Source organism: Hyaena hyaena, unplaced genomic scaffold (genome assembly GCF_003009895.1).
Source record: "Hyaena hyaena isolate Hyena2069 unplaced genomic scaffold, ASM300989v1 scaffold_397, whole genome shotgun sequence".
NCBI lineage: Eukaryota > Metazoa > Chordata > Mammalia > Carnivora > Hyaenidae > Hyaena > Hyaena hyaena.
Window position 1 is genome coordinate 1,376,288 of NW_024081028.1, and position 68,130 is coordinate 1,444,417.

Genomic DNA, 68,130 nt, shown 5'->3' on the forward strand with positions numbered 1-68,130 from the left:
GGGCTGCATGGCCAGCGGCAGCCACAGTGGGAGGGAACAGGGCTAGACACAGAGAGAGCTTTGGGGGCGTGAGTGCTGGCCGAGGGGCAGGGATGCACACCGCAGAGTCAGCCTTCAGGGATCTTTCCGGGATGAGAAACGACCCCGCCCCACCTCCAGTCTCCACTGCTCCTCGGCACAGGCTCTAAGGAGAGCCAGGGTGGCATTACTGGCCCATCTCGTAAATGGGAATATGGGGACCCAGAGGAGAAGTCACCTGAGGTCACACAGCAGCCAGTGGCAGAATTGAGACCCGAAACCAGGACCCCTTCCTGCCAGAGGTTGCCCTCCCTCGTAGGGCCCACCTGGAGCACAGTGGGCTCGAGATACTCGAAAACATCGTCCTAGGCCCCTCCCCTCTGGGGTCTCTCTGGACCCGACCTCATGCCCACTACTCCCCATGTTCCCCACCCCACAGAAAGCACCTTGTGCTGTGAATATGCCTGGGGGCATTGTGGGTGCTCAACAATTAAGTTTCCATCCCTTTCTCCACCAAATCAGGCCCCGGAGAGGGCAGTGACCCAGGAGGTGGGCACATGAGCCAGGCATCCTCACAGACCTGGGAGCGAATCCTGGCTCAGCACTCAGCAAGTTGCACCTGGCCAGATTATTGATCTCTCTGAACCTCCACTTTCCCCTCTGTTAAATGGGCCACTGATTCTTGCCTTGCAGCATTCTTAAAAGACTAAATGAGACATATGAACATAGGAACGGGTACACAGTAGGTGCCCAATAAACTCTTGCTGTTACCCTCCCCCAAAGGGACAGAAAAGAAGAACTGATGTTAGAGAAACTCAGGTGATAAAGCTCCTTCCGCCCCAGGTCCTCGATGGGCCCTCCTAGCGGAGCAGCCTCTGGAAGGAAGGGAGGCCTGAGGCCAGGATCCTGGCCTCTGGTCTCAATTCTGCTACTGGCTGCTGTGTGACCTCAAGCCTCAAGTTCCTCTTTGAGTCTCCCTAAGCCCACCCCTGAGATGAGCCAATAATGCCCACATGGATCTCCCCACAAGGCACTCACCCTCTACACCCCCTTCTGCCCTCCAAGAGGCAGGAATCGCAGCCAATCCAGGTGCCGCAGGGACCGCAGGGACCGTCGCCTCCCAGTTCAGACCTTTCCAAGAATCTGAATGGAGGGGCACCCGGGTGGCTCAGTCGGTTAAACGTCAGACTTCAGCTCCGGTCATGATCTCACGGTTTGTGGGTTCGAGCCCTGCGTTGGTCTCTGTGCTGACAACTCAGAGCCTAGAGCCTGCTTCAGATTCTGTGTCTCCCTCTCTCTCTGCCCCTCCCCTGCTCACGCTGTCTCTCTCTCTCTCTCTCTCTCAAAAATAAATAAAACATTAAAAAAAAAAAGAATCTGAATGAAAGCAGGGCCAAGTCTTCCCACGTCCCTTCCTAGGATCTGCCCAGAGGTGCAACCAACACTGCTCAGAAGTCGGGGGGAAGTCCCAGGTGCTACAGCCTGATGACACGTGTGACTTGGGACCACTCCTTACTTCTCTGCAGGTAAAATGACCCCAGAGACAAGTATTAGCATTCTCATTTTATAGATGAGAAAATTGAGAAAGCCGCTTATGCAGGATCCCATGGAAAGGAACCCAGGTCTGTCTGATCCCAAGGCCAGCTCTTCCGCTCTCTGCACACCCTGCCTTCACTCAGGGCCCACTGCCCACACCCCAGCACCCTGGAAATGCCCACAGAACAGAGTGGGTCTAGAATTCGCTTTCTGAGAGTGAGACCCCCTTGGCCAATGTCTGGGCACCAGTGTACACATATATGGCCTCACACACCCGCTTGGGCTTCTGTACACACCCCTGGCCTCCCAGACACTACACCCCCAAACTCATGAAGCACACTCAACACCCAGTCCCTCGCCCTCTCCGCATCCCAGACTCCAGGGTCCAAACCCATATCTCCCCTTCACCTGCCTCCACTGAAGACAGGCCACAATCACCCAGTGCAAGGGACCCAGCCCGCCCTGTCCTCACCCCCACAGCCAATCAGTCCCTGAGGCCTGACCAGTCTCTCCCCTTCCTCCTTTCCATCTATTTCTTCCTCTCATCCCCATGCCAACCGCCCCCCTCAGCCGCCACTGCCTTCGCCCTCAAATGGGCCCAGCCTCCTCAGCGATTTCCTTGCCTGTAAGATTCCCTTTTATCCTTGCCCCAGGAGCAACCACAGCAAATCCCAGACTGCATCATTCTGTGGCTCACACCCCTTCTCCGGTCAGGGCCCTTGGAAATCGGACTCCAAAGTAGTACTCAGTCCCTCCCACTCCTTCCCCCACCGTGTGATCCACCAATTACTCACTGTCCCCTAGGAGAACCTTCCCACCTCCATACCTTTGCACCTGCTGTTCCCTCTCAATGGAATGGCCCCCTTTCTACCACCTGCACCTGTCAAAGTTCTCATTCTTCTTGAAAGCCAGAGTCACCTGTTTGGTGTCGCCTCTCTGATAGGCCCTCCCTCCCGTACTTTGGCTTGCACAGTGCCTCCCTCTCATGTACCTCGACAGACACCCTGGGACACAGCTGCACCCCATATGCCAGACCCCTGTGCCCCTCAGGTTCTTCCACTCCAATTCTAAGTGCCTCGGGCCACAGATAGGGCCCGCTCACCTGAGGTTCCACTGTCCCCTAAGGGGAGCCCCATGCCTGCTGCTGGGGGGTCTGGGGTGGGCTGCGGGGCCAGCAGGGCTGGGAAGCTGGCACTTGGCCAACCTTTGGTCTGGCTCAGACCAGGAGCAGGGGAGGTAGTGGGGGGTGGTTAGGCTGACAGCCCTGTTTGGTATCTTTCCCCTCCCTCTTGCTAGCAGACAAATGCACTTCCATTTTTTCTTTCCCCTTCCACTGAGCCAAAGGGCGGAAACGCTCATTTTCACTCCGGTGGACAAAATGAAACCAGAGGGAGAGACCCTGGTGAGTGTGCCTTAGTGTGCGAGCGTGTGTGAGAGTGTGTGTTGTCCTGAGTATGTCTGGCTGGGCCACGTGGGGCCTGCCATGTGTCTGTATGAGTTTGGGGGCGGGGGGTGCGTGCACACACACACTCCGTCATTTCAGCATCTGTGGTGGTGTGTGTTCAGTAGAACGCGTTCACATGTGTGGTTGTGTGTGACTGTCGGTGGGAGGGAGTGTAGCTGTGTGTGACTGTGAGTGTGTCTGTGGTGTGCCCTCATCGTCCAAGGATCTGTTGGTGGTCACCGGCCCAGCGGGAGCCCAGCAGAGGCATCTATGCCCCGACCAAGACTGCCAACTCCCCTGAAGAGTGGGTGCCCACCAGACCCGCCCTCTCCTGGGCTCTAGAATGAGCTCCCTGAGGGCATCCACCTGCTCAGGGCAGTGAGGGTCAGTGCCCAGAGAGAAACCCCAGCCACCCCTGCTCCCCGCCTTTCCAAATGCCCAGGACAGCTCCTGGGAGGTGACCTTTGCCAAGGGCACTCCGAGGAGGGGATAGACCCTTGCCACCAGACAAGGACACAGGTCTTAGCAAGAGGCACCGAAGACAGACGTGGGGAAGCACTTCTGGGTTGCCAGGGTGCCCTGAGGGAGGCTGTCTGGAACCCAGCATGTTCTTGCACACACCGGGGGTCTCACCCAAGCCCACACTGACGCACATCCTCCACAGTACTTAACTGGCACACACATAAACTGGCAGGCACTCGCTGTCCCCCTCGTACCACACAAATGCACACACTGACAGGCTCACACACAGGTACACACATACACACAACCAGCAGACTCAGAGGGTTTGCCCTTCCCCACTGGCCACTCCTGGGGGACGGGGGGGCTTCCCCACCCAGAGACCCCTGGGGCTACTGTGTCTCTAGCCTCTGGACGCACACACTGGGGAGACTGTCCTGGGACCCTCAGATCCCAGTCCCTCTGGGCCAAGCAACAGCCCTCTCATCCCTGCAAGTCTCGGCTCCAGGCTGGGGCAGGCGGATGCTGAGCCTCAGTCTCCAGTTTGGGGGCGCTGCCAGCACACCTTAGTAAGAGGCTCTTGGGGGGCAGAAGCAGAAAAACAGAGGAACTGGAAGGTGGCCAGCCAGCCAGGAATGGCAGAGAGAGGGGGAGAGGAGGAAGCGAGAAGCTGAGGGGTTCGGCTGCCCGCGGCTGGAGGGGGGCTCTAAGGCCCCTCAACCCCCCTGTCTCCTCCACTGCCCTGTGAGGGAAGCTTTGTCTCTCCCACTTCCCAGGTGGGAAGGGAGCCTCCCAGAGGTGAAGTGATGTGCCCAGAGCCCCACCATCTGGGATTCCACCCGGCAGTCTGATGCTGGCGCCCCCACTTCTGGGAAAGGAAGGGAGGAGAGAGCTTTATCCAGGAATCTGCCTGGGGAAACGGGGCGCAGGGAACGGGACGGGCTCCCTCATCCTAGCGCCGACGCCCTGGCCCGAGGTCCCGTCCCGTCCCCACCCCACGGCCCCGAGTCGCTGGCCCCGCTGTCCTAGACAGTCTTAGGGGCAGCCTAGGCCGGGTCCTGCCCTCGGGAGCCCCCAACCCCGGCGTCCGCGCCAGCCTCTCCGCCTTTACCTGCAAGGGCGGCCGCCGGGCGCCGCTCCCTGCCCTCGAGGGCCGCCCGGGCGCGCGGGCTCCGGGCAGGGGGCGTCGTCGAGGTCCGCGCCGGCGGGGCTCCGCGTCGCTCTGCCGGCCGCCCCTCGCGGCTGCCGGAGTGGGCGGGCGGCGGCGCGGGGTGAGGGGGGGCTGGGGCGGCGGGAGGGGCGCGGCGGGGCGGGGCCTCCACCCTCCTCTTTCCACAGCCACGGCCAAGGCCCGCCGCGCCACCCGGCCTTGCGCGCGCCCAGCCCGGGCCTCGACGTGCGCCCCCCCTCCCTGCGTCCCAAGCTGAGACCCCACGCACCCCCGCGTCCCCATTCATCCTCGGGCACCCTGTATCTGGGCTCAGGGCCCCTGCCCAAGAGGGCTACCGTCGAGGGGGAACAAACCTGCTACCGAGAAGGAGAGCATGGGGTGGTCAGTGGGGGGACGGGGCGGCACAGGAGTTGTGGCTCATAAATGAGCAGTTCACGAAGGCTTCCTGCAAACGGTGACCTAAGCCGAGGGTGGAGGGCTTGAGGCCCTCAAAGGAAAGGGAGGAGGAGCAAGCAGTCTGCGCCGCACATTTGGGCTTAGGGAGGGGAGCCTCTGTGCTCAGAGGCAGGCAGGGACCCGTGCTGTGCGATCTAGTAGGACACGCTGAAGCCGGTCAGACTTCACCTTCAGGGAAATGGGCAGCCGCAGAAGACTGGGGCAGCGCAGGGACGTGGTCAGAACTGTGCTTTAGAAAGAGCCCACCGATTGTGCAGGAGCCGGAGGCAGGGACACTGGCGAGGAGGCTGTTGGAATTATCCCGGCTGGTCCAACGGGGCAGACAGATAGTAGGGGTTGGAAGGAAGGGTCAGGGTGAGAGGAGTTAAGGACGTGGAATGGGTAGGCTTTGGATGTAGGGGTGAGGGGCCTAGAAGGAAGGAGGTATCCAAGATGGAGCCCAGGGAGCCCATCAAGGGAGGTGATGGGAGGTGGGGGTCGGTAAGAAGGGTGTTCAGATGCACTGAGTTGGACACACCTGTGGGACTCGCATGCATCCAGAAAGGAAGTGAGAGTTCTGGGCTAGAGTTTAGGGGCCCGTGATGACAGATGATGACTGATGGCGACGCGGACAATGCCTAGGGAAGGAGTGCAGGGAGGGGAGGAAGGCCACGACAGGATCAGGACACAGGGAATGCTGACATTCAAAGGGCATGCAGAAGAAGAGGGGTCAGCAAAACAGATCCAGAGGTAAGGCTGGAGGGTGATGGAAAAATCCAGGAGAGCCCTCGGAAGGCAAAGGCAGAGTGTTTCTAGAAAGCCAGGGAGCCCCCACGGTCAGGTGTCACAGAAGTGCTCATTTTGGGACTAGCAACTAGGGACTGGTGGCTGGGGGGGGGAGGGGAGGGAAGGGAGGAGGCAGCCTGCAGAGGCTAAAGGAACAGCCCCAGGAGAAGTGGACGCAGTGAGTGCAATGGGGGAGTTCAGATGAACTGAGGCCAGCGGAAGGGGATTTGGGGTGAGGGTGTGTGTGTGTGTGTGTGTGTGTGTGTTCTAAGTGGGAAACAGCCAAGCCCTCAACAGGTCTAGAAAAGGAGTGGGGAGGGCCCACGGCAGCCTGAATCTGGGGCTGGGCCCACGTCCATCGCCCCCTCCCCCTCCTACCGCCTGCCCTCCAAGGGCCTCCCACTTTGCTGTCCCCCTGCCAAGGTACACACCGGCCGCGCCGCTTCTCTGTGGGGCCTCTTGCCCTTGCCCACCTCCAGATCCTGGGCCCACTCCTGTCCTACGTCTCAGACTGAAGAGATTGCAAGAAGTCTTTGGGTCTGGCCTCCTGGCCTGAGCCAGCTTCGAGGGACTATAGGGGCTGGGCTGGGCACTCCCTTAAGAAGGGGAAGGGGTCAGTTGGCAAGGGACCTGAGGACACTGGCTAGGGTAGAGGACTAGGGCCTTTCCTCAGAGCTGGTGTGAGAACCAGGCCCTAGATAAGGATCAGATGGGGGGTGAGTATTCAGGAGGAGGGGGGTGGGGTGGGGAGCAGAGCAGCAGGGGCCAAAAGTTATCAGCATGGACTCTGGAGTTAGGGGCGCCTGGGTGGCTCAGTCTGTTGAGCACCCAACTTCCGCTCAGGTCATGATCTCATGGTCCATGAGTTCGAGCCCCACGTGGGGGCTCTGTGCTGACAGCTCTGAGCCTGGAGCCTGCTTCGAATTCTGTGTCTCCCTCTCTCTCTGCCCCCGCCCTGCTTGTACTCTGTTTCTCTCTGTCTCAAAAATAAAAAAGAAACATTAAAAAAAAAAAATAGACTGCCTGGGTTCAAGTCCAAGTGCCCCATTCCCCAGCTGTATGCCCTTTAGCAAGTCACCTAACCTCTGGCTCCTTAGTGTCCTCATCTGAAAAGCTCCCAGGCTAGCTGTGAGAATTAAAGCCATCAATCTGCCTGAGTGTGAGCTGTTCTTAGAGAGGGGAGGGGCAGTCGGTGAAGGGGGGGGCTCGTGAGGCAAGCAGCAGGCGGGGGTTGCAGGGGGGTGCACTGGGGAAGGGGCTCCTACGGGCTACAAGCAGAGACACTGACACCTCAGCCAGTGCCGCCGCACAGGATCCCACCCAAGTCTCCTGACTAACTCCTCAAACCTTCCTGAGGCCCTGGGGCCTGGTTCTCTGTGGCACACGTGGTCCCCCTCTCTTCCTCTGCTGCTGAATGCCCTGCAGGGAGAGAGAGTTGAGCTCCTTCATTCTACCCACCCTGGGAGGCCCAGTCCTGGCACCATCCTGTTGTCCCATAGCCCTGGCATTCAGTGCATTCCCCAGGTGGGCCTCGGCTGCCCATCCCCCAACAGAGGCCCACATAGCCTTGCCATGACCCTGCCACAGCTGCCGCCTTGTCCACCAGCTCTTTGCATAGCAAACTTCAAGGCAGGAAATGAGTGTCCCAGAGCCAGATGTCTGCAGACTCTGCCTTCAAAGCTCACCTCTGGGCTGGCCCATCCCAATGGCCAGGGGCAACTGGTTTGTTTCTAGTGGTGTCTGGATATCAGTGGGTCAGCTCTGCCTGTGGTCACCTGCTGTGCGGCCTTGAACAACTTGCTGCTCCTCTCTGGGCTTCAGCTCCCTCAGCCATCAGAATCAAAGGCTGGCAGAGAGGACTCAAGGACTATTCTAGGGGCACCCGGATAGCTCAGTCAGCAGAGGGGGGTGACTCTTGATCTCAGGGTCCTGAGTTCAAGCCCCATATTGGGCATAGACATTACTAAAAAAAAATTGTTATTATTATTTTTTAGAAATGTTGGGGCACTGGGTGGCTCAGTCAGTTAAGCGTCCGACTTCGGCTCAGGTCATAGTCTCACGGTTTGTGAGTCTGAGCCTCACGTCGGGCTCCGTGCTGAAAGCTGGGAAGGCTCCAGCCTTCTTCAGATTCTGTATCTCCCTCTCTCTCTGTCCCTCCCCTCCTCACACTCCGTCTCTCTCTCCCTCAAAAGAAATAAACATTGAAAAGAATTTTAAAAAATTTTTTAAATTTTGGGGCACTTAGGTGGCTCAGTCAGTTAAGCATCCAACTCTTGATTTGGCTCACGTCATGATCTCATAGTTTCGTAGGTTTCAAACCCCAGGTTGGGCTCTGTGTTGACAGCTTGGGATTCTCTCTCTCCCTCTTTCTCTGCCCCTCCCCCACTCATGCTGTCTCTGTCTCAAAAATAAACTTTAAAAAACCTTTTTTTTAATTTAAAAAAATGTTTAAAAAAGAACTGTTCTAGACTTGAGCAGGCATATCAAATGGAGTAGGTGGTTAAAATGAACCAGACCAGGCATGTAACGTGCTTAGCACAGCCTCTGGCAGAACCAGTGCTGGTACCCACCCGAAGGTACAGAGCATGGGGTGAGGAGTCAAGCAGACCTGGATTTGGATCCCAGTTCTTCTTCTGTGTGACTGTGGGCAAGTGGCCTCATTTCTCCAAACCTCAAATTCCTCCTCTTTAAAAGAAGGATACTGAGGGGCACCTGGGTGGCACAGTAGATTAAGCATCCAACTCTTGATTTCAGCTCAGGTCATTTCGGCTCATAGTTCATGGGTTCGAGCCCCACGTCGGGTTCTGTGCTGACAGCTCAAGAGCCTGGAGCCTGCTTCAGATTCTGTGTCTCCCTCCCTCTACCCCTCCCCCACTCGTGCTCTATCTCTCTCTCTCTCAAAATAAATAAACATTAGGGCACCTGGGTGTCTCAGTCAATTAAGCGTCCGACTTCGGCTCAGGTCATGATCTCAGGTTTGTGGGTTCAAGCCCTGCATCAGGCCCTGTGTTGACAGCTAGCTCAGAGCCTCGAGCCTGTTTCAGATTTTGTATCTCCCTCTCTCTCTGACCCTTCCCTGTTCATGCTGTCTCTCTCTCTCTCTCTCTCTCAGAAATAAAAAAAAATAAATTAATTAAAAATAAATAAATAAATAAACACTACAAAGAATTTTTTTTAACAAGAGGGATACTGATAGTCCCTAATGGTAATGGCTAACTCTTACAGGACTCTGCCTCCATGGGAAACACTAGAATGAGTGTCTTATGTGGATTAACTCATTTAATCCTTACAAGAACCCTTTGAGATTGGTATCATTATAGTCCCCACTTTGTAGATGAGAAAACTGAGACGCAGACGGGTTAACTGACTCACCCAGAGTGACATAGCTGGGGACAGGGACGTGGGTGGGTTGGGAATTGCCTCCAGGCAGACTGGCCCCCAAGTCTACCCTCTATGTCACAGGGCCTCTTGGAAGAGAGAATGAATATAAAGTCAACACAGGCCGGGTGCTTAGAAGTGACTCAATTGATGTGTGTAATCTTTGTTACTGTTACCATGATTCTCCCATTCATTCTAAATTTCTATCTTGATCTGCCAACAAGAAAACTCTCTGGGCTCCAACTACTTCAACCTGAAGCCTGGGGAGGGCCTGGATGGAACGTTCCTCTTGCCACCATTCCATCTGTCTGGCAAGCCGAGGAGGGGGGAGGGATGTTTGCACAGATGTGTGGCCCAGGGCGTGCAGATAGTCTGGGGAGGGGTGTGGTGCTGGTAAATTCCTGCTCCACTAGTGCCTGGGTGATTCTGCGCCCCCACCTCATCCCCACCCCCGGCTTCCGCATCTGCTGGAGGACTGGTTCCACAGTTCCTGGGAAGTCCTTCTCTCTGTCTCACCCTCCCTTCTGCAGTCGCTAGAGGCCTCTCCAACCCGACTAGAGACATAAAGACCCTTCTGCAACCCTCACCACCCCCTCGCTTCCACCCCATCCTCAAAAATCCCAGTAATGCCGTGGAAATTAAAGTTACCTTAAATGTTCTAATCTTATAACAATTTTGCTTCAATCAACATCTAAATGTGACCACATGTGCCCAGACCACCCAGAACCCCGGTTGGTGGCTTGGTGGGGGGAGCGGGGAGCTCCTGAAGGATAGAGGGCCGAGGGCCACTCTCCAGCACCATCTGGCTCTGGAAAGGCTCTCCCGGGGAGGAGGGCTGCAGGTCACTGGGCCTTCCCTCCGCCTTCTCCCCGACTGCCCTGCCCTCACTTGAGTAATCCCTCCCTTCTTCACCTCCCCGTAGGCAGGCCTGGAAGCCTGCCAGACCAAGGTTGGAGTCGGCTTATATTCTCTCCTGGATATCTGGGCTTGTGGACAGCTGGGGACTCGGACAAGTGGGGGCCAGGGCATGGCTGCCTGAGCAGTCCCGCAGAGCTCCTCGCTCAGACAGGCTTGGTTTGCTGCTCTGCTGGGTCATCTTGAAATTCACAATAATTTTTTTTTAGTTTTATTTTATTTTATTTATTTACTTTTTAAATAGTTTATTGTCAAGTTGGTTTCCATATAACACTCTGTGCTCATCCCCACAAGTGCCCTCCTCCATACCCATCACCTCCCTTCCCCTCTCCCCCAGCCCCATCTGCCCTCAGTTTGTTCTCAGCATTCAAGAGTCTCTCATGGTTTGCCTCTCTCCCTTTCCCCAGCTAATTCCCCCCTTCTTCTCCCCCATGGTCCTCCGTTAAGTTCCTCCTAATTCTCCTATACGTGCAAACATATGGTATTTGTCCTTCTCTGCCTGACTTATTTTGCTCAGCATAACACCCTCAGGTTCCATCCATGTTGCTACACATGGCCAGATTTCATTCTTCCTCATTGCCGTGTAGCATTCCATTGTATAGATAAACCACATCTTCTTGATTCATTCGTCCATTGATGGACACTTAGGCTCTTTCCATGTTTTGGCTATTGTTGAGAGTGCTGCTGTGAACATTGGGGTACATGTGCCCCTATGTATCAGCACTCCTGTATCCCTCGGGTAAATTCCTAGCAGGAAATTCACAATAATTTTTAAACAAGGGGCTCTACATTCTCATTTTGCCTTGAGCCCCATAAATTACGTAGCTGGTCCTGGTGAAGGGCCACACCCCCCTCTCTCTATGGGCCCTCCTTACTTCATCCTCACACTCAGCCGACATGCAGGCAATAAACATTTATTGAGCATCCAGTTTGTGCTGAAAAGTAGCACTAGATGCTTGGGGATACAGTGATGAGCTCCACGGACACGGCCCTGAGTTCACAAAATTACTCTCTGCACACACTCAGACCCTCATACATCCACAAGCAGTAGTTTCTCAAGGCAGTTCTGTACTAACAGTCACGTTAATCACAACTGTCAATTAGGAAACAGTGAGAATATGCCAGGAAATTTACATACTTCATCTTGTTTCATCCTCAAGATAGTCTGCAAGGCAGGCATTATTATTAGCCCCATTTTAAGTATTTTTTTATGTTTTTAAAAAAAATGTATTTATATTTGAGAGAGAGAGAGCTCACGAGTGGGAGAAGGCCAGAGAGAGACACACACACAGAATCTGAAACAGGCTCCAGGCTCTGAGCTGTCAGCACAGAGCCCGATGTGGGGCTCGAACCCACGAGCTATGAGATCATGACCTGAGCCCAAGTCGGATGCTTAATGGACTGAGCCACCCAGGGACCCCTATTAGCCCCATTTTAAACCAGATGGAAAAACTGGTGCTCAGAGTTCAACTCCTTCACTTAGTGTCATGTATCCAGTAAGGAGTGGAACCCAAACTTGCCTTTGTCTCTGGTCTCCAACCTCTTCTGTCCCATTTTTCCTCCCCGCCACTACACACACTGCATTCGGCTGCTCCCCTGTGGGCAGAAGCTTCCAGCATCTCCCCAGCCCCCAGCCTGGGGCTATATTTTTGTCAAATGAAAATTCACATACAGACACACTCCCTAAGGGATACACAGAAGTAGACACAGACTGAAACCCAAACACTTACACATGTAACACCTAATTTAGAGTGTGGTGTCCAATACTGGACTGTTTGGGTTCAAGTCCTGAATCTACAACGTACTAGCTGTGTACCTCAGTTTTCCCATCTCCAGAATGGGCATAGGGATACGGCTGTTGGGAAGGCTAAATGAAAAATGCACGTGAAGCACTTAGGCCAGCACTGACCAGCATGTAGTCCCTCTTCAACAAATATTAGCTGTTGCTGTGAATAACATTTGTCCACGCTCACTCGCACATGCTCCCAAGCCCTCACGGCCTCCTTGTCGTCCTCCCTGCCCTCCTTAGCCCAGCTCATGGCTGACAGTCAGGGCACCCAGGGCCAGGAAGGAAGAGCAGATGCTTCTCTGGACGCCCCCTGGGGCTCAGGACTGGCTCACGTGTGTGGTGCAGAGTGAAGGTGCCGCTCCTCAGCAGCTTTGGGTCCATCAGAGAGGGCTTCCCGGAGGAGGCCTTCTCCCAAGCCAGTGAAGGCTTACCAGGTGAGGTAAGATGGTGCCGCCTTATGCCTTGGCTCCCTCCACTGTCGCTCGCAACAACCACCCCCTAACTTCTTCTGCAGGGCCCTCCCTCCACCCCCTTCCCCACAGTAGAAACTTTCCTCTCCTCCTGCCAGGAGCGTAAATTGCCCCCAGGAATGCGCTGTGTCCCACAGCAACCCTGGCAGTGGCCCGCGGCTGTCCTAGGGTCAGGCCTGGCTCTACATCAAAGGCTGGGGAGCGGTAACAGCAAGGCTCCTCGCCTGCCACCCCCACCCCCCCACCCCACCCCCCCGCCACCGGCCCTCTGGCTTCCAGGGAACAGCACATGGTAGCACTTAAGCTCTCAGAGAACCAGAGGATGTCTTTCCTGCACCAGCACCCCCAACCATCCACAATGAACTACTTGTTAGGAGACTATTTTAATTTTACTTAATGCAATTTCTGTCCTGGGCCTCTGTTGCCACCTCCTTCTCTGGATACCCAGTACAAATACAGGGGAGGCCAACCCACCAGGGGAAGGTATAACCTAAATATGGAAACACCTAGGGGTCTAGGGCAGGAATAGAACTCTCTTACATCAGAGGAACAGTGCGGGTGCTCTGGTCTCCGCTCAGGAAGATGGGGAGGGGGAGGCGGAGGGGGGCGTTGATGAGGGGAGGACTTGGAGCTGGCTTGTGCAACTGAGGCCAGTGTGAGAGTTTGGAGTATGCACAGGGGCCACACACTTCTTCGCCAAAGCGCTCCAATGCCCTGAGTTCAGTGGGCAGGCCCTCGCCCTCACTTGGCCTGGCAGCATGTAAGCTTTGCTGTCAGATCCTATGGGAGTGACTGGGGAGAAGGGAGCGCTGCCAGGTTCCAACCAGCCTCTGAGATTTGTTCCATCAGGTGCATCTTCTAGCAAATCATGAAAACCAAGGATCCTACGGTCACCCTAGGACAGCAGCGTGGTGATCTGGAGACCCCTGGTGGCCAAAGGCTGAAGCACAAGGCCTTTCCTTTGAGCTCTGCCGAGCCAGAGCCAAGCCCAAAGGCCACCAGCATGGACTCTGGCCCCAGAACTTCCAGAACCTTGCTTCAGCCCAGGCTGCTGACCTCATTATTCAGCCCCCCTGCCATAAAGCCAGGCAGACCTGTCCCATCTTGCTTGGGACGGCATGCCAGTCCATCCCCGAGGATGCAGAATGGCCCAGCCTGGGGGCGCTCCCGACCTTAGTCAGAGTAAGGTTGAGGGATATATAATCCACAATAAGCTAACTCCAGGGGTGAGGGCCCCTGAAGCTAGGTTGCTGGGACTTGTGTGTTTGGCTCATTGGGGAGAGATGATGAGGTGATGTTCCAAACAGCTCCGTAGTCCCCAGCCCCTCCCTTCCCTCAGCCTCTGGGTGCACATCACACAATTGTGGGGCTGTCATTGGGAAAAATCACTAAGGGGGCTGTGTTTCCACAGCCTGCCGACTCCGTAATGCTTGCTGCCGATGTTTAACTCTGGCAAAGGAAGGATCTAAAACCTCATAGCATACAGAGGGCTGCTGGGAAGTCGGTGTGGGGCTACAAGAGGAAGGGGGAGAGCCCCTGGAGGAGGGAGGGATGGCGCTGCTCACTTTCCTCGGCAGAGCCCAGGCGCCACACAGTGCTTCCGCACGGGCCCCTATATGCACCCCCTTCATTTCCTTCATCACACAAACTCTGCAGTGACTGCACCCAGGGCCTATACTGGGTGCTAAGGATACCGCTGACCAAAATGGGATGCCTGCCCTGGGGCCCTAAATTGCACCTGGAGGGGAAGGTAAAGAGGCTCAGAGAAAGACGGGATCCCAGAGGGAGCCTCCCGATACTTGGGAACACAAAAGTGACCCCCTCCACCCCCGCTTGGTGGTCTAACCCAGTTGGAGGAGGCAGGTCATGTGCAAACTCCCTCTGCTACTGATGGCCCAGAACCTTGGTTCTAACCTACACAACGAAGACACACTTCACGCACAATGCATCATCTTAGGCCTGTACACTAACCTTGAGAAAAGCCCGGAGGCCCCATTTCCCCCCAACAAGCTGAGTATCTGGACCTTAAGGCCCTAGGCCGTCTCCAAGAACAGTGCTACCAATAAGGCCTGATGACCTCTGATCCCTCCCTTGAAAAGCTATCCTAGGGGCACCTGGGTGGCTTAGTCGGTTAAGCGTCAGACTTTCGCTTAGGTCATGATCTCACGGTTCGTGGGTTCGAGCCCCGCGTCAGGCTCTGTGCTGATTGCCAGCTCAGAGCCTGGAGCCTGTTTCAGAGTCTGTGACTCCCTCTCTCTCTGACCTTCCCCTGCTCACGCTCTCTCTCTCTCTCCTAGAAATAAATAAAACATTAAAAATTTAAAAAAAAAAAAAGAAAAGCTATCCTAACTTCTAGAAGGCTGGGAGAAGAGGCTGCAGGCCTGCTCCCCTCCCCCTCAGTGTGAACCAGGCATCACGGTTAAGAACATGGGCTTCGTACCCTAGCTTCTCCACTCAGTGGCTGTATGACTTTGGACAATTTGTAGTCTTCCCTCTAAAAATGGAATTATTGTGGGAGCACCTGGGTGGCTCAGTTGGTTAAACGTCCAATTCTTGGTTTCAGCGCAGGTCATGATCTCACAGCTTCGTGAGTTCAAGCCCCTCATCGGGCTCTGTGCTGGCTGGTGGGAGCCTGTTTGAGATTCTCTCCTCCCTCTCTCTGCCTCTCCCCCACTTGTAATGTCTCTGTCTCTCTCAAAATAAGCTTAAAAAATTTTTAATAAATAAAAATGGAATTATTGTGGATTAAGTAACGCAAAGTGCTAGTACAACATCTGACACATGGTAAACACTCAAAAAATTGTACCCGATTCCAGAGGTTTAACTTTCCTTTGACTTCATATCCCCCTCTAGACACTACTCTACTTTTTTTTTGTTTTTTTTATTTTTTATTTTTAATGTTTTATTTATTTCAGAGAGAGAGAGAGAGACAGCGTGAGCAGTGGAAGGTCAGAGAGAGAGGGAGATACAGAATCTGAGACAGGCTCCAGGCTCTAAGCTACCTGTCAGCACAGAGCCCGACACGAGGCTTGAACCCATGAACCGTTGAGATCATGACCTGAGCCGAAGTCAGACGCTTAACCGACTGAGCCACCCTGGTGCCCCTATAGTTTATTTAGTTTTGAGACAGAGAGAGACAGAGCATGAGCGGGGGAGGGACAGAGAAAGTGGGAGACACAGAATCTGAATCAGGCTCCAGGCTCTGAGCTGCCAGCACAGAACCTGACGTGGAGCTCGAACCCATGAACCACAAGATCATGACCTGAGCCAAAGCTGAATGCTCAACCGACTGAGCCATCCAGGCGCCCCGACACTACCGTACTTCTTAGTTCTTCTTTACAGCAAAACTCCATGAAAGAAAAATTTGGTACCCTTAGTCTTCTTTCTTGCATCCTCTCAAACCTTCTCCAATCTGGCTTTCACCTTTTTTTTTTTAATGTTTATTTTGAAAAGGAGGAAGAGCACGCCCATGTGTGCATGTGAGCAGAGGAGGGGCAGAGAGAATCTCAAGCAGGCTCCATGCTGTCAGCACAGAGCGGATGTAGGTTTCGACCCCACAAACTGTAAGACCATGACCTGAGCCGAACCCAAGAGTTGGATGTTCAACTAATGAGCCACCCAGACACCTCTATTTTTAAGTAAACTTTATGCCACACATGGGACTCAAACTCACAACCCTGAGACCAAGAGTCACATGCTCTACTGAATGAGCCAGCCAGGAGCCCCCTCCCCATTCTTAACAAGGTCTCTCTAGCCAAGCTTTCCAACTCAGTGGCCAAAAAGCTCAAGGCTGGGGCGCCTGGGTGGCTCAGTGGGTTAAGCATCTGACTTCGGCTCAGGTCATGATCTCATGGTTTGTGGGTTCGAGCCCCTCATTGGGCTCTGTGCTGACAGCTAACTCAGAGCCTGGAGCCTGTTTCAGATTCTGTGTCTCCCTCTTTCTCTGACCCTCCCCTGCTCACGCTGTCTCTCTCTCTCTCTCAGAAATAAATAAAAAACATTAAAAAATAAAAAATTTAAAATAAAAAACCCCAAAAAGCTCAAGGTAGTCCATTTTAGGCATATCTGGGGTAATGGTCTGCCTCTAGATTTTGCTAGATAATAGACCCAAAAGTGACTGTGAAAGGATATTTGCTCCCAGGCTTCCCAGACTCCCTGGTCTGTGGGGAGAAGCCATTCCTAGACCAGGTAAAAGCAAGGCTGGGCCCAGGAACTTAGCAGGTCTCCTCACTCCACTACAATAAAATTCCAGAAAGAAAACAGGACATGATTAGGATTTCAGTCAAGAATGTGTCTTTATTGAAGAATCTGTAAGAAAAAAGGACAGACCCTCTGTAAAAAGAGGAGATGTTGCCTCCAAACAGCAGGGAGGAATGAGACCTGGGTGGCTTCCCAGAAGTCAGTGTTTCCAGCACGGCTCCCCTTTCCTGGCAAGCACTGGAGTGTGTCACACCACGACTAGTAACTCCTCTCCACCCCTATCAGCCTCCCCCTCCCCGTCCCACAGCCCTGGGTTCTGACAGCCATTTACCAATGGCTTTCCGAAGGCCCAGGAACAGACGTACTAGGCTTGCCTCTTAATGGGGTCAAAATGGGCTCTGCTTTGGAAAATTCAAACAGGAATGTAAAATAGTGGAGCTCTTTCTAGTCCAACCAACCCCTCCGAAGGGAAAGGGAGCAGAGTTTCCCTCCTGAATGTGCACACTTGTGGGGTAAACGGACTAGATCCCAGTCTGCTCTTTATTAGCATGGAGAATGGAAACAGCAGAATATGTAACAACCGTGTTAAAAGAGTCACTGAGTTCTAGAGGGCAAAGGGAGCTCTGCAGCTTCTGATCCCAACAAGTGCTCCTGCTAGCTGCCCAGCAGTGCTGGGATGGTCACTCCTCTCCAGCTGGGAGATTGTCCTCGATCCGCCTGATGAACCTCATCCGGATTTCTGTCACACCGTCTCCTTTCAGGGTGTCCTGGACAAACTTGGCCTCCACAGCCATCTGGACCTGGGGGACAGTGGGAAAGTGAAGCAGCAGGTGCCTAGCGGGAACCACAGGGGACAGGACTGTAACGGACTCATCCACGGCAGTCCAAACAAGGGGGCTGGGTTCCCACAAGGACAAACTGCCAGTCCGTGTTCCCCTGTAGAAAGCAGCGGTCCCGATCCGTAAGGCTGACGTGACAAAGAACACCCACAAATGAGACTGTTATCCAAATAAGCCAATCTGGGGACCTCCCTACTGTCAGCGAGAATCATCACCACGTAGAAACACCCACCCTGGATCTTGTGCTCGGCAGCGTCACGTCTCAGGCAGCAAGGTGCTGAGGTGAGCCAAAGGCTTTTCTTTTCTCTCCTTCCCTCAATCATTCAAACCTCTGTCAAGCCCCGACTACATTTCAGGCGTCCCACCAGGTAAAGAGCTGCACTCACCATTTCCAAGGCTCCCCGTAACACCCCACACAAGAGATTGGAATATATAAGGGACGAGTGGTTATCAGGAAGTTCCACAAAGTCCACCAAGGGATTATTTTCCAAAATGAGGGAGAACTCGTCACCAGCTGGGCTCCAATTGGTGATGCTCGGAGTGATGCCCAAGTACATCTTGAAGGCCACCTGTCAGGGGACACATGACAGCACCATGGAGAACAGGAGTAGGGGCCGCACACCAGGGGAGGTGATGGGACCGGCAAAGGAGGACTAAGTGGCTTGGGAACAAGACCGTGGCTTCTGCAAAACACCGCAGCTTTAGGTATTCGGGGCAAAAAAGGCAAAGCATCTATGCACAATTCCACACCCCTCTCCTTCAAGGCATTGTACAATGAGGCAACTTGCTGTCCACCTATACTTCTGACAGGGGTGGCTTCTTGGAACCAGCACGAGAGGCCCCGGTGCACTTCCGTGTCCTCTGTGCTACCTGAATCCTTCTTGAAAGCAAATATAAGTCACTGTGGCAGAATTACTCTGAAGACCTCCTTCCCTCTATCCATCCTCCTGATTCCAAACCCTCACAGTCTCTTCACTGTCAACGCTCTAGGATTTGGGCCAGCATATGCTCTACGGGGACAGAAAGAACCAACCTTTAGGTAACGGACGCCACAAAGCTAAAGGCGTTTTACCGTTTAGTATTAATTGCACAATACATAACACTAATATTACCAATAGTGGCCACTTACTATAAGCACACTAAGTGCATTCGTTTTCCTTGAATGCTCATGTTCATTACTTCCTTTACTTCTTATAACCACTCTGTGAGGCAGCTCTTATTTTCTTCTTTTAAAGAAAAAATAAGTGGTAATTAAAAGGTTAAAAGTAACTTACGCTTAACTGGTAAGTACTGGAGCCAGAATTTGAAGCCAGGTTTGTCTGAAGCCAAAGCCTGTATTCTTAACCCCCATGCTACTCTGCTACATTCACAGCCGAGGAGACCTGGCTTTGATTTCAGTGGGGCTTTCACCCATATGGATGATCCCTACCACTCGTCCCTGGTCATAATCTGTGCTATTCCCAAATCACCAGGAAGACTTCTTTGGCCCAGAGAGCTGCCGAACTAGTGTTTTGGAATACTAACGGCCTGTCTAAGGGTGATGGAGAGTGTGGTAGGCAGTGCCCCTCCCATGACATCCTTCAGCACAGCCAGGATAATGACCTTGGCAATGACATCTGCAGTTTCCCGAAAGTCGTGGCACCTTCCAACATTTGACCGTGCCAAGAAATCTTCAATCAGTCGGACTCCAATGTTATAGCCCCTGGGAAGAAAAGGAGAGAACAGGCTATATCATGGGGTACGAATGTCTTATGTCTGAACATAGGTCTGCTGTGGTAAAGAAAAAAACAGGGGACAATCCCAAAACATCCCAATATATGAGCTCAGTGGAAACTGTATCCAAAATGTTGGTTACAAGAGGGGTCTTGTTCTGGGCTCTAAAGGGCCATGTAGACTGTGCACTGGGGAGCCCCACTCTGGTCTTTCCCGCAAGGAGCTCACTCACATTTTATCCAGCTGTTTATTCACATCTTCATCATTTTCATAGTCCTTGCACAGCTGGGTGACCAGAGCCCCATAGGTAAGGGTGAAAAGCTCGGAGCTCTAAAAGAGATTCAAAAGACAGTCAAAACCAAGATGCACAAAAACCAAGGTTTATTGAGTCTAGATCGGCCTCAGTGCTGCTGTCAGGATTCAAAGGAAGGTCATCTGTGTCTGTGGGAAAGAACATTGTCCTCTAGGGAGTGCCAATGAGTGTGGTTCCCCAGGGTAAAGGTGGCAGGGCTTCAGCCAGACCCACTACAGAACAGGCGGTAAAAGTCACTCTTCCAACACATCAAGGTGGGTTTCTCCTAACCCTGGACCCCACCACAGCTGCCAAGCTAAGCCTGGGTCACCAGATCTGGGGCGCAAGCGGCAGCCATCCACTAGATACCATGACAGACGGACCCGAAACGGACATTTACAGATTAGCTTCTATATGTTAGCAGGTGTGACCAATGGCTTCACCACACCTAAGAATGTCTGGGGTGTCCTGGCCTAGAGTTCAACTGCACTGCCAGTGCCCCACCCAGGAGCAGCAGGGACCCAAAGGCCTGGTCTGTGGGGAGGAAAGGCAGGCCTAGACAAAGTCCGCTGCACTGATAACCCCCCTCCGAAGTCACTAAAATGAGGAAAAATAATGTTCCTCTTGACACAGAGCAAAAATGTTTCCAGGAATGGGGGCTCTTTGAAAGGAGTCTGATCTTTTGTGTACCAGGAACACAATCCTGATGTTTCTACGACAGCCACCGTTAAAATCACAGAATCCCTTTCGCAGATAAAGACTCCTATCACTTACCTACCAAGAAACAGAGATGTGGAAGGGTGAAGGGTGACAAATACCATGACTACAGAATGAAAGCAGGTCAGGAAGGCGCTATCGGGGCTAAACATAGTGAAAACATGCTACCAGCACATTGGGAGCAACCGATTCACACAGGAGGCAGGCTGAAAGACCAAGTCAGCCATCCAACCACTCCCTTCTGAGTGGAAGCTTGTCAAACTTGGGGCAGAGCACCTTTCTGTCCTCAAGTCTTCTGGAGAAGAAAGTCCAACTAATGTTAAGGCCCAGGCTCTCAGGACCTCAATGCTCTTCACCTCATCCCCCTGGCCTGGTGCTGAGGTCAACTGCAAGAATGATAATGTGAGGCCTTCTGCTCACACACTGCCTTCTACTTTTCATCGTCTCATTTTCCACCCCACAATAATTCTGTAAAGCAGAAAGGGCAGGGATTAATCTCATTTTGGAGATGAGGAAAACTGAGACTCAGAATGATTAAGTAATCTACCAAGGACAACAGCTAATTATTGACAAGAGTAATTTTGGGAGACAAAAACAAGTTTCTAAGCCAATATCATTCTACCCACTGTTCCCCACAAGTGCAATATTAAAAAACACCCTAAAAAAAAAAAAAAAAAAACTTAGCTGCCCTAGGGAGTCAAAGAGAATCAGTTTCAGAACCAGGAAGCGTTTTGAACTAAACTAAAACAGTCAGATCAGGGTGTCTCCAAGAGACCATTTACCAAATATGGCAATTAAGGGGAAGCTATTAAGGAGGCCAATGATTTTTTAGTAAAGTTAAGGGTTTGGCACTAGAATGGCCTGGACATGAATGGATGGAGACAATCCAGCAGTTACCAGTCTATCGAGTTGGCACCACTGCATTAAGTCAGGAGAGCTTTCCTTCCATTATTAATGAGCCTTTGGATAGAGACTTCAGTGGCCTCAACCCACCATACTGCGAGTAACATATGGATATCACGATGTTATCAAGTACCTTATACATGGAGCAGCCCCCAATTTACCAGTCAAAAAAAAAAAAAACCAAGGTTCTAAACAGATCCGTCCATGATCACAGAATCAATACACCTGGGATTTGGGAATGAGATTCCTGACCCAGGTTCTCTGCACTCTCTCTTAATTTGCAATTCTGTTTCCATCTCTGATTATGAACCAAGCCCACCTGAAGAGCATGCAATGTAAATGTAAAACTTAAAGGTCTTCATACATTAAAATAGGAGTGGAGCTATGGCATAGAAAAAAGTCATCCATTCAATGTTTACTATGTACCAGGGACTATCTAATAGGAGGGTGATAGATAATAAATTGAATAAAATATGTGGTTTGCCAGATGATGATAAGAGCTATCGACAAAAAGCCAGCAAAGGACAGACACACAGAGACAGAGAGACGGGGTGGGGAGGTAGAGAGAAAGAGGTGTCAATTTTATTTTATTTTATTAATTTTTTTTATTTATTTCTAAGAGAGAGAGAGAGAGAGAGAGCTTGAGCAGGGGAGGGTCAGAGAGAGAGGGAGTCACAGACTGAAACAGGCTCCAGGCTCTGAGCTGGCAGTCAGCACAGAGCCCGACGCGGGGCTCGAACCCACGAACCGCGGGATCATGACCTAAGCGAAAGTCGGACGCTTAACCGACTAAGCCACCCAGGCGCCCCAAGAGGCGTCAATTTTAAATAGGATAGTCAGAGAAGACCTAGTAAGGTGATATTTTTGCAAAGAACTGAAGGAAGTAAGGATACACCATAAGATACCTAGGTGAAAAGTGTAAAGACACTGATACGGGAGTATGTCTGCCATGTTTGAGAAACAGCTAGGAGACCAGTGTGATTTGACAGGAATAAACAAAAGAGAAAACAGAAGAGGAAGGCAGGTTACTGCTGACCTGGGTTTTCCGTCCTTGTGACCATTGTAACAGAAGATTCCATGGCACCTTAAAGGTCAGGTAACTCAACCAATCCAACACTGAACGTAATAACCACATTCTCCCTCCCAACAAAAACATGGATCTCTTCTGCAACATTTCTACTTCCAGTGCTTTAATTATGTTTAATAGTAATAGCCATTTACATTTATAAAATGTTCAGAATGCCTGCACAGATAGTTTTTCATTAATCCTAATAACAACCATGAGATGTTAGAACAAATGTCATCCATCCCCATTTTATAAGTGACAAGTAACTGAGACTCAGTCTTAATAATTGAGCACTGTCCTGTAAAAAGTTACGTGATCAAAGCCATCACTTAATAGGAGTTTTATCACATCTGTACAATGGTGACAATGAGATGTAGACAGGGCACCTGCTGCACACAACCTACACAAAAAGTACAGGACCTACAAAACTAGATGTTATTTTTACTCTTAAACTAGTTCTCTGCAGCGTGCTGTCAGAGGGTACTCTGAACTGGTTTAAGGAGGGAGATTTTTGAATCAATACAAAGAACTTTGTAACAACTAATAAGGCATATAGAAAGAATACTGGATTTATGGGGCACCTGGGTGGCTCAGTCGGTTAATCCTCTGACTCTTGACTTTGGCTCAGATCATGATCTCGCAGTTTGTAAGTTCAAGCCCTCCATCAGGCTCTGTGCTGACAGAGCCTGCTTGGGATTCTCTCTCCCCTTCTCTCTCTGCCCCTCCCCTGCTCATGCTCTCCCCCTCTCTCTCAAATAAACAAACAAGAAGGGGAAGGGAGGGGAGGGGAGAGGAGGGGAGGGGAGGGAAGGGAAGGGAAGGGAGAAAGAATACTAGGTTTGTAGTCAGAAGCCCTGATTCTGAGTCTGGACAGCCACTTACTAGCTGTGGGATTTTAGGTAAGTCACTTCATTTGCTAAATCCCAATCTCCTCACACAAACACGGGTAACAGTAAAATCTGTCATGCTGATTACAGGATTGTTGGGATGATCTAATGAGATAACAGACTTAAGACGCTTTGCAGACCAAGAAACCACAGAATAGCCGACAGGATCTCCAAGTAGAGGCACAACCTGAGCAGAGCAGGTCAAGCCAAGCCCTACTTCAGGTGAGCTACTGCACTTGATGGTTTTCAAAACGCTTTTCAGTTAGTGCCCCAGACAAAGAAATCTTCCTACAAGGGGGCTGATCTTTGGAGCTAATGCTCGAAGAGTCCCATTTACTATTTTTATCAACACAAATAATTCAGTGCGACTGCCCCCAGCAGCTGGAAATGAAGGTCAGTAACAGGAGGGAGTCCATCCCTCTCTTACCTCCGGCCTCCTGTTGGGGAGATTTTGAGGGGGGCTACTGAGGTGGTAACTCACTTGAGCACTAGATGATAGAGCCGCTGGGGTCGGGTTACTTGTAACACAACACAAAGTAAGGTTGGGTTTGATTGTCCGTGGACTTCAAGACCCAGACACTGTACAGACACAGAAAGGCTGGTATCTGTACAAACAAGGATGCCTGCTAGCTGACATTTACCGAGTGCCAACTGCGTGAAGTGCACTGTCACATCGCTAGCTTTTCACGCATGATCTCAATTAATTCTCAGAACAACCACATGACAGATGCTATTACTACACTTTCTAATCTATTGTTCAAAGATGGCGAAACCGATGCTTACAGCAATGAAGGTGGTCACCTAGCAAGTGAGCAGTTAGGCCGGGACAGTACTTTACCCCTGTGTGTATACTTTTCTGTCGCTTCCACAGGATGCGCTTCTCAAGGTTATGGACTGGGACTGCATCTCTACACTTCTCCCAATGGCCAGCACAGAGCTCCCCACACAGTTAGGGCTTAGGAAAAGTCTGCCAGACACATGGGCTGTTTTTGTTCCCACAGACTAAAAGCAGAGGTCTACTTCCTTGGGTATATTAATCATTTAAGTCTCGGAGGGTTTAAGTGGGAACACAGCAATTAGCAGAAGGTTGGGCCACCTGGGAAGAGGGCTGCGAGGGGAGACTCCCCAGGAGGAGAGGCACATACCAAAACCAGGTGGCCACAAAGAAGACCATGTGACAGCCCCCTAAGTAGGGCCAGCAGGAACTGAATGAGAGAGGCACCAAACCTTCATGTCATTCACTCACTAAAATATTGATTCTCTAGAGCCAAGCATCATTCTAGATGCTGGGAATACGGTCGAGGACAAAACAAATCCCTGCTCTGGTGGTTACGTTTTCATGGGGGAGACCGAAAATAAACAAGTATATAATTTATAACGAAATAGCACCATGAGCAAAGACAGAGTAGAGCAAGAGGTCAGAAAACTAGTCAGGTCGTCAAGGAAGGCCTCTTCAGGGGAGGTGAGCTTTGAGTAACTGTGAATGAAGTAGGGAGTAGCTACGGGAGGGTTAGTTAGGGTTACTCATTGGGGGAAGGAAGTTCTAAGCAGACACTAGCAGTTGCAAAAGCCTTGAGGCAGGAGTGTGCTGCTTTCCTCCCTCATTCTCCCACTCACCAAAGCAGGGTGAACACGGGGGGTCAAGGGTGGAACCTGGAGGTTCCTGTTTAAAATGGTATTAAAGGGGCACCTGGATGGCCCAGTCAGCATAGAGCCTGCTTCGGAACCTCTGTCTCCCTCTCTCTCAAATAAACATTTAAATGTGAATGAATGAATGAATGAAGTAGTATTAAAGGTTTTTTTTTAATTTTTTGATATTTATTTATTTTTGAAAGAGAGAGAGAGAGACACACACAGAATGTGAGCAGGGAAGGGGCAGAGAAAGGGGGAGACACAGAAACCGAAGCAGGCTCCCGGCTCTGAGCTGTCAGCACAGAGCCCGATGCGGGGTTCGAACCCACAAACCGTGAGATCATGACCTGAGCCGAAGTCAGACGCTCAACCGACTGAGCCACCCAGGCACCCCAGTATTAAAGGTTTTAATAGGCATTTCAGGTTTTAAAAAAAAGATACGAAAACTAAGCATCTCCTCATTATCTTAGGAAGAGAAAGAGAAAACATTTACCATGTCCCATACATTGTACACTGTTATCTCACTTAATCTTAAGTAGGCATCATCGTCCCCAATTTATAGATAAGGAAACTTTTTTTTTAAATATTTTATTTATTTTTGAGAGAGAGAGAGAGACAGCATGAGCAGGGGAGGGTCAGAGAGAGAGGGAGGCACAGAATCTGAAACCGGCTCCAGCCTCTGAGCTAGCTGTCAGCACAGAGCCCGACGCAGGCTCGAACCCACGAACCGCGAGATCATGACCTGAGCTGAAGTCGGATGCTTAACCGACTGAGCCACCCAGGTGCCCCTAAAGATAAGGAACTGAGGAGCAAACATGTAAAGACTTGAGAATTCCAACAACGTCCAGGCTTTTCCTGCTACATGATAGTTTCCTAGCAAAATATACTCTTTCTTTTTCTTTTAAATCCTTGATATTTTCCCCAAAACAGGAATTCTTACCCTGTGACCCATGGAGAATCTTCAGGGAACCCCCAAATCCCTCCAAAATGTAAACAAGTGTCTATGTACATGTTTGTCAATTTAGATTTCTGGGGAGCGGCACCTGTGTGGCTCAGTTGGTTAAGGGTCTGTCTGACTCTTGGTTTTGGCTCCGGTCATGATCTCACGGTTTGTGAGTTCAAGCCCCAAGTAGGGCATCGCGCTATCAGAGATTTTCTCTCCCTCTCTCTCTGCCCCTCCCCTGCTCACACTCTCTCCCTCAAAATAAATAAAGTAAACTTTAAAAAAAAAAAAATTCTGGGGAGGAGATCCATAGGTATCAGCAGCTTCTCAAAAGGGGTCTGAGAAAAAAACAGTTAAGTACTACTTAGGAGCATTAGAGCCTCCTGCCACCCACTTTTGGTGGCTGTTTGGAGGGTAAGATGCCAACGTATAAGGGATGTTTAATCATCCTGCTAGAGCTGAGTGTCAACAAAGGGCCCCTGATTTAGTTTCTAAATAGGGAAACAAAGAGCACGGGCAATTCTGGAGGTAAGAATACGGCAAAGTAAAACACCTGCCAAGAGGTCCCCTTAATTTGGAGAAACGCGCCATCTACCTAACGTTCCACGTCCAGCTGCCATCTGCAACCAAATTTTATCAGACTACATGGGGTCCCTCTATTCCCAGGGCAAGAAAGGCATTCCTCCCCCCCACCCCCTCCCTCTCACTTACTGCCTACCCTGGCCCACCTCTCACTCCTCCAAATAAAAGTCCCTTTCTGGCAGGATCGGTATCGGAGCACCTCTTACAATGCCCAGAGCACAGTGCGAGAGGCAGCAGGGCCTAGGAGTCTGCAACTTGGAAGTTCTACAGAGACATGTGTTCAAATCCTAACTCTTCCTAGCTGTAAATTTGGGGAAGTTACGTAACCTCTCGGAGCTGAAAAACTGCGGTAACATTATCCACCTGAGTTACTTTGCGAATTAAATGCGACCATGAACGTAAAGTGCTTGGCCCAGCGTCTAACACACAGTAAGAGAACAACAGTGGTAGCTGCTGTTATTACCGTCGTCCTAGCACCCAGCGGTCTAGCACACAGCGGCTCTCACGCGTCGGGGGAGGGGTCTCTGAGCGACTCCAGCGGCCCTACAACCTGCTTCAGGCCCGGGACGTCCCCGGTGTGACTCTCCCCTCGAGACCCCCAGGCAGCCCCCTCCTTCCTTCCTGCGAAACCACCCTGCGCTCATAAGACGCCCCTTTCCAACTGCGCCCCGCGCCAGGCCCCTTCCCCAAAACGCCTCCATTCCGCCCCACCCGCCGAGGTCACGCGCTCCTAGTTACCATTTTCTTGCTCTCGGTGCCACGGTTCGCCTGCCTAGACATGGTGCCGGCCGCCGGACCCCGCCTCGCCACAGACCCGCTCGGCGACCCCTCCGGACACCGCTCGACCCAGCCGCTGCCCCTCAGCTTTCGGGACTGACCGGCACCAACTCACCGCGCCTGCGCGGCCTGCCGCGGGGCACCACGGGACTCGTGGTCCGGCGGATGAGGGTAATTCCCGCCCGATAAACGTCAGACTACAACACCCAACAGCCCCGTGGGCAGCTCCGCTGGACTACAAGTCCCAGAGTGCTACGCGCGCGGCTGACACTCTTAGAGCCTGGCTCCCCCAGGGCTGCAATGTGGCCGCTGGGTGGCGTCCGGAGCTTGCGGGAATCTTGTATAGTCCACACACTTCCCCCTTTTCCCACCCTCTCACCCCCACAGATGCTCCGCAAATTCCTCTCTTGCTGGGTTGGTCTTGGAAAGTCCCCCTTTCGAACTAGCTTCTTCCGCTGTTGCTGCAGTTCAGAGCCAAAAGCTCCCAGGATGTCCCAGAAAACTAGCTATGGCTCACACATAGATCTGGCTTCTTACTGCAAAAATATTTAATGACAACTTACTATGTGCCAAGCATTTCACTAGTGGTTTTCTTCACACTGTCATATGTCTCCAAACTCCAAAAGCAGCCAGTACCTGCATCCTACCACTGTGACCTCATCATGGAATAGCCAGTCTGTTTGCTAAAATTCAGGTCACTTTGTCTCCCTCCCCCTCCTCAAGAACAACTCCACTGCCTGGTCCCTGGAAAAGAAAGATCGTCACTGTTTGTAGCAGCCAGTCCGGGATTTTAATCTCAGCTTTGCCATGTTAGGCAAGTTTCTGGATCTCTTTCAGTTGTTGTGAAGATTGGTGAGACACAAGTGCAGAGCACTGGGGCCAGCACAAAATAAATGCGCATTCCCTTTCTTCCAGCCACTCTCTAAAAACAGCCCAACAGGTCCCAGAAACACCAGGGGAATGTGCTAGCCACACCCTCACCATCACCAAAGGAAGTCCTACAGTCCCTGACCATAGCTCTTTGGCTTCAGCTCTAGCCATCCCCTCTGGCTGGTCAATTGTAAGCTGGCCTGGGAGTCCCTGAGCACCCTCTCCTCATTTAAGCCTGGTAGCCCGGCTCTGTAAGCAGCTGCATTCTAGCCCCTAGCCTTCACCATGACAACCAGCCTGCCCAGACAGACGCGAGCCAGCCCGGCTGGGGAAGACTGGGGGGGCCCAGGCTGCTCCAGTTAAAGGCCAGTTCCCAAGATTTTCCCAGTCTCTCCCTCAGGGTGCAGGACCAGTGGTTATTATACCCTTCTCCCTGTGACACAGACGTTCTGGGGCTTGCCTAGAGGCAGTGACCTTTGACTCTCCCTACTGTGTTAGTGCCTTGGCTGGGAGTTCTGGGAAGGAGCTGGAGGGCCAGGCTGTGGTAGGGGAGGAAGCAGGGGCCGGCTAGCCCCCAGAGGTCAGCACAGCCAGGGAAGAACCTCCCGCATTCCCAGGAGAGAGGACAGCTGAGGTGAAAGCTGCAGTTGGCTGGCCTGTCTGTCGGTCTGGGCTCCTCCCTGCCGGCTGCCCTTGGCTGCCCACAGAAACCTGAGTCACAGTCACAGCCAGCCGCCCGACCCCACCCAGCCTGCTGTCAGTCAGGGTGGTTCTGGAGAAGCTGCAGGCGGAGCCTCTCCCTGCCCATCTTATGACCTCTGAGATTCTTCTTCTGCCTGTGATTGCTCCTTTTGGTGTCTTTTTCGCTGGGACTCCTCCTTCCAGTGCCCCAAGTCCTGAATTAAGGATGGGAGTGGGGTCCATTTTAAGCTGATTTATAGGGTCTCCTCCTTCACTCAGATGTGAACCTACACCGCTTAGACAGCTGCTCCAAGGGCTCTCTGTACAGCCCCCGTCATTCCCAAATCCCAATCCCTCTCCACCACTGCTCAGGGCCAGACACCTCGGAAACCAGGCACCTCTCCACACCCTTGTCTCCTTCTCCCTAGAAAACAAAGTAGCAGGGACAGCCTCCCATTCCTAGCAGGGGCTCTAGGCAAAGACCCCTCCCAGGAATCCCAGACAGTGAGCCTGCTCCGTCCTAGATCTGAGTTCTTCCTCCTCCAGTCAGGCCCCCTGTTCCTTTCCATCTCCAAGCTGGAGGGAGGGAGGCCTTATTGCCACTGGTGTCACCACTGCCCTTGAGGACATTCCCTACCCTGGCCCCAAGGAGTGGGCCTGGAGGGCTCCCCAGAAGAGCCGTGTGGTATGGGTCTCTAACCCATTCACCATGCTGTGCCTTGGGGGTGGGGTGGGTGTGAGAGTCTGGTCTCCGTTCTCTCTGCTGCCCCCACTGAGAGGCCCCTCCCACTTCCTACTTTGTGAGTGTGGAGACGGCCTCCTGGGCCTTCCTCCTGATTCATATCTCTGTGTCAAATCTCCCAGTGATTTCCGTCACCCCTCTATCAGTTTCGTCCTGGACCCTGCCCCACCAAACCTAGGAAGTTGTAAATGCCCTTGCTCCTGGCCTCCCCCTAGGGGGATCAGGAAGGGGACTTACTGCCGATTCCTGATCCCATTCAGTGACCTGCCCCCTAGCCCAAGCCCAGCCTCGTGGTGAGAGGAACAGCTCATTCGTGCCTGTTTCTAAGGAGGAGGGGACTGCCCTGGGCGGTAAGGGAGTCACAGAGGAGCCAACAGAGCTCCTTGCCCATCACCAAAGAGGGCAAGGCAGCACCAAAGAGGGCTTCACTCCTTGATATTTCAAGTATCTCACTTGTTCCTTCTCTGGGATGCCTAATATGGGGGGGGTGGGGAGCATGTGAGGCTCCCAGATGCTGTCACCCAGCCCCAAACTCGGACAGACACACATACTCAACCTTCTCAGTTGCTGGAGCCTGGGATCTGCAAGGGACGCTGATAAGTCAGGCAGTAAATGGAGAGGCGCCCACTCCATCCCCCCATTTGTTTGCTTTGACATAATCCATCACAGGACACTGCTGCACTCCTGATTCCCCCTCAGCCATCCTCCCAAGACTCATTCTGGACCCATCAGCTGTACAGGAAGCCTTCTGGAGCTGGCCGGCAGAACTGTCCACCAGGTTGGCTAGCTCACAGATGGCCTGCTGGTCCCCACCATTAGCATCTTGTGAGGGGGTTTGGGCGACTCCACCCTCAGTCTAGAGAAGAGCTCCTCTGCGTTGGCACTGTTGACATTTAGGACCTAATGATGTTTTGTTCTGAGCATTGTAGGATGTTAAACAGCATCTCTGGTGTTTAAGTACTAGATGCCAGTGATACCCCCAGTTCTGACAACCAGAAGTGCCTCTAAATATTGCCAAATGCTGTCTGGGGGCCAAAATTGCCTCGGGTTGAGAACGACTGACATAGGCTAATACCACACGCTGTCTCTTTGCAATGGGCTCCTCAAAGTCAATCACAGATCATTAGACACAATAGAGAATTCCCAGTTCTAAAGCAGTGCTCACCCCTCCCCCTTGCAAAGAACCTTCCACAACTCCCCACAATCGACATCACGTAGATCATGATGTCAATTGGCATTCAGATCCTCTTACATAGACCATCCCTGGCCTATCTTTTCATTTTCAGCTACCATTTATTTCCTCCTCTATTCTTTTTTAAAATGTTTTTTTATTTATTTTTGAGAGTCAGAGAGAGACAGCGTGAGCAGGGGAGGGGCAGAAAGAGAGGGAGACACAGAATCTGAAGACAAACTCCAGGCTCTGAGCTGGCTGTCAGCACAGAGCCTGACGCAGGGCTCGAACCCACCAACTGTGAGATCATGACCTGAGCCGAAGTTGGACGCTTAACCAACTGAGCCACCCAGGCGCCCCACTCCCTCCACTATTCTTGAGGTCTAGCCAATGAAGGTATCTCACTGTTCCCACCCTCACTGAAGACCAGGCGGGGTCCTCATCCTTGTAGTCACTTCGAGATCTACCCTAGAGGGCTCTTCTCCTATTGGGTTCCGTTCATGAATTCCGAGTCTAGTCACTGCCTGGCTCAGGGTAGGCCTATTCAATTCTGGAAAATGCAGTCCCTGAGGCCTCTGACTTCACACAGAACCATGGTGGATTCCATCATGCACGTGGTGCCCTCCCTTTGCAGATGGGATGGCTGATGAGAAGAATCGGCTCCTCCTCCAAATATGCTTTTATCCTTAAAACTCCATCATCATTATCATCATCACCGGCATCATCATCATCATGATGATGTTTATTTATTGCACACATCTTATATGCCAGGCTCCGTGCTAAGCACCTCATCTGCATTGCCTTATTTAACCTTTACAAGGACCCCATGATACCTCATGGTACTATCATTTTCCTGATCTTGTAGGTGAGCAAACTGGGTCTCAGAAAAGTTAAGACACTAGCTTAAGGTCAGCAGCTCCATTTACAGGCTTTCCATCATCATCATTTTCTAATGATTTGGGGCCAGAGGGAGCACTGTTCCCTCCCCAGGCCTTTCCCATCCAAGTACTAACCAGGCCCTACCCTGCTTAGCTTCCAAGATCAGACGAGATCAGGTGCGTTCAGGGTGGTATGGCCAGAGACTCCCCAGGCCTTTCCAAGAGAGTTCAGGTCCCCAACTACTCATTCCTCCTAGTCAAGCTGCTCCCAGGTTGCCTGAGACCCAGACCATTTTGTCCGCCAAGCCCCTTTGAAATGGCTGCTTTCTGGAGCTGTTCAAAGAAGAAGACACTGGCGGGAAAGAGGGGCGGGAGGCTAGTATCTCACTGGACCTAATCTCTGGACAATGGAGAATCAGAAAACTGACCTTCTAGAGGTCAGGACAAAGGGCAGGGAGGGGATGGCAGGGCCCAGCTGTGCCCCCTCCTTCCTCTCCTCTGTCAATCCCTGCAGCACCATCATCGATCCACCTTTCCCAGCAAGCGCGCCCCCCCCCCCCCCCCCCCCCCCGCCTCGCTGCCCAGGCTGGCCTGACTTGGCTTGAGGCCCCACCTCCGCTGGCACTAACAAGGGATTGGGGGATCCACCTCGAAGAGCTGGGAAGCAGGACTATTTGGGGGAGGGGAGTCAGAAGAGGCTCACTCCCTCCTCGACAGGCCACAAGGGAGAAATATCCTTCCGGGGAGATTGGAGGGGTCGCCCGATGGGGGTGGGGGAGGTTCAGGGCCAGGACCACCCAGTTTGGAGCTGGGAGGGACCCAGCAGATTAGAGACCTGAGTAAAGCATTGGTGCAGGCCTGTAATTACCCGTGAGGAGCAGGGAAGACACCAACCATAGGATACTGGAGGAAGGGCAGCAGCAAGGCTCCGGACCTCTCCCATCCCAGCCATCACCAGGAGAGAGAAAGCAGAGTCCTTTTAGGAGTCTCCTTGGGGCCCTCCTTCAGGTCTCTCCGCATCCCGGGGGTGGATTTGGTTTGAGGTGGCTTGGGAGAGAATTTAGATTGGAAGCTACAGCCAAGGCTCCAGAGCCGGAGCCCCCAGGTTCCAGGGTGGGATTGGGGGCTCCCAGCCTCGCTCCCTTTGACTCCCCCCAGTCCTAGCGGCGGGTGAGTCACCAGAGCGCTCCCTACATAGCCTTCTCTCGCTGCGGCGCGTACCAACGCGCGGCCGCAGGGGGAGTCAGAGGCACCGGCGTCCCCCGGCGGCCGCGGCGTCCCCTCCGCCACCGCCGCAGGAGAGGCGTCTCCAGCTCGAAGGCCCGCGCTCCAGGGTGGAGGCGGGGCGGGGCGCGCGGAGCGGGCGCGCGGCGGCTCGGTCCTTGGACGCTGAGGCGGAGACCTCCCCGCGTCGTACTTGGTACGCGCCAGCGGGGAGGCCAGGCCCAGCCCCGGCGGTACAATAGGGTTGGGCCGCGGCGGGGACTGGGCCGGCGCCGGGCAGAGAGCGGGATCGCTGCCGGATCCAACAGCCACCGGGCGCCCGGCGACTCCGAGCCTCGCAGGCCACCAGCCGAGCCGGCTCCGACCTTCCCCGGAGCGCCCCCGCCTCCGAGTCTTGCCCGCCGGGCCGGGCCGGGCGTGATGCGCCGCGGGACCCCCGTCCTGGCCGCTGGCCGCCGCCGCCGCCGCCGCTGAGACCCCAAGACCCCCAGTGACGCCGCAGCCATGGAGAGCGGCCCACATGCAGAGCCGGGTGCCGGCGCACCCCCAGGTATGCCGGGATCCACGCACAGGAGAGATGGGGGGTCGCGGGGCCTTGGGAAGGCCGAGAAGGCCAGCCCGCTGGGCGGGGACCCCCTCCCCCGCCGCGCCCTCTGACCACTTGGAAGTTTAAAAATAAAGGCTGCAGCGGCGGCGGCTCGGGGCCACCGACGCATCCCCTGACAGCTGCCCCCTCCCCCACTCCGGGCACTGGGACGCACTGGGCGGCGGGATCCGCGAGGACCGGTCCCGGGACTTGGAGAGACCCTTCCGCCCCGGCTTCTCCGCCTGCACCCCCAGTCCGACCCACCCCAGGCCCTGGTGATCCTCTTCAATTGAGCTGGGACGTCTATATCCCACTTCAACCCAGGCGGGCAAGTGTGACCCCAGCCTGAATGTGTGTGTTGAGGATCCAGATTCTCAGGCCATACCGAAAACTAGGCCCTGGCGCCCCCCACGCCCAGGCCCTGGCCCAGACCTCGCCCCTACCCCATCCCTCCAGCTGCCGCGCAAAGGGCCTGTTGCTACTGCGGGCCGGCCGGGAGTGGAGGGGAGGGCAGGGGGAGGTCTCTAGCGGCGGCTGCCAAGTAACCCGCCGGATAAAGACGAGGGGGAGGGGGAGGCTGCATTGTTTGGGGCGAGGGCGGGAGCTGGGAGGTGGGCCGCCTCCTCTGCAGCCTGGCCTACTCCGGAGCCCACCCAGCCCGGTTTGGGGAGGAAGGAGACAGAAGTAAATCTACGTATCCGACCACCCTCCTTCCTAGCCACTTTAGGCCTGAATCTCTCTCGAGAAATGAGGTGAAGGCACAGGGCCGCACTCCCGGGACCTGCCACATCATTCCGCCCTCGGCCTGAGGCCTGATGCCTACCCTCCCCCCCCCCCCCCCCCCCCCCCCCCCCCGCTCCGTCCCCGGACACACATACTCCAGGCCCCAGACCATCAAAGCTACCCTCTCCTCCCCTCACCCCACAAACCACCAGGGCCCTGGACTTCTGCAAATCCCATTCGGATCTGAGAGCAGCTGATGAGGGGGTGGGGACAGGTTTCTGGTTGGGCCCGGTGCTGGAGGGAGGGTTTCTCTTTCTCTTTCTTCCTGGAAGGGGAGGGAAGAGCATGATTACTGTGGACCCAAGTTCCGTTCCCACTGACTCAGGGGGGAGGCGGCCCCAACCTCACACCTCCTTAGAGTCCTAGAGCCTAATCCCTGCCACCTCCCTGACCCCCGGGGCGTGGGCCCAGCATGAAACAGTGTCTGTGGGTGCGGAGAGCCCAAAAGGAGGCGGAGCCGCTTGGCTGTGGGTGGGCTCCTCCCCATGCCAGCGTGGGTGCTTCCAGGGGACCTTGTGGGTGTGGGAGCTGGAAGGCGCAGGTGGGGGAGGGGCTATCAGACTGTTGCGGTTGGGGAGGTTTGTAGGCTGTGCTGGGACAGTGACACTTGGGTCAGTCTTGTCTCTGCTGAGCCTGAGAGGGGACACCCAGGGAGTCCTAGACTGGTCCATTTCACTTGCTTACCGGCTCTCTGCATCAGAGGGGCACAGGCACTGCTGTGTATATTGGGGCCTGAATGGGCCTGATTACTGGGCGGCAGATGAGGGCCTGAGTGAGTGTCTAGTTTATAACTAGATGCCAGGTGGGATGCCAGGACAAAATATGAGGGCATGGAGGGGGGGCACACTTGACTGTACTGAAGGGCCCGAGGGGGCCTGCACACAGGGTCCTGGGTTGGGAAGACTCTTCTATACACAGGGGCCTGGGTAGAATTACAGGAGACCCTGGATCAGGCTGGTGGATGAGCCCTACACAGAGAGAAGGTGAAGGTGACGGGAGCCCCCTGTATAAGCCAAGGGCAATAAAGGTGATGCCCATGGCATGTACTCTGTCAGGTTTGAGGCATGGGGCTGTGACACTGAGCGCATGTGGCATGATCCCTGCCCTCTTTGAGTTCCCTTTGCACCCTGGGCATTACTAGGAGGCAACATGGAGCAGGGGACAGGTGTGGACTGGAGCAAATGACTTGCCTCCTCCAGCCACAGTTTATGCCCCTGGAAAATGGAGGTAGTGTTATCAAACCTTGTGGGGTTAATGTGAGGGTTAGAGCGATGTGCTAAAGGAACCTGGCACAGAGACGCCCGCAATACAGTGTTATTACCATTATTGTGGTCATGCTCATCAGAACTGGTGCCAACAGGGAGGTACAAAATATGGGGGAGGTGAGGACAGGAATTGGGAGCTGGTTTGCTTAAGAATGTGGACTCTGGAATCCAACCGTTTAAGTCTTCCCCGTCATCACTTACTGCTGTGTGACCTCAGGTAAGTTGCTTAACCCCTGTCTTAAATTTTCCCATCTATCAAATGAGAACAATGCCAGAAATCATCTCATGGAAGTACCGGGATCATTAAATTAGATGAACACATGAAACACTTAGCCCAGGCCCTGGCACATAGTTAGTGCTCAATAAACTCGAGCTATTTGTTTCTTTTGTTTATCGTTTTTCATTCCTTTGGAGGCCTGAGATGGAGGTGTGATTAAATAGAATTTCGGGAGGTAAATACGGGACAGAAGGGCTGGGGGGCCACGTATGAGCCAGGATGTATCTGGGAAACGGGGGAGGGGGGGCTGTGCTTGAGGTAGGGCAGTGGCAGTAGGAGAGAGACCCAGCAGGTGCGTGCAGACAGTCATCCGGCACACCACAGTGATGCCTGCCATGTGCTGGCTATGCAGATGGCTGTGAAGTGAATCAGAGAGTCACTAGCCTCAGGGAGCTCCTGACCCAATGAGGAAAGTCGAGGTGTTCACTGCAGGGAACCCCAGGCTTAAGGCGAATACAATGGTCAGTGGGCTATGCTTGTGGAAGGCTTCACAGAGGAGGAGGCATTTGAAGTGGACCTAACAGGAGGAGTAAAAGTTAGCAAGACTGGCACAATGGGCTACATCCCTACATACAGCAGCCAGCCTAGCCGGTGCCTCACACTGACAGCTTCATCCCTGCCTAGGCCAGTGGGCCCAGTAATGAGGCCTCTAATGAGCCCCTAATGTGCAGTCACACATATGCAAATGAGGAGGAAGGGGCATCGGGCCAGTGTACTGGCCCTTTCCCTCAGGATGGCCATCAGCTGTTGGTGGGGCAGGGCCGAGGGAGGGGGAATGAGCTGAAAGCAGGGCCCTGACGAGAGTGGTGGCACTTGAGAGCGGCCAGGGCAGGTCTACCAAGACTGGAAGTGAGGCCACCAGCAGCAGGGAGCCATGTCCTCGGTTCCCCACTGGGCCTTGGGACAAGTGAGGGAGCCAAGGAGCCAGGCCCAGATAATGCAGCTTTGTTGGCTGTGGTAGCGCTGCCTGGCACCCGGGGCACAGCCTGCGGCGTCTCCTCCGCCACCTCTCAGCTGCAGCTCTGCCCCGAGGGGAGCAGAGAGCATGGTAGGGGTAGATAGCATGGTATTGCTGCCTCCATCAGTGCTGCTCACGATTTCTAAGAGGAGGTGTGGGTTCTCACCAGGGCTAAGTCCAACTTATCTCCAGCCTCCTATTTATTAAGGGCCTTCTCTGTGCCAGGCATGATGCTTAGCCTATCATGTGCATTGTCTCATTTGATCCTCAAAACAATCCTTGAGTAGGGCCTAATATTATCCCCATTTCACAGATGAGGATCAAAGAGGAAAGTCACTTGCCTAGAGCCACACAGCTAGGAACTGACAGAGGCAGGATTTGAACCCAGGTCCGTCTGACTCTAAGCCTCTGCCCCAGACCTCTAGGCTGAACTCCCATGGCTAAGCCAGCCAGTGATAGAGTGTGACCTGCTTCCCTTGCATGACTGATCTTGGCATCTTGGCATCTCGGTCTTAGGGACCCTGTGCTCTGTTCTCTGGCAGGCACGGTAGAGCCAGCAGAGCCCTGGGTCTCCTGTGCACCTTGCTCGGCTGGAGTCTGAATAAGTCAGATCAGAAGGAGGCCCTGGAGCTAGGCAGTGGTGACAGCACAGCCACCAGGCCATCCCCAGGCCCCTGCCCTGAGCATCTCTAGGCTCTCGCCCCGCGGCCCTGCTGAAGCTGAGGGAGGGCCTGTGGTGGGGCCTGAGCTGCGGCATGGGGTCATTTCCTGCCGCCTAAAATAACAGGAAGTGGGTGCTCCTGATTGGAGGCCGGGAACAATGGCCGCCAACCAGGCCAGAGAGCTCCTTCAGATCTGCAGTCTCAGTTGTGATTCCGGCTGTATCATCCACCGGGGCCCATGGCCTGGCCCCAGTGCCTTGCCGCTCGGGGCTGTGGCCCAGGTTCTGAGGACTGCTGGAGCAGGCTGCCGCGCTCTCAGAGCTGCCTCAGCGCTACTCTGGCCAGGAGGAATGCTGCCCCCTAAGGGTCTCCTCTGTCCCAGCCCCACAATTAGGCGTCTCACAGAGTTTGTCCTTCCTGCCTCCCCCTGCCCTGTCCTCCCAGCTCAGATCTCAGATCTCTCCAGGAGGGGAAACCCGGGGGTACAGAAGGCTGTACCCCTTTGAGTGAACTTGCAGACTGTCACGCTGCTTCGGGCCCATATCCCAGCTTTGCCACTCACCAGCTGTGTGACTTAAGCAAGTATCTTAATCCCTCTGAATCTGTTTCCTCGTTTGTCAAGTGGGGTAATGACATCTACCTCATAGGACTGTGGTGAAGATGAAAGGGACTGATGCCTTTAAAGTGTTGAGCTGTGCCTGACACAGCATTAGCTATTGCGGCTGTTAACAGGACTTTCCCCTGGTCCAGGGAAAGGAGTGCCCAGAAGGGGCAGGGCAGAAGCGACCTGGGACGGGGCTGTATACGCATGCTGGGAACATTGTGCCTCTGAGTGCTGTGTGGGTCTCTGAGGCTTCATCTGTGCCTCCGAGGGGTGCCTGGCTCCATGTGTGTGTGTCTGTGTGTGTCTGTGCGTCTGTGTGTCTATAGATTTCTAAATCCCACTAAGTCTGATTCCCAAGTATATAGCAGGGAGAGAGAGAGGAGGAAGAAAAGAATGTGTCCTGTCTCTTGCCATTGTTGAGGCTCCGTTCGCGTTGTCTGGGTCTCTCTCTCTTTCTCTCCCTCTCTCTCTCTCTCTCTCTCTGTGGTATGTAGTCTGTCTGTATATGTCTTTGCCCCTCTGTTGAGCTCACCATCTTCATTTGTCTGCCACCTGAGGACCTCCTGTGAGAGCCGAAGGCTCTGGCTACAGGCGCCCATCTGTGTCTTGCTTCCTCTCTCTACCTCCCCATGCTCCCCATCCAGGGGTGCTGTCCATGCAACCCCCTCTGAGAGCTCTCCCCTGGGCACTCCTTTGCTCTGCCCCCCTGAAGGAGGGCCACTCTCCCCCACCTCCTGCCCAGGTGCCTCACTTCCTGCCTCCTGGTGGCCAGCCTGGGCAGGAGCCTGCCATACCCTGCATTCCTGCCCTCTGAGCTCAGTGCCTACCTGCCGCACCTGCACCCTTTACCATCTTGAGGGTAGCCTCCCTGGGGGAACTACCGAATCACTTCCTTCTTCAGAGAACAGGCAGGAACCTCGAGGAGGGGCCATGTGATGCCTACCAGAAACAGTGTGACATAAGAGTTCTGTCATCAGATAGCCTTGGGTTCAAATTCTACCTCTGACACTGACATGAGCAATTCACTGGCCTTGTCTGAGTAAGTTTTCTCACCCGTGAAACAGGGACCATCCATAGAACTTTCCTTTTAGAGCTGTCAGAAGAATGAAATGAGATGAGGGAAAGTGCCTGGCAGACGGTAGAGCATCAATACATTAGCTTGTTTCCCTTCCTGGGCTTTGTTGCTTGCAGGGCACACGCTGGGCTCCGATATGAGCAGGATCCAGAGGGTTCAGGGAGGCGAGGCTTTGGAGCAGCTCGGGGTTTTGACACTGAGCTGGCTCGGTGGCGTTCCCTAGTACCCCATCCGCCCATGCGTGTATCCATCCGTGTGTTCATGTTTTTTTAATTTTTTTAAATATTTATTGATTATTGAGAAACAGAGCGTGAGCAGGGGAGGGGTAGAGAGAAGGGGAGACACAGCATCTGAAGCAGGCTCTAGTCTCTGAGCTGTCAACACAGAGCCCGACGCGGGGCTCGAACCCACAAACTGCGAGATCATGACCTGAGCTGAAGTCGGGTACTTAGCCAACTGAGCCACCCAGGCGCCCCTCCATCCGTGTGTTCATTAAACAGACACAGAACCCTTGCTCTGTGCCCGCAGGCCAAATGTGAGGCCCTGGGCGGGAAGGAGTAGGACCCGGTCTCTTCTCTCCTTGAGCTTTCACGCTGGCGGGGACAGGGGCAGCCGGCAAACGGAAAAGCCAGACTGAGTTGTCAGCATTGTGAGAGGACTATTTGGCCCAGCAGCAGTTGTTGCTATGGAAGGAGGGAGGGACCGGAGGAAAGGGATCAGCTCCCGGAGCGTGGAGATGGGGCGTAGCAAGCACCCTGAGACAGGTGACAGGCCCTCCAAGAGACGTGGCCCCGATCTGTCGGCAGACCCCATGTACAATCCTTCTTGGAGCTCTTGAGAAGATGAGACTTTCTGTGACCCTGTGGTCAGCGCCTCTACCTTTGCCCTGCTGATGCTCTGTGTGCCAAGAAATAAATACAAACTATCTGCCTCTTATCCAGTTCTTAGCAAATACTTCTAATAGATAGCAGCAAAGCAAAATAAAAGTAACAGTAGCTAAAGCCTCACAATTTGACACAGGCCAGAAATAAAATGCAGTGGCTGAAGGATCACGCTTGATGCGTAGAAGTAGCAGTAATCAGAAATTGGTTGAACTGTATCATATAGATCACCTACCGAGTGATTCATTTGGCTTCCTATGACCTTGTCCCAGTGGCATTTCGTCAGGGTTGGCATACTTCTGAAGCAAATATTTGTATTTAAGGTCAATAGTCCGCCGGGTCAAAAGAGATCCAAATGTCCTGTTTGCCTCTCGAAAAGTCTTTCTTAAAATTTTTTAATGTTTGTTTATTTTTGAGAGAGAGAGAGAAAGAGAGAGAGAGAGAGAGAGAGAGAACATGAGCAAGGGAGGGGCAGAGAGAGGGAGACACGGAATCCAAAGCAGCTCCAGGCTCTGAGCTGTCAGCATAGAGCCTGATGCTGGGTTCGAACTCACGAACCGTGAGATCATGACCTGAGCTGAAGTCAGACACCTAACTGACTGAGCCACCCAGGTACCCCTCTTGAGAAGTCTTTCCTGTTGAATTGCTGGAGTCAAACATTCATTATTATTTTTAACTTCTACCTGAGTGCCTCGTTCAGGAAGCTGCCCAAATTCAACTGAGATGGCGTTGTTTTGCTTCCCTTCAAGTGTTTATCCCTTTGCAACAAATTACCACATGGATTTACTCTGTTTTTGTTTGGTTTTGTTTCTTCTTGTTGTTGTTGTTTCAGCTCCTGAACAGGGACTCCTTTTTTTTTTTTTTTTTTAAGTCATTAGCCTCCTTTTTAATTTAATTTATTTTAAGTAATCTCTATACCACACATAGAGCTCGAACTCACAACTCTGAGATCAAGAGTTGCATGCTCTTCCGACTGAGCCAGCCAGGTGCCCCAGATTTACTCTTTATTAGAGTAAAAATCTCCTTCTCTATGCACTGTTTTAGGCCAGAGTGGCTTCCTGGTATGGCATTTTATTCTCATTCGACAGCATCTCATGACTGTGTCTCCATGTACTTGGTACTGTGGTAGCCGCTGGTGGTGTGGCAGCGAGCAAAGCAGACATGGCCTAGCCCTTGGAGGACTTCCTCCCAGTCTAAGGGGAGGCTGACAATAACAAGAGAGGCACACAAAGAAGTTTAAAGTTGTATTAGTCACAGTGCTCCAAACAAGAGGCACACAAAGCCATGAAAGAATTTATCCTGATCAGAGAAGCCAGGGAAGGCTTCCCTGAGGAAATGATGTCTGAGCTAAGATCTGAAGGCTAAATGAGGTTTAACTAAGGAAAGAGCAGGGGCACCCAGGTGACTCAGTCAGTTAAGCGTCCAACTTCAGCTCAGGTCATGATCTCATGGTTCATGAGTTCGAGCGCAGCGTTGGGCTCTGTGCTGACAGCTCAGAGCCTGGAGCCTGCTTCAGATTCTGTGTCTCCCTCTCTCTCTGCCCTTCCTCCGCTCACGCTCTGTCTCTCTCTCTCAAAAATAAATAAAACACTAAAAAAAAAAAGAGTAGAAAGAGCATGTGCAAAGTCCCTGTGGCATGAGGGAGTATGAATGGTTATCAGAATCAAATGGTGAGTGTAGGAGGAGCACAGAAAGCAAGTAGAGAACATGCAGAAGAGATTCAAGAGGTGCAGGAGATGGGGACAGGGACTTCAGACTATGCTGGACTTGTAGTTTGCGCTCAAGAATTCTGTTTTTATCTTTAGAGCAATGAGAAGCCACTGGGAGGTTTCAGGTGTCGAAAAGTATCATGATCAGATTTGCATTTGGAAACAATTACTCTGGCTGCCCCGTGGAGAGCAGAGTGTGAATGGGTGGTGGGGAGAGCAGTGGGAAGATGTAGTCATCCAGGTAAGAGAGATGCTGATGTCAGCCAAGGTGGAGTCCATACTTATTTCATTCAACAGAGAGTTGCGGAGCACCTATATGCCGGCCCTGTTTGTCTTGGAGACAGAACAAAACAGACACACATGGGTGCCCTCATGGAGGTTATCTTCTAGAGATAGGAGACAGGGTTAAAATGGTGTTCCTACTTGTAGAGAAAAAATAGAATTGGAAAGAAAACATACAGTTGGAAAGGGGAAGGAGACTTCCACTGCAGTTCGTAATTTTAAATAGGGTCAGGGAGGGTGTTAAGTGAGAAGTGACATTGGAGTAAGGACTTCGAGCAAGGGAGGGACTGAGACATGCTGAATCTGGGGGCAGAGAATTCAGAGAGGACGGTAGGCAAACAGCCCTGTGGCAGGAGCGTGCCTGGAACAGTGGCTGGAATAGACTGAGCAGGGGGCGGGGAGAGGAGGAGGAGATGAGACCCAAGAGGTAACAGGCTGGAGACGGGGATCCAGATGTCCTCAGAGGCCATTGTAGGGCCTTTGTTTTTTCCTTCGCAGGAGATTGGAGGATTTTGACAGAGGAGTGACTTGCTCTAACTTATTTTTTAAAATATTTTTAATGTGTATTTATTCTTGAGGAAGAGAGCGTGTGCGCATGCGTATGTGTAGGGGGGTAAGGGGCAGAGAGGGAGACAGAGGGTCTGAAGTGGGCTCTGCACTGACAACAGAGAGCCCAATGTGGGGCTCAAACTCCACGAACCATGAGATCACAACCTGAGCTGAGTTGGACGGTTAACCAACTGAGCCACCCAGGCACCGCTGATCTAACTTATTTTTAAACGGAATCACTCTGCTGCTGTTTTGAGAAAAGATGAAAAGGGAACAAAGAACGGCAGCAGGGGGTCTTTATTTTATTTTATTTTTAAGGCTTTATTTTTTTAATTAATCTCTCCACCCAACATGGGGCTTGAACTTACAACCTCTGAGAACAGGTTGCAAGCCCTACCACTGAGCCAGCCAGGCACCCCAGCAGGGAGTCTTTATAGGGGATGATAGTGGCTGAACCAAGATGATGGAAGTGGAGATGGTGAGAAGTGATTGGATTCAGAATAGACTTTGCACATTGAGCCAAAAAGATTTACTGAGAGATTAGATGTGGGATGTGAGATTAAGAAAAGTTTCTACAATGACTCCCAAGATTTTTGGCCTGATAAACTGGGAGGACGGGGGTTGCCATCAACTGAGATGGGGAAAACGGGGAGGAGCAGTGTTCTGGGGGGAAGATCAGGAGCTCATTTGGGGATGTGTTAAGGCCGGGGTGTCTAAGACACGCACGGGTGTCTAATAGGGAGTTGTATGAGCGAAACTGGAACTCAAGGGAGAGGCCTGGGCTGGACATACAAACTTGGTCGTCATCAGCAGAGCAATGGTATTTAAAGCCATGAGTCTGGATGAGGTCACCAAGGGAGTACAGGCAGATGGAGGAGAGATGAACTCCGCCACTGAGCCCCAGGGCACCGGCGCTGAGAAGTTAGGCAATTACAGAGGGATCTGCAAAAAAGACTGAGGAGTCACGGCTAGCAAGGTACACCAGGAGAGTGTGTTGTCCTCACAGCCAAGTGCAGAAAGTGTTCCAGGAGCAGTGAGGGATCAGCTGTGTCGAGTGCAGCCCACAGGTTAGCAAACCGAGGACCGAGAAATGGCTACTGCTTTCACAGTGTGGAGGTCACTGGTGACCTTGAGAAAAGCAGTGTCGTGAAGCGGTGGGGGTGAAGGCCTGACCCAAGTGGACTCTTGGAGCAGAAATTGGGAGAAGTGGACAGATTCTTCTGAGGGGGTGTTGTTTGCCGAGCCCCCGCCGGGTGCCAGAGATGAGGTACCCATTCACTGTTGGAACCAGCAACTCAGCGGGGAAACTGAAGCTCAGGCAGGCTCAGGGCTGCCCAAGGGCCCGCAGTAGAGCTGGGATGTCCCCCCCAGGCCTGTTTGGCTCTGAAGCCTGAGACCTTCTACCCCACTGCATCGGACGGCCGAGTGCAGGTCTTCCCAGGCCTCATCCCTCCCCCTCCCAAGCTGTACACCGCCAGTCAGGACCTAGCTGGAGATTCACCATCTTGCTTGGTGGGTGTGATTTGCCTAGGTGTAGACAAACATCTACCCACCAGTTTTCCTTGCAACATAGTAGCACGCACAGGTGCTAGAATGACAGTAAGCAGGCCTCACCCTCAGCCTTCAAGCTTAGTACTCACACACCTAAGCTTTCTGGCCCCAGACAGCCCTGGGTTCAAATCTTGCCTCTGCCACATGCTATTACTATGACCCAGGCAAATCACTTAGTGGGGTAGGCTTTGACTGTCTCATCTGTATAATGGGGGTAAGACTCTGCCTCTCAGGGCTCACATGAGGATACAGGATAGGGATACAAAGGGCTAGCTTAGCCCCTGGGATACAGTAAACACTAAGTGATTGCTGCTGACTTTCTTGCCCACCAGAGTTGGAAAGGAGTTCGCAGGTGGCTGGGAAGTAGACCAATAGTGGCCAGGCAGCCTTCTGGTGTGGGGAAAGCTGGGTGGGCTGTCATGGAGCCGAGGGGCTGCAGACTTAGATGGGATTTAGGGAGACAGGGCCTCTGCTGGGGCTCTTGCCTGGAGCCCAGGAAACCCCAAGGGAAGGAATGAGGGAAAAACTGAGCCTCAGATTTGGTTACATAACATGTATTACTTCATACTACCTTAAACAGAGACAGAAGACTGTGATTGCTAAGAGCATGGACTCTGGTGACAGACACTGGGTTCGAGTGCAGGCTCCTTCACTTCCAGCTGAGTGACCTCAGATTGCTTTACTTTTCCCCATCCATAAAAAAAGATATTTATAGTGTCTTCTGCCTGAGTATTTTCAATAAGGACTAAAATGAATATGTGTAAAATGCTTTGAATATAGGAGCTCCTGAGAGATATATCTCTGTCAAAAGGTTAATGTTATCACTAAAATCACAATCTTGTGAGGTAGGTACTATCTTCACAGGAGCTGAGGCACAGAGAGGGTCTGTAACTAGCCCAAGGTCACACAGTTAATGGGGAAGCCAGAATTCACATTCAGATAGTCTGCCTTCAGAGCTCATATTCAGCCACAGGACACCTGTCTCCCTGAAAAAGGTGCCCAGAGTCCCAAACGTGATTCCTTAGGAGTGTCCTCTCCCTACACACACATTGTTACCCACAGGGACGGGGAGTTTGCCACCTCCCGAGAGGGCCAGATCTCCCCGAGGAGAGGACTTAGTCCTCACTCCGGTAAGAGCGAAAAATGTATCCTTAGACTCACCTTCCCGTGCTCCCTGCTCCCTACGCCTAGGCTCTGTGGCTGTGTCTGCATTGTTCCCTTCAGTGCTCAGAGGGTAGCAGCAGACGGCAACAGGGCTTCTGGCAGAGCTTTACGAGACCCACAGGGAAGGGGCGGGAAGTGTTTGCTGGCATGTGAATCATGCCAGGCACTTCACTGACATCCCTACTAGCTTGGGCTCATTATCCCCATTTTACAGAGAAAAATGGAGACCTAAAGAGGTTGAATAGCTTCACCAAGGTTACCTGCTGGGAAAGCATGCCCTCCCTTCCCGTCTTGGGCTGGTGGAATCAGAATTGGGCCTTCATCTGACTGATTCCAAAACCTATCTCTCAACTCTCCATGACATGCATGGGCTCACATGTGTGCATATCCACATACATACCAAGTCATGTGGCTTCCTTACTTGGCATTTTGCTGTCTTTTACTGGGATCTTGCAGTATTATTGTCTTAAAAAAATTTTTTTTTAATGTTAATTTATTTTTGAGAGAGAGAGACACACACACACACACATACAGCATGAACCGGAGAGGGGCAAAGAGAGAGAGGGAGACACAAAACCTGATGCAGGCTCCAGGCTCTGAGCTGTCAGCACAGAGCCCGACACGGGGCTTGAACCCAGAAACCACAAGGTCACCACCTGAGCTGAAATCATCTGCTCAACTGACTGAGCCACCCAGGTGCCCCGGAATATTATTGTCTTAAAAGAAGAAATCTACGGGTGTTTGGGGAAGGAAAAAAGACTACAAACTAAAAGTAGCTTGCTGCCCCGCCCCCACATTGGCGATTTAGCAACATGGCCTCCCACTTGTGCCCAGGTTCATGGCCTTCCTCTTGGCCAGTCCCCCGTGCCCTGCACTGGCACCTCCGTGTACCAGGCCTTGAGTTGGGCACTGTGACCCCGAAGTGAAGCAGAAAGGTGGGGGAGGCAGACGTTACCACTTGGTACACCAAGGACTACCAATTTCCTCTTAGTTTTTCCAATACACCTTGCTCCCACCTGCCCCTTTGCAAATACTCTTTGCCTTGCCAGAACCCTCTCCCCTTTGCTTCGCCAACTCCAGGTCATCCTTTAGCGCTCGGCTTGGTCGTCACTTCTTCAGGAAGCCCCCCAAATGCAGGCTAACCATCTCTGCTGTGTTACCCTCAGACATAGTACTTGTTCTATGCTGTAATTGCCTAGCTATTTGTCTGTCTACCTGCTAGAAGGCAGGCAGGGACCATGGCTGTTTTCTCACCATGATATCATTAGTATCTGGAACAGGGCCTGGCACACAGAAGGCACTCAATAAACATGTTGTGCGAATGAATGAATAAGTCATTTGGACAAGGGAGAGAGCTCTGTGCTGAACTCAGGGCACGGGCGTGCCATCTGACTCTCTTTCTTCTCTTGTGTTGGTCTTCCAGCTGTGGCAGCCAGGACCCCCACAGAGCCAAGACCTTCTCCAGAAGGTGACCCCTCCCCACCGCCACCACCACCACCGATGTCAGCCCTGGTCCCCGACACTCCCCCAGACACCCCTCCTGCCATGAAGAATGCCGCTAGCCCTAAGCAGCTCCCACTGGAACCAGAGAGCCCCACAGGGCCAGTTGGGCCTAGATCAGCCCCCCAGCAGGAAGAGTCCCCTTTCTCAGAAGTGAAGAGCAGGGGACCCACCCCACCAGCCACAGGCCCCCGGGACTCCAGGCCTCCTCGAAGGAGCAGCCAGCCATCCCCGACAGCGGTACAAGCCTCCGACAGCCCTTCCGCCAAGCAAGGTATGTGCGCTGTCCCCAGTCCTGGGCCAGACTCCTCGGCTAAGCTTCTGGCCACAGATGATGCCCCTGGAGGGAGTCTCCAGGGCCCAGGAGGAGATGGGGATGAGGCCTGCGGGAGGGCCCTGAGGCTGACTCCCCATTTGGGGTGAGCCTCTGACCTAAGTCTGTTCTCATTCCCTTGTGTAAGATGTAAAGAAGGCAGGAGAGAGACACAAGCTGGCGAAGGAGCGGCGAGAAGAACGGGCCAAGTACCTGGGTGAGTGTTGGGGAAGTGGCATCGTCCCCACCATCCTCCGCTTATCCGCAGCACCGACACTTCTGAATGCTTCATTACGTGCACTGTGCTAAGAGCAGTGCGTGCATTATCTCATTTAAGTCTCTCGACCCATTCTGAGGATGGGGAAACAGAGGCTCAGAGAAGTGAAATTATTTTCCTAGGCTGCACGACTAGTGGAATACCTATGATACTCAGACCCAGAAGCCTCACCTCACTTTCAATCCTGGGCTCCTTTTTTTCTTTTTTTTTTTAAGTTTATTTATTTATTTTGAGAGGGAGGGGAGGAGCAGGGAGAGAGGGAGGGAGAGAATCCCAAGGAGGCTCCATGTGGTTGGCATAGAGCTCTGTCCGGGACTTGATCTCACGACTGCAAGATCATGACCTGAGCTGAAATCAAGAGTCCTGAGCTGAGCCCCCCAGGCCACCCTCAGTCCTGTGCCCTTAATCACAATTCATGAAACTCTGTCCAGCTGGCTCCAAAATAGACAGGGATCTGGCCCTAAATTCATTTCTCCCTTCGCACCGAGAGACCATGAGGCCAATGGGAGAGAAATAGACTTTCCAGCAGGGAAATCCATCTTCTGAGATGGGAAGCCCTTCAGTTTGGGGGTGGGGGTCCTTCAGTTTGGGGGTGGGGGTCCTGGGGACCGAGGCATCTCACCTCCCAAGCAGGCAGGAGAAAGACCCACCGGGGGGTCGGGGTACCCGGGGAAGGCCGCCCAGTTGGAAGAGGCCGTCCAGGTTGGCCTGGCTGCCGCGGACCCTGTCACACTCTCGGGGCCCCTTTCCCACAGCGGCCAAGAAGGCAGTGTGGCTGGAGAAGGAGGAGAAGGCCAAGGCGTTGAGGGAGAAGCAGCTCCAGGAGCGCCGCCGGAGGCTGGAGGAGCAGAGGCTGAAAGCCGAGCAACGCCGCGCGGCGCTGGAGGAGCGGCAGCGGCAGAAGCTCGAGAAAAACAAGGTGCGTGCGTGCCGCCTGCTGGCCGGGTACGCGTGGCCTATGTTCTTGCGCATGCGTGCACACACCTCCGTGCCCTGCCTCCGTGTCGTCCGTGCCTCCGCGGTAACGTCTGTGTCCGTGTCTGCAGTTGTGTCCGTGAACGCACCACATCTGGGCACGTGTGCTTCTGCACACGCCGGGGCGCGCCCCTGGGACCGTATGCTGTCAGTGCGAGTATCTGCGTGCGTGTCCCGTGTGTGCACGTCTGCCTGTATGCAGACGTGTGTCTATGTGAGTGTGCTGAGCTCCAGGACAGGAGGAGCGCCCTGGCTTGAGCCCTGATGAGGAAAGGAAGGAAGAGGTGGCCCAGCCCTGCTTGGGGGCGTGGGGGCGGGGGTGCTCAGGCTAAAGGGAAAACATAGCCCCAAGGTCAGGATCCTCAGCGCCATGGGGGACACGGCCCTTCCTGGGAGCCCTAGGCAGGGAAAGTCCCACCCCATCCTCAGAGAAACAGCTCATACATCCAGGAAATGACTCAAGAACAGTGAAAAGCTCCCCAAGAACAAGTCGGAAGGGATCTGTTACAAATGGCCTTTAACCATAGCAAGGATTCGGTAACCTTGGTTACCTGCAGTGAGTCAGGGAAAACCTCTAGGGTGGGGGAGGCTTTGTCACAGGAGAGAGAAGCGGCCTTTCTCCCAGGTATGACGGTGACTCTGAGCCCGGACCTTTCCCCTCTCCCCTCTCCCCGCCAGGAGCGCTACGAAGCAGCCATCCAGCGGTCGGTGAAGAAGACGTGGGCCGAAATCCGGCAGCAGCGCTGGTCCTGGGCAGGAGCCCTGCACCACAGCTCCCCGGGACACAAGACCAGTGAGTGGGCTGGAGGGCCTAGTGGGTGGGAGGGTGGGGCTGGCCTGACTCGTGGGACCAGGGACCAGCTTTGGTGCCAGGGGCTGGCAGCACCCCGCAGCAGGTATGTCTTGCTTCACGTGACTTGTGTCTTCTGGAATGATCTTGTAAACCAAATTGTCCCTTCCCAAGGACTTCTGCTCTCAAGTCACAGATGAATTCCCTTCATTTGGTTTGCTCTTCAAACCTCTGTCACCTTAGATTAGTCTTTTTTGCTCCTGTTATTACTATTAGTTGATGATACAGAAAAGAACACTTTAATGCCTTGCAGACATTGGGTATTTAAGAAAACTGTCACCCCCTTAGGTCCCTGTCTTGGGAGGTAGATTTGTGTCTCTGAGCTTTCTTCATGTAGGGCCATCAGGATCTGGGTCTGGTTCTTTGCCGGCATGTTGTACCGCTGTGTTTGGATGTCTTTGTGTAATGGCAGAGTTCGGTATTTCCAGCTGTGGACCTTCTGTTGTATGTGCTCATGGGCCTGTGCGTTGTGTGTCATAATATGCGTTTGTTCGCCTTGGTGTGTTTATGGCCTTGTGTACCTCAGCGAGGGCTCCCAAGTCAGACAGAACTGGGTTAGGATCCCAGCTCTGGCACTTGCGGTGTGACCTCTAACATCGCGATATCACTTTGTTCATCTGTAAAATGGGGATAACGATACTACTTGCCTCCGAGGTTGTAGGTAGATGTTTGGGAGGATCAAATGAGGTAACATATGTGTGGTGCCCAGCACAGTGCCTGGTACATGGTAAGCATCCAACAAATGTGAGCTGTTACAAATATCGTGATGAAGTTGCTTCGATGTGTTTGTGCCTGTGTGCATCTGGGTCCCACCCATTGTCTGTCCGTGTTTGTGTTTCTGTATCTGCGCATGACTGCACCCCCATGTGCATGTGGAAGTGTACCTTTCACTCTATGTGCCCGTGCCTGCATGTCTTTGTGTGCCCGTATGAATGTGTGGATTTGTGTGAGTGACTGTGACTGGGGGTTCTTCTGTTTAGGAACGTCTCTGCATTTGTCCCAGTACGTGGGTGTCGTAGCCATAGCGCCTTGGCAGGGCAGTGCCAGCAAGCGCCGACACTGGGTGGCTGTGGGGGAGGGGTTGCAGCGCCCAGCCCCAGGGAATGGCTTCCTGGCCAGAAGGCTATAGTTTCTCTAGTTCAACTCCATCCCCTTCCTCTGTTCCTTCTCCATTGACTCTCCCCCAATCCAGGTTGTCTCTGGTCACCTCTCCCCCACCCCCTCCTCCCAGAGCCAAGTCCGCCTCCTCCTCCCCTTCCTAGCCTGCCCACTCCTCCCTCTCCCACCCTGCCCGCGGAGCATCCTGCATGGAAGGCCTCAGTGCCCCCCCTGGCTCCTGTCCGGCCCGGCCCTAATGCCGTGTCTTTTCCCCTCCAGGTGGGAGCAGGTGCTCCGTGTCGGCAGTAAACCTGCCTAAACACGTGGACTCTATAATCAACAAGCGGCTCTCAAAGTCCTCTGCCACGCTCTGGAACTCCCCCAGTAGAAGTAAGAGAAGGCCTAGCCCTCCTCCCTCCAGAGCCCCTTGTAGCCCCCACCAAGCCTCCTCCAGAGCACAGCAAGAACCCCAGGTCCCAGGAGCCCTCACATACTCCGGTCTCCATCCCCACTCTACCCCACCCAGGGCTCTGCACCCCTCAAGAGAGCTGGGTGTATGGGTCTGGACCCTGAGGACAGAGGTGTGCCCTGCAGGGGAGGAGAACAGAGACAAAGGGCAGTGTCCCAGCAGACAGAAGGCCTGGCTGGGGCCTCAAGAGCAGGTGGAGGTGGGGGCGGGGATGGGATTGGGGGTAGGGGTGGAGATTGGGAAAGGGCGGGCTCTCATCTCCAATCACAGCCAGCTGGCCTAGGCCAGCCATAGGCAGGTGGCCTTGCTGCCAAGTACCAGACTAGCCTGGGTGCTGTGTGCGCAGAGGGGGCCCCTTATTCTGGCTCCACCCTGGGGGGCCCAAACGACCCCACCCTCTCTGCCTTCAGATCCCTAGCCATGGCCTCAGCTGCCTCCAGAGGTGCGGGCAATGAGGGTGGCATGGCCCCTGTGTTGCGGCCATGCCCTGGTGCTCACATGTGAAGGGGCCATGGTAGGAGTTATTTATAAATTTCTCCAGCTTTTATTTGGTTGTTCTGTTGCCTAGCAACCAGATCAGCTGCTGTACCAACTCCACCTGACTGAAGCTTAAAAATAACCCAGCAGCTGAGGGGACAGAGCAGGGTGGCCCAGGCCAGCCAAGCCCCCTAGCAGCCTCTCTCTGGCATGGGACACCACTCAGGAGCACAAGGACCCTCACTGTCCCCAGTCCATGGGGCCATGCCTCCCCAGGCCAGCCCTCTGATAACAGGAGGAGCCGGGTGCTACAGTGGGGCACAGGAGTGGGCAGGGAAAGTGGCAGAGGGGGCCCTCACGCCATGCAGGCCATTGCCCTGGGAAGCATCTTGTTGCCTGGGTCTGCGGTGAAGGTCAGGCTCCAGGGCAGACAAATGGGGCCCCACCCGACTGGGGTAAGCATCCTGGGGAAGCCCCCCTGGGCCTACCAGGGGGATGGTAGTGGACAGTCCCCTGTGCGCCTGCCTCCGCGCTGCGACCCTCGGCGGTAACCTGCCTCCCGCATTCTCCCTCTAGATCGCAGCCTGCAGCTCAGCGCGTGGGAGAGCAGCATCGTGGACCGTCTGATGACACCCACCCTCTCCTTCCTGGCACGGAGTCGCAGTGCCGTCACACTGCCCCGCAATGGCCGGGACCAGGGTAGGGGCAGCGGCTCTGGGAGAGCCCCCGTGAGGGGCGGGACAGGGGCCGGACTCGCCCATGGGCCGCGCCCCGACCGCACTCATCCCTCTGCAGCCGTGCCCGTGTGCCCGCGCTCGGCCTCCGCCAGCCCCCTGACGCCGCCGAGCAGCGCCCCCCGGAGCGCGCACCGCTGTGCCCCCGCTGGGGAGCGCGGGGAGCGCCGCAAGCCCAGCGCCGGGGGCAGCCCGGCCCTGGTCCGCCGCCGGCCCGAGGCCTCACCGGTGAGTGGGCGGGCGCGCGGGGTTGGGGTCGAGGGGGCCCGGCAGGGAGCAGGGCGGGGCCGGGAGAACGTGGCACCGTTAACTTCCGCCCCCCCCTCCTTCCCTCCCCTCTTCCCCTGCCTTTCCAGGTGCAGAAAAAGGAGAAGAAGGACAAAGAGCGGGAAAATGAGAAGGAGAAGAGCGCCCTGGCCCGGGAGCGCAGCCTCAAGAAGCGCCAGTCACTGCCTGCCTCGCAGCGCTCTCGCCTCTCTGCCTGCAGCGCCGAGCTCAGGTGGGCGCACGGTGGTGCCTGCGCGGCATCCATCCATCATCCGTCCGTCCGTCCATCCATTCACAAATATTTGTTGGGCACCCACCCCTGAAGTGAAAACGAAAGCTCCTTGAGGGCAGATTTGTTTTGTTTTGTTTGAGCGTTTTGATGGCTGAAGCACAGTAGCACCTAGAGCCGCGCCTGGCATTTGGTAAGCACTCAACAAATACCCGCTGAATGAATGAAATGGACCTGCCTGGTACTGTTCTGAGTGCCGAGGACACATCGGTAGCCAAACCAGGCCTGGTTCTTGCTCCTATTGATCTTATTGGCGATTGGAGAGACAGCCAGTAATCAGAGGCTCACAAATGAATATGTGATCACCAACTAGGATATGCTCTAAAAGGCACTAATCTGGTTCTGTGAGAACACATAAGGTGGAGAGTGCTGAGCCAGCCTCGTGGGGCGGGGGGGTACTTCCTGGAGGAAGTGACATGCTCAGAGGGGCTGAACGTGTGTGGACGCTGTGCTCAAGGCCTAACCTATTCTTCCTTTTCTCTCAGTCCCAAAGGCAAGGCGCGGCCATCCTCTCCCTCCACATCCTGGCAGAGGCCTGCCTCCCCCTGCCCCAGCCCAGGGCCGGGCCACGCTCTGCCCCCCAAACCGCCGTCCCCTCGGGGCACCACTGCATCACCCAAGGGGCGGGTTCGGAGGAAGGAGGAGGCGAAGGAGAGCCCCAGTTCAGCAGGACCTGTGGACAAAAACCAGAACAAGGGCAAGACCAGCGACGAGAAGGAGCCAGCAGCCCCCGCCTCACCAGCTCCCTCGCCTGTGCCCTCCCCCACCCCCGCCCAGCCCCAGAAGGAGCAGCCCGCAGCTGACGTCCCTGCGGGTAGGTTGTAAGGGAAGCCAGCTTTGCCTGTGTGGCAGGGGTGGTCAGAGAGATGGGCCCAGAGGTGCCTGGGGACTGGGTGTTGGGAGACAGGAAGAGGGGGCTCTTTTTTTATTTCTTTAAATTTATTTTTGAGAGAGAGACAGCGTGAGCAGGGGAGGGTCAGAGAGAGAGGGAGATACAGACTCTGAAACAGGCTCCAGGCTCCGAGCCGGCAGTCAGCACAGAGCCCGACGCGGGTCTCGAACCCACGAACTGCGAGATCATGACCTAAGCGAAAGTCGGACGCTTAACCGACTGAGCCACCCAGGCGCCCCAGGACGAGGAGGCTCTTGCCCTCAGCAGGTCTGGGCCCAGAACACAGGCCAGAGGGGAGAAGCACACCACTCTGAGCTGATGGCGGGAGTTGGGTGGGTGGGTCTCCCTGAGCTCCAGGAAGCACGGGGCATGCAGTGGTGATGGCGGTGCCTGAGCTGGTGTGTGCTGACTCCTGGTCCTGGATCCCACCGCAGATACTGCTGTCCCGACCTCACCCCCAGCCCCTGCACCACCAGCGACCCCTAGCAAACCCATGGCCGGCACCACAGACCGAGAAGAGGCCACTCGACTCCTGGCTGAGAAGCGGCGCCAAGCACGGGAGCAGCGGGAGCGTGAGGAGCAGGAGCGGAGGCTGCAAGCGGAAAGGGACAAGTGAGTGAACCCGTGGGGACTGCAGGGGCCCTCATGGAGGCCGTGGAAGAAGCGCAGGACGGAACCGAGTTTCCTCCGTCCCCCAGGCGCCTGCGAGAAGAGCAGCTGGCGCGGGAGGCCGAGGCTCGGGCCGAGAGGGAGGCGGAGGCCCGGAGGCGGGAGGAGCAGGAGGCGCGAGAGAAGGCGCAAGCCGAGCAGGAGGAGCAGGAGCGGCTGCAGAAGCAGGTGCCCCCTCCCCCCTCCCCTCCCGGGGCCGGCGGGGCGCGGGCGCCTCCTGGTGGCGGGCTGGGGGCTGGCCCGGAGGGAAGGCTGAAGTCCGCGGCTTAAAGCTCCCCGGGACCTTGGGCAGAAAGAAGAGGCTGAAGCTCGGTCCCGGGAAGAGGCGGAGCGGCAGCGTCTGGAGCGGGAAAAGCACTTCCAGCGGGAGGAGCAGGAGCGGCAAGAGCGCAAAAAGGTCTGCAGAGCCGGGCTTTGCTCGTGTGGACGGGGCCGCGCTCTGTGCCGGGTTCTGGCTTCAGTTACTGGGGCTGGCGGAGGCGGGGGGGAGTGGGCCCTGCCTTGCGCTTCTAAAGGCAGACCAAGAAGCAGTTGGGGTGAGTTCTGGTTCCTTGCGGGAAAGGACTGGTATGAGCTGGAAGGGCCCTGGGCGGACAAGGGGCTGGCGGGTGGGAGGTGTGGGAATAGGGCAGCCCTGGGGCCTGACTGATGTGGGGCCTCCACACAGCGCCTGGAGGAGATCATGAAGAGGACTCGGAAGTCAGAAGCCGCTGAAACCAAGGTCAGGATTCCCCAAAGGCAGCGTTGGCAGCGGGCGTCCGGTTAGGAAAAGAGGTTGGGGGTGGGGGGCGATCAGGGTCTGGGCTGCGAGAGAGAATTCAGCACCTCAGTCGGGTGGGGCCCGACATCCCTGGAGTCTGACTGCTCTTCCAATTCAAAGCAGAAGCTGGACAGAAAGGAGGCAAAGGCCAACAGCTTCAGCCCAGGTAAATGCCCTCTTCCCTGCCATCTCTGTCCCCTTTGCCACTCATCCTCACCCTTCCTCCTCTCCCCAGCCCCTAACCGATGGGCATTCCTTCCCTGTGACAGACCCTGTGACAGCCGGGGAGGCTCGGCCCTCAGGGCTGCAGAAGGAGGCAGTGCAGAAGGAGGAGCTGGCCCCCCAGGAGCCTCAGTGGAGGTACCAGCCACCGATCCTGGGCCCCCCCCCAGCAGGGAGGCAGGATCACACTGGAGCTGTGGGGGGTCCTGGGGGTCCTGGCGTGGGGAGGTGCCTGAGTGTTGGCCCTGCATCCACAGCCTGCCGAGCAAAGAGTCACCAGGGTCCCTGGTGAACGGCCTGCAGCCTCTCCCTGCACACCAGGAGAATGGCTTCTCCCCTAAGGGGTCTTCTGGAGACAAGAGCCTGGGCCGAACGCCAGAGGCACTCCTGCCCTTCGCAGAGGCAGAAGCTTTCCTCAAGAAAGCTGTGGTACAGCCCCCACAGGTCACAGGTAGGGAGCCCTGACCTTCTTCCTGGCGGCCAGCCTTTCTTGACTCTCCAGCCCCGCCCTTTCTTCTACCTCTGCCCCAGGCCCTCTCGTGCTCCGCCTTGAAGACCCCCAGACATCTGGGCTAGGAGGCCTGGTTTGCCTTGACTGTTTCCCCTCCTGCTTTTTTTCCCCAGAAGTCCTTTAAGGGGTTGCCTTGGATCCAGGCATAGCTATGAGGGCTCCTCTGCATCATCTATCAGGATGTCTGGAAGAGAAAGAGACAGAACAAAGCCGGAAGTGGCCTGGACCCCTGGGGGTGGGTCCTCTCTTATTTTTAATCTGCACCTTATAGACTGATGTCTCTTTGGCTGGAGCCAGGCCCCGCCCCTCAGTGCATTCGTGTGCTCACACGCGCGGACACCCCCCTCCCGTACACACACGTACACTCACGGCCTCTCTGGCCTCCTCCCTTGCGGAAGGGCCACCTGTAGTATTTGCCTTTGTTTGGTGGGGTACAGTGGATGTGAATACTGTAAATAGCTTGTGCTCAGACTCCTCTGCGTGGAGGGGGCGGGTGCAGGAGGCAGACCCTCCCAAGACTCCCTGGGGTGATCTTCCTCTCTCTCTATTTAACTGTAACTGAGGGGGAACCCAGGGCTGGGGATTAGGGGGCACCTTGGGCCACAGGATACTGGTTGCTTTAGGGGTACCCATGCCCCCTGCCTTCGCCTGGAATCAGTGTTATTGCATCTGATCAAAGTTCTCCAGAAATAAAGTGAGAATAATTCTGCCAGTCCTGTCTATCCTTGGGGCTGGCGGCGGGTGGGAGCAGGTGGCCTCCTGCATTCTCAGAACTTTAGGAGGCAGGGCCTGGCGACATGCACCCGTGGGTGCCGGTCCTAGACCTCCTGCCTGTGGCCGCCACCTTGTCATGAATTCACCCATCTAACACTGATGGTACCAGGTAGTGGGCTGCGTGCAAGGGACTCAGTACCAGGAAAAGACGTAGCTTCTATTCTCATGGAGTTTACAGTCTAGCAGGTGAGAGTCGCGGACACTGAGTTGCCTACGCAACATCCATTCCCATTGCCCAGCCAGAAATGATTTCGTTCAGGTGGCCATCTCCCTCCTGGACCCTCCCACACCCCACCTCCGGGCTTCATTGGAAGTAGATCCTAGGCCCAGGCGTGAATCATGACTGGAATGAGCTGAAAATGGTGGTCCCAACCCCGTCACAAGTGACTGGTTTAGGTTCAGGCCTGTGACACAATTGTGGCCGGCGGATATAAAGAAAAGTCCCTTGGGCTCTAGGAGGAAAACAATGAGAAAGAATGAGGACCTCCCGGTGTCCCGACCTCCTTGTGTTCACACCGTGTGTAGTCCCTTCTGGTGTTGTGCCAGGGCTGGGTGACCGACAGAACACAGCAGAAGTGACAGCGTGTCATACGAGAGGTTAGGTCATAAAAGGCACTGTAGCTTCTGTGCTGGTCGCCCCCTTGCTCTTGGACCCTGTCTGGAGGGAGCGGCTGCTACAGTGCAAACAGCCTGAGAGGCCCGCGTGCCAGGGCACCAAGGCCCCCTGCCAACAGCCACGTGCCAATAGCTTCTCCGGCCTCAGTTAAGCCTTCAGATGACTTCAGCCCTGGCCAACCGCTTGACAATAACCTCGCGAGAGACCCTCTGCTGGAACCGACTAGCTAAGCCACTCCTGGGTTTCTAACCCATAGACACTGTGAGATAATAAATACTGTTTTAGACTGCCAAGTTTTGTGATGATTCATTACACAGTAATAGTTAACTAAGACGCATCACAAGGGGGAAAGTCAGTATGATGTGAAGTCTGGCTGTGATGCTTAGAGTCGCCGCATCCATCCTGCTGGCCAACCTGAGGACAAAGCCAATATTGTGGGTGCCAGAGCAGAGGGATGGGGAGAAGACCTTGAGAAGTCCTTGAGAAGACCACTGAGTTAACCAGCCCCCGGTCCAGTCCTACTGTTGGACAACTTACCGATTAAGGCAACACAATTGGATTTTCAGTTTCATGTAACCAGAAGCTCCTAACTCTTCTAGGGGTACAGACAACAAATATATAAATGCATTTCCATTCCAACGAGGGAAATGAACTGGATGAAAAGCTGAGTGGTAACAGGGAAACTTAGGAAGGTCTCTTCTAAAGGAGCAGCATTTAAACTTGACCTGAAGGTCGAGGAGGAGCCAGCCATGTAAGAAAGAACAGAGGAAGAGTTGTGGGTGGAGGGGTCAGGGTGCTGAAAGCCCCGGAGGACTAGGGGCACAGGATCAGGGTTGCTGGGCAGTGCGAGCAATGGGGAGGGTGGCGGCACCCAACATCTCGGGTGTTGGGGATCAGGAACTGCAAGGACACCAGGGCAGGACTACGCTTCTTGACCCTCTCCTGGGCGAGAAGCCCTTCGCCTACCCCTCCAAGCCTCCAGCTCATATTCACATCTGGGCAGACGCGCCAACATTTCCCCGGCAGCAGTACCCTCTGAAAACTCTTTTTTCTTAAATGAGGAAAGCAGTATTTACTTATTTTGGGTTTTTTTTAATGTTTATTTTTGAGAGAGAGAGAGAGAGACCGAGCATGAGCGAGGGAGGGGCAGAGAGAGAGACACACACAGAATCTGAAGCAGGATCTAGGCTCTGAGCCACCAGCACAGAGCCCGACGTGGGGCTTGAACCCACAAACCACGAGATCATGACCTGAACCAAACGCTTAACCAACTGAGCCACCCAGGCACCCTCCCGCCCCCAGCCCCCACTGAAGAATCATTTACTCACTCTTTTATTCAACATATTGTGGAGCACCAGCTAAGCACCAGAGGGAAATAATGGTAAGCAAAACCCAGACATGGGAGCTCCTGGTGAGGAGGGTGGGTATTAACAAAATACCCACACAAATACAGGAAATGCGGTAAGTGCTATGAAGGTAGAATAAAAGGAGCAACTACAGCATGTAACAGGAACCCTTAGGTTGGAAGCTGGCTAAGATAATCCCTGAATAACTGGTGTTTAATCTGAGATCTGGTAGGTGAGTAGGTGTTGACTGAGCAAAGTAAGCAATGTGAAAAGGAAAGGAGAGAGAAGCACTTTCCAGATAAATGGAAAGTCATGTGCAAAGGCCCTGCATGGAAAGGAGGAGTATCTAGAGTATTGTAAGCAGACCTGAAGGAGTCTGTTTTTATTCACCACTAAATCCTCAGGTCTGGGACAATAGACACTCAATATTTGTTGAATTAAGAAAGGTCCGTTTAGGGGGTGGAGCCTGGCATGAGGTGAGCCAGACCATGCAAGTCCTTGTAAGGCTGTGTCAGGAGTTTGGATTTTTTTTTTTTTTTTTTTTGAGGGCCATGGGAGGCCCCTGAAGGCTGTAGAATGGGTTGGGAAGGGTGACATGGTCACACTGGCATTTTTATTAGGCTACTCTGGCTCTTGGTTGGGAAACCGGTAGAGGCTTGACTGTAAACTGGGAGACCGGTGAAGAAGTGATTGCCGAGGTCCAGAGAGGAGATGATAGAGGCTTAGTCTCAGGAAACAGAGATGGGGAGAAACGTGCAACACTAATTTGCTTATTTATTCAAGAAACATTGAACACCTGGTATATGCCAGGCATATAGGTGCTGGAGACTTCCTGTAGTCTAGTGGAAAAAAACAAAAACAAAAACAACCCAGACCTTAAGTACATAATATTGCAAACAAATCAACAATTACAGCTATGACAAATATGTGAAGGAGAAGCATGTGGTGCTAGGAGAGTCAGTAATAGAGGACCTGACCTGGTCAGGGAGGTCAAGGAGAGTGCCCCTGAGAAAGCGATGCTGGAGCCTCTATCCGAAGGAGTAGGAGTTAACAAGGCAGAAAGGTGTTATTCCAGGCAGAGGCAGAAACAGCATGTGCAAAGGCCCCCTGTGATAGAGCATGGCCCTTGTAGTTGGAACAAAGAGAGGGAGAGGGAGGGTACTGCCAGAGAGGCAGGAAGGAGCAGCCCAAGCCGGACCCTGTGTGCCATGCTAAGAATTTTGTCTTTATTGCAAGAGCACTAGAGGAAGCGATGGAAAGATTTCAGCAGGTGGGTGGCCTGATCGGATGGAAAATCTGAAAAGATTACTAGGGCTACCACCTAGAGAAGGGGGGAGAGGAGAGGGGGAGAGGAGAGGGGGAGAGAGACAGCAGGGCGTCCAGACAGGAACATCAGCTTCGATAAGAAATGATGGGCAATTGGCCAGTGAGTGAGTGGTGGACACCCAGACACCAGAGGAGAATATTCCACAGGGAATGAGAAAGCGTCAAGGATGATTCTAAGCTTTCCAGGTCAAACAACCAGATGGATACTGGTCTGTTTATTAAAAGAGGGAACTCGAGAAAAGAGCCAAGTGCAGGGGGACAGATCATGAGTTTGACCCGGAAGTCAGTGGATAACCATTTCTTGTACAAGTCAGGTGCCCAAGGGGATGGCTCTGATCCCACAGGCGGGGAGGGAGGAGCCAGAAGGGCGGGAGGGAAGTGTGGAGGGGAAGGTGGGGGGGGGGGTGTCGAAGCACAGTTCTGAAGTCTGGGGTTGGAGCTTCTGACACCTCAGGGTCTTCTGGGAAGTCCCGGCACAGGGCGGGCTTTGGAAGAACAGGCCCAGGCTGCAGGGAGAATGGCCTCCTGGTCTATTTCCTGGTTTCCCGTCGGAGACTTAGGAATGTCGGGTCCGCTCCAGGCCCTGAGCGAGCCTGAGAATGGAGGGGGAGGCAGCGGCCCTCCGCTCTGGAGAGCCCTCCCTCACTCCCACAGGGCCAGACAAGGCAAGGCCACAAGGAGGCAACGAATGCCCTTCCCTCCGCGTCCCTCCATCCCAGCCGCCAACGCTCCTGAACCCCTGCTCCCTTGCAAAACTGTCCCCAACACACTCCCCTATTTATACCGGGACTCCCCAGCTCCATGGCTGCGGTCCCGGTGGGCCTCCTTCAAAGGAGCAGTCCCTGCACCCCAACGCCGGCCCGTCTTCCCCAGGAACGGGCATCCGGCGCCCCCTCCCGGTGAAACGAGCACACTGTCAAGCTAGGTGACGTCGGAGCTGCCCCGAATGGACGCAGGGCCGCAGGGGGTTGCTGGCCGAGAGGTCAGGAAGTGTATGTCCAGGCCTGGCCACTGAGTCACTCTGCAGCCGTAAGCTATTTCCCCGGGCTCTGTGGGCTTCAATTTCTCACCTGCTATTTAGGGCTAGTGATAGGAGAAAAAGAATAAAAGAATTTTGTTAGCTGCAAGGCCGACTCCCCACCTTGAGGGCCCTTGACACCCTGGGGCAGCGCCAGACCACCCACAGTGTACTACAGCCCCTTCCTGAAAGCACATAAGGTGGAGGCAGCCATGTTAGACACATCCCGATGTGGCCAGAATATTGAGCACCCACTGATTCAGAGGGTGCAGTTCTTACTTCCAGGGTGCTCCGCCTAGAATTGGGGACACGTAATACAATGTGAGAGGTCACTGACGGAACCAGGCACAGGGTCCTATGGGAATAGAAAGGAGAACTACTTAATCCAGATTCCCCCACTTGTGACCCACCCCCACCCTGCCTCTCAAAATTAAATAAACATTTAAAAGATTTAAACAATGTCAGTTTTTAAAAAAATGCTTCTCCCAAAAAAAAAAAAAAAGCTTCTTCCGGAAAAAAAAAGTTTATTGGTTTAGGTTCTAAATAACTGCTACAGATACTGTTGAGTTTTAGTAATATATATGTTTGTTTCAAATTAGCACAATGTATTACCTACCTTTTTTTAACTTTTTTTTTTTAATCGAGAGACAGAGAGAGATATAGCGTGAGCATGGGAGGGGCAGAGAGAGGGGGAGACACAGAATATGAAGGAAGCTCCAGGCTCTGAGCTGTCAGCACAGAGCCCAACGCAGGGCTTGAACTCACAAACCATGAGATCATGACCTGAGCCGAAGTTGGACACTTAACCGACTGAGTCACCCAGGCGCCACTGTATTACTTATCTTTGAATAAACATTTTGTTCTACATGGAAATTAATTAAGATAAATCTCACTTAAATTGTCACTTCTTGACACATAGAGATTCAGATAATGCACGTTCATTTTGAAATCGCTCAAGCTTGTCTTGGGCTCAGTTGGTGTCTCCAACTCTGTGATATTACATATTTCTGAGTTTAAACAGTAGTTTCAGAATGAACAATGACATAGTCATTGTAAAGGCAAAGAAACAGAACTTGAGTTACTTAAATTCTGTCGTTTTATGTGAATGCTTGTGCTAATAACATATATGTATATATATGCTTTTAAAAATATTTAATTTTTTAATTTTCTTTTAAAGGTTATTTATTGGGGCGCCTGGGTGGCTCAGTCAGTTGGGCGTCCGACTTTGGTTTAGGTCATGATCTCACAGTCTGTGGGTTCGAGCCCTGCATCAGGCTCTGTGCTGACAGCTCAGAGCCTGGAGCTTGCTTCAGATTCTGTGTCTCCCTCTCTCTCTGCCTTTCCCTCACTCGCTTTCTGTCTCTCAAAATGAAATAAAGATATTTAAAAAAACTTTAAAAAAATAAAGTTTATTTATTTTTTTATTTGGGGGAAGAGAGAGAGGGAGAGAGAGAATCCCAAGTAGGTCCCATGCTCAGCTTGCAGCCCAATGCAGGGCTTGATCCTATGATGATGAAATCATGACCTGAGCCAAAATCAAGAGTCACAGGCTAAACTGACTAACCACACATGCGCCCCTAAAGATTTTATTTTTAAGTAATCTCTACACCCAACGTGTGGCTCAAATTCACAACCCTGAGATCAAGAGTCACATACTCTACTAAGTGACCCAGCCAGACACCCCTAAACTTGTATATATATTATTAAAACTCAACAATAAACATAATTTTGTGTTTAAAATTAAAACAGTGGGAGCCGTAAGGCATAATATTTTTATTTGGAAAGTGCAATTTCCAAATTCAAACATGAAATGTTTTGCCAAATTTAAATAATTTTGTAAAAGTTAAAGTTACCCTTTTTAAAAATTTTTTTCAATATTTTTATTATGGCAAAGGATACATAACAACATTTACCTTTTTTTTTTTTTTTTTTTTTTTTAAGTAGGCTTCATGCCCAGCACAGAGCCCGACACAGGGCTTGAACTCATGACCCTGAGATCAAGGCCTGAGCTGAGATCAAGAGTTGGAAGCTTAACCAACTGAGCCACCCAGGCGCCCCTAAAATTTACCATTTTTTAAGTGCATAGTTCTGTGTCATTGAGCATATTCACATTATTGTGCAACTATTACTACCATTCAATTCTAGAGCTGTTCATCTTCCCAAACTGAAATTGTTTTTTTTAATGTTTATTTATTTTTGAGAAAGAGCGAGAGACAGAGTGCAAGCAGGCAAGGAAAAGAGAGAGAGGGAGACACAGAATCTGAAGCAAGGCTCCGGGCTCTGAGCTGTCAGCACAGAGTCCAGTTGGGGGCTTGAACTCACAAATCGCGAGTTCATGACCTGAGCTAAAGTTGAAGGCTTAACTGGCTGGGCCACCCAGGCGCCCCCCACTCCCCAAACTGAAATTTTGTATCCTTTAACAGGATGATAGTTAACTCCCCATTCCCTTCTCCACCCAGTTCCTAGCAATCACCATTCTACTTTCTGTCTCTATGAGTTTGAATACTCTAAGTGGGATCATGTCTTTCTCCTTTTGTGACTGGCTTATTTCACTTACCATAATGTTTCCAAGGTTTATCCATGTTGTAACATGTGTCAGAATTCCTTTCCTTCTTAAGGCTGAATCATGTTCCATTGCATGCTACATTTTGTCATCCATTTATCTGTTGATGGACATTTGGATTGTTTCCACCTTAGGCTACTGTGAATAAGGCCACTATGAACATAAGTGTACAAATAGCTGTTCAAGTCCCTGCTTTCAATTGTTTTGGGCATGTACCCAGATGTGGAATTGCTGGACCATATAGCAATTCTATGTTTAATTTTTTTTTTTAATATTTTGATTTATTTCTAGGAGAGAGAGAGACAGCGTGAGCAGGGGAGGGTCAGAGAGAGAGGGAGATACAGACTCCGAAATAGGCTCCAGGCTCTGAGCTGGCAGTCAGCACAGAGCCCGACGCGGGGCTCGAATCCACGAACCGCGGGATCATGACCTAAGCAAAAGTCGGACGCTTACCCGACTAAGCCACCCAGGCGCCCTATGTTTAATTTTTATAAGGAACTGCCATACTGTTTGCTGTAGCAAGTGTACAACTTTGTATTCCCACCAGCAATATGCAAAGGTTCCAATTTCTCCACTTCCTCACCAACACTTATTATTTTCTGTTTTGTTTGTTTAACGACATCATCCTAAGGGGCGTGAGGTTGTATCTCATTGTAGATCTGATTTACATTTCCCTAATTAGTGATAATCAGCATCTTTTCATGTGCTTATTGGCCATTTGTAGATATTCTTTGGAGAAATGTCTATTCAAGTTCTTTGCCCATTAATTTGGGGTGTTTTTTTTTTGTTTATTATTTATTGGGGGGAGGGGCAGAGAGAGAAGGAGAGAGAATCTCAAGCAAGGAGAGCCTGATGCGGGGCTCAATCCCACAAACCACGAGATCATGACCTGAGCTGAAACCAAGAGTTGGTCACTTAACAGACTGAGCCACCCAGGCGCCCCTCTTTGCCTGTGTATTAATTGGGGTTTTTGTTGTTGAGTGTGGATATTAAGTGCGTATCAGATATGTGATTTACCATTATTTTTTCCCGTTCTTTGGTTTGTCTTCTCAGTCTGCTGATAGTGTCCTATAACAAAGGTTTTAATTTTTATGAAATCCAGCATATCAATTTTTTCTTTTGTTGCCTGTGTTTTTGGTGTCATATCCAAAAACATCACTGCCAAGTCCAATGTCTTGAAACCTTTCCCCTGTGTTTTCTTCTAAGAGTTTATAGTGTTAATGTGTATGTTCAGGCCTTTGACTCATTTTGAGTTGATGTTTGTATGGTGATTAATTTTTAAAAATGAAAACACTAACCATTTCAGAGAGAATTTTTCGAAGAGCAAGATTCAGCCCCTGAGCTTCAGAAGCTCATATTCATCAGGGCTGATCATCTGCTCTTATCACTCACTATTCTGAAGTTGATCTTACCCACTTCTGGGGCTCAAGCTACTGTCTAAGTGAGAGGCTGTGTGGTGTGGGGAAGAGCACGGATTCTGCCCGGATTGCTGGGGTTTGAACCTTGCTCTGTCACTTAGTAGTTGTGTAACCTTGGTTATAGTAACTCACTCCTCTCCCCTCATCGGCAGAATGGCAAGAATGAAGACATATCTCACGGCGTTGTTGTGAGGAATCAATACTTGAGTATTGGCAAGTACTTGGCAAGTACTCCATGAAGTCTCAGTGAAGATAAAATTTTTACTGTCTTTATGCCGATGGCTCCCAAATACCAGCCTCCCGTCCAGACTTCTTCCCTGAGGTTGACAGCCTGCACATCTGTCTGCCTGACATCCTGCCTTGGGTGTTTTGCAAGGACCACCAATTCAACAAGACCAAAAGCGAACTCAGAAACTCCATCCTAGAGGACATCCCAGGATCCAGCAGTCTGCAAAGCCGGAAGATACTTCAGAAGCCACTCCTCACCCCGCCTCACCTCTGAAATACATCCGACTCTGCCACCAGCGCCCTCACACTAGGGCAGGCCCTCCTGGAGAGGATTGCAAGGCTTCTCCTCCAATTTGGTCTCTGCCCTGCAGCCACAATTCCGCCCACACACTTCCGTGGGTAAAGCCCTCCCCGGCCTCCTTGCCCTCAGGATAAGATGCACAGCTGTGCAGCGTGGCTTCCTTGGGGCTTGTCACCCTGTGGCTCTCACATTCTTCCTCTCTGTGTTCCTATTACCTTGCATTTGTAATTCTTCTTGGGCTTTGAATAAACTGTTTCTTTGGCCTGAGATACTCTCCCCTGCCCACGCCCAGGCTCCCCACCATCAGGGTTGGCTGATGACTGTCCAACTCTTTTTTTTTCTTTCACTTTATTTATTTGAGAGAGGGAGAGACAGACAGACAGAAACAGAGACAGACAGAGAGAGAGAAAGAGAGAGAGAGAGAAAGAAACAATCTTGAGCAGGCTCCGTGCTTAGTGCAGAGTGTGATACAGGGCTGGATCCCACAATCCTGGGATCATGATCTGATCTGAAATCAAGAATTGGAGGTGCAACCCACTGAGCCACCCAGGCACCCCTGTTGAAACTCTTAAATACCACTTTTTTGGGGCTTCAGGCTCTGAGCTGTCAGCACCAAGCCAGATGTGGGGCTTGAACTTACCAACTTCAAGATCATGACCTGAGCCGAAGTCACTCAACCTACTGAGCCACCCAGGTGCCCCAATGTTTATTTTATTTTTGAGGGAGAGAGAGAGACATAGTGTGAGCAGCGGAGGATCAGAGAGAAAGGGAGGCAGCGGATCTGAAACAGGCTCTGTGCTGACAGCAGAGAGCTTGTCACGGGACTCGAACTCACAAACTATGAGATCATGACCTGAGCCGAAGTCAGACATTTAACTGACTGAGCCACCCAGGTGCCCCTGTCTTTTTTCTTTTTTTCAAGATTTTATTTTATTTTATTTTATTTTATTTTATTTTATTTTATTTTATGTTTTATTTATTTCTAGGAGAGAGAGAGAGACAGCATGAGCAGGGGAGGGTCAGAGAGAGAGGGAGTGACAGACTCTGAAACAGGCTCCAGGCTCTGAGCTGGCAGTCAGCACAGAGCTCGAACCCACGAACCACGAGATCATGACCTAAGTGAAAGTCGGACACTTAACCGACTAAGCCACCCAGGCGCCCCTCAAGATTTTATTTTTAAGTAATCTCTACACCCAACAGGGAGCTTGAACTCACAGCCCCGAGATCAAGAATCACATGCTTCACCAACTGAGCCAGCCAGGCGCCCCAACTCTTTGTCTATTAAATGCTCCTCTGCTAGAACCTGAGTCACAAGAGCAGGAACATGTCAGTTCTGTCCTTCCTAGCCCCCAGTGCCTGGCACGCCACTAGAAGCTGTCTGTGTGCAATAAATGTCTGAGAGAAAGAAACATGAGCAAGAGCATGGAAGCCAGAACAGTTGGGGGAGTGAGAGAGGGAGACTAATAGGCAGGTTGTGTTTCATACTGGTGCAGTGAGAGAGACAGGAAGGAATGTTGCCGAGTGTCCCAGAAGCTGGACAGGAATCAGGCACTGAGCTGAGTGCCTTGTGTTCTGATTAGCTGAGTTTGTTCTTTCTCCCATGGCATGGAAAACTCACGGAAGGGTTGTAAGTCGGGAGGCAACGTGATTGGAGGTGAAAATACCAGCCGGCCACAGGATGGAGACAGCTGGACGAGACTGGAGGCAGGAAGTTATGAGGCTGTGGCCGTAAGATGTCTCTGGAAGGAAAAGGAGGAAGGGAACTGGATGGCCAAGGGACATGGGCGGAAGAGACATTTCATTGCATATTCTTTGTACCTATGGAAAATTTGAAGCATGTGACTGTACTACTTGGTCAAAAAATCATTTTAATTTTTTTTTATTTTAGAGGGGGAGAGAGTGAGCAGGGGGAGACACACAGACATAGAGAGAGAGAGAGAGAGAGAGAGAGAGAATCCCAAGCAGGCTCCACATTCAGTGCAGAGCCCAGTGCAGGGCTTGATCCCGTGACCCTGGGATCATGACCTGAACTGAAATGAAGCTCAACCGACTGAGCCACCCAGGTACCCATCAAAAAATCATTTTAAAGACTGAACAAATGGGGTACATTGCAATAATCACCTCAAGGCTAGGCGTCTATAATATTTGACTTTTTTGTATTATAAACCAATGTTGACTCCTTAAAGTAAATGAGACAATATATAAAAATAAAAATAATAAAAAATAGGATCCCCCATAGTTTCTTTTACCCAAAAGTGAGCAGCGATAGAAACCCTCCCTGCTTCTCCACCTAAAGCCGGAAGATAATCTAGGTGGGGAGCGGAGAGAAGCCTAGCCCTTGGTGGGATTGCTGGAGTGAACAAATCAAAATACAGGATCCCTGTTAAAGTAGAATTTCAGATAAACAATGAATAATTTTTTCAGTATAAGTATGTTCTAAATATGACATGGGACATACATTTAAAAAATCTTTATTGTTCCCTGAAATTTAAATTTCACTGGGCATCCTGGATTTTATCTGGTAACCCCAGACCCTGGCCTTTCTCCTTCTCAGCCCATACTACTGATCCTTTTGCCAATTTTTATTTTAAATCCTCATTTGAATGATTTTTACTTAAAAGTCATTCAAATGTGTTTATTTCTTTTTTTTTAAATTTTCAGTGTTTATTTTTGAGAGAGAGAGACAGAGACAGAGACAGAGACAGAGCGCCAGCAGAGGACAGGCAGAGAGAGGAAGACAGAATCTGAAATAGGCTCCAGGCTCTGAGCTGTCAGCACAGAGCCTGATGCAGGGCTCGAACCCACAAACCATGAGATCATGACCTGAGCCAAAGTCAGATGTTTCACTGACCGAGCCACACAGGTACCCCTCAAATTTGTTTTAAGAATTGCCACCAGACATTTCTGCAGGGTCTCTGGCCTCACACAGCCCTGCCTCTGGCTCCACGGGCCCAGCACACAGCAGAGCCCCTGCATCCATGGGGGCTGCCAGGTAAGGTGAGTGCAGAAAGCAGGGCGGGCAGTTCTAGCCTGGCCCTGCGGACTGGTCCTGGTGACGGGCACTGGTAATTGAGCCTGGATACTGAGCGCTGGGGTCCAAGCACAGGGTATCATGTCCTGGCTCCAAGTGCTGGGCTCTGGGTCTTGGAAACCAGGATCAGGGAGAAGGCCAGGAGTCCTTGGTCACTGGGCAAAGGGAACTTCAGCTCAGCAGCAGTCACGAGCCTGGTGTCCCTTACTGCCCAGGGTGGGGCTGGCGGCGAGGAGCTGCCCAGTCCCCAGCTGTTTTGTAACAGCTGCTGGACTAGGCTAGACCGGAAATTTAAGGAGCTGGGGGTGGGGTGGGAACAAAGGGGTCAGTGGACAGAGCAAG

At 52.9% G+C, this 68,130-nt stretch overlaps 3 protein-coding genes across 6 annotated transcripts in view; 1 reads left to right on the forward strand and 2 right to left on the reverse strand.

The window, feature by feature from the left end:
• The window catches only part of COL8A2 (collagen type VIII alpha 2 chain), a 22,077-nt gene extending 17,070 nt beyond the window's left edge, over positions 1-5,007 (reverse strand). Inside the window, exon 1 of one of the 2 annotated variants that reach the window (XM_039251751.1) lies at positions 4,982-5,007. The gene's annotated coding sequence lies outside the window, so the exon portion shown is untranslated. Of the gene's footprint in view, positions 1-4,568; positions 4,687-4,981 lie in introns of those variants that run through there. The other variant, XM_039251752.1, reaches the window with a different exon arrangement.
• Positions 5,008-16,671: 11,664 nt separating this feature from the next.
• On the reverse strand, positions 16,672-27,081 carry TRAPPC3 (trafficking protein particle complex 3). The gene is made up of 5 exons (XM_039251756.1): positions 26,914-27,081; positions 19,386-19,483; positions 19,043-19,142; positions 17,827-18,009; positions 16,672-17,401 (listed from the first exon to the last, which is right to left on the reverse strand). Exons 1-5 carry the CDS (start codon positions 26,953-26,955, stop codon positions 17,282-17,284), a joined length of 543 nt encoding a protein of 180 aa, XP_039107687.1. The 5' UTR covers positions 26,956-27,081; the 3' UTR covers positions 16,672-17,281.
• Positions 27,082-32,719: 5,638 nt separating this feature from the next.
• Positions 32,720-55,879, forward strand: MAP7D1 (MAP7 domain containing 1). 3 transcript variants are annotated; one of them, XM_039251734.1, is made up of 18 exons: positions 32,722-33,068; positions 46,288-46,638; positions 46,826-46,894; positions 47,710-47,873; positions 48,608-48,722; positions 50,157-50,267; positions 51,400-51,522; positions 51,619-51,785; positions 51,914-52,056; positions 52,599-52,927; positions 53,440-53,617; positions 53,704-53,842; positions 53,967-54,071; positions 54,342-54,395; positions 54,558-54,600; positions 54,704-54,794; positions 54,914-55,107; positions 55,281-55,879. In XM_039251734.1, exons 1-18 carry the CDS (start codon positions 33,023-33,025, stop codon positions 55,289-55,291), a joined length of 2,433 nt encoding a protein of 810 aa, XP_039107665.1. In that variant the 5' UTR covers positions 32,722-33,022; the 3' UTR covers positions 55,292-55,879. The 3 variants fall into 3 exon arrangements, with proteins under 3 accessions (XP_039107664.1, XP_039107666.1, XP_039107665.1); XM_039251733.1 differs by having other exon boundaries at positions 32,720-33,068; positions 51,400-51,785; XM_039251735.1 differs by lacking the exon at positions 50,157-50,267 and having other exon boundaries at positions 32,720-33,068; positions 51,400-51,785.
• The last annotated feature ends 12,251 nt before the right edge of the window (positions 55,880-68,130 follow it).

Coding starts and splice junctions, on each gene's coding strand:
- MAP7D1 (XM_039251733.1), top strand. CDS start 33,023: ATGGAGAGCGGCCCACATGCAGAGCCGGGTGCCGGCGCACCCCCAG. Junction 47,874..48,607: donor AGAAGCTCGAGAAAAACAAG/GTGCGTGCGTGC, acceptor TCTCCCCGCCAG/GAGCGCTACGAAGCAGCCAT. Junction 52,057..52,598: donor GCCTGCAGCGCCGAGCTCAG/GTGGGCGCACGG, acceptor CTTTTCTCTCAG/TCCCAAAGGCAAGGCGCGGC.
- TRAPPC3 (XM_039251756.1), bottom strand. CDS start 26,955: ATGTCTAGGCAGGCGAACCGTGGCACCGAGAGCAAGAAAATG. Junction 19,143..19,385: donor AATAAACAGCTGGATAAAAT/GTGAGTGAGCTC, acceptor TTTTCTTCCCAG/GGGCTATAACATTGGAGTCC. Junction 18,010..19,042: donor CTGCAGATGTCATTGCCAAG/GTCATTATCCTG, acceptor GTCCCCTGACAG/GTGGCCTTCAAGATGTACTT.